At 37.4% G+C, this 72,089-nt stretch overlaps 1 pseudogene; it reads right to left on the reverse strand.

Annotated features, from left to right (window-relative positions):
• Positions 1–10,682: 10,682 nt before the first annotated feature.
• Positions 10,683–12,228, reverse strand: LOC127093613 (regulator of nonsense transcripts 1 homolog; annotated as a pseudogene).
• Positions 12,229–72,089: the final 59,861 nt, after the last annotated feature.

Below are 72,089 nucleotides of genomic sequence, written 5' to 3' on the forward strand. Positions count from 1 at the left end.
TCCTCTTATAGCTGGTGTTGGCATTGTTGTTGTTATTTCGAGGCTAGTAGGCCTGCTGTTGCGGACGCTGTTGTTGTTGCTGATATTGCTGAGTTTGCGGTTGCTGATAATGTTGAGCTTCCCTAAAAACAGGTGTTATATGAGCCACCTGATGTTGATTATTGACTGGGCGAGAAATCTTCCTCTTCACAGAGGGTCTTCTTTTAACATGGGCAGACACAGCGTGTGCCTCTCCCTCCTTCTTCTTCGCAAAGCTTCCATATCTCTTTGCTGAAGAGCCTTCATCTCGAGTTAAGCGTCCTTCTCGGATCCCCTGTTCCAATCTCATCCCCATATTCACCATCTTGGTGAAGTCTGAGGGAGCACTGGATATCATACTCTCGTAATAGAACGAGCTCAAGGTCTTCAAGAAGATCTTGGTCATCTCTTTCTCCTCTAAGGGTGGCACTATCTGAGCTGCCAATTCGCGTCATCTCTGGGCGTACTCTTTGAAGGTCTCTTTCTCTTTTTGGGACATCGCCCTCAATTGGTCCCTATCCGGAGCCATATCCACATTATATTTATATTGCTTGACGAAGGCCTCACCAAGATCGTTGAAAGATCGGATGTTCAAACTCTCCAAACCCATGTACCACCGGAGAGCGACACCGGACACTCTGTCCTGGAAATAGTGGATGAGCAGTTGGTCATTATCAGTTTGTGTTGACATCTTGCGAGCATACATCACAAGATGGCTGAGTGGGCATGTGTTTCCCTTATACTTCTCACAGTCAGGCACTTTGAATTTGATAGGGATCTTCACGTTGGGCACAACTCAGCAGCACTCTTACCAAAGAGGTCCTTCCCCCTCAAAGTCTTCAGCTTCTTGCAAAGCTCAAGGAATTGGTCTTTCATATCATCCATCTTCTCATAAATGTCTGGGCCCTCAGATGGCTCAGAATGATAGATGGTATCTTTGACCCTTGGTAGCGTGTGCACAACGGGAGGTGGCACTGAAAGAATCGGGCTAGATGCCGGCAGAGAAGCAAGAGTATGAGCAAAACCTTCTGGTACAAAGTTGGCGGGCAATCCCCAAGGGAACCCGACTGGCATGGATGGTGCAAAATGAGCAGTTGCAGCAGGCACAGTAGAAGTTACGATCTCAGAAATGACCGTCCTTTGGGGAGGAGTTGATGACGTTGGAGAAGACTGGCTCTGAGCGGCCAAGAATGACTCCATCAGGGCAGTCAATCTGGCTACTTCCTCCTTCAACTCGCGGTTCTCTTGTTCCAAATTATCCATCAGTCTTGAAGAATTGGCTCTGGTGTAGTACCGGTGAGTCATCTTGTTTTTGAAATAAATGAAGAACACAGAGTTAGACCATAGGACAAGAAGCCTGGAGCAAAACATGCTTATGCACATGATGCATGCAATGCTTGTGCATTTGTTTTTTTTTATTTCAGAGGAACTTTAGAACTCTACTTGCAAATTTTGGGAAATATTACATTTTTATCACATATGGAAACATCTCATCAATAATATCTGGAAAATATATTTTCACACCAAAGGAGTACATCATTGGTAACCAAATACAAGAAAAAAAGGAAAATAATCATCCTATGGATCCCTAAAAACAATCATCTAAAGCTCGGGATACAGGAAGATAAGATGCACGAAGCCTCTTAACCTCCTCCTCATAGGCTGCCTCCATATCTGCCTTCTCCTTGGCGAGTCGATTGTACTTCCTCTTCCAGAACCTAGAAGACTGAGGAAGTAGAGAAGCCCATGCATCATCAGGATCATCAATAACCTGATGCTCGAGAAACTCAATCAAAGCATCCTTCTCCTGAATCTGCTGAAGCAACTCTTCTCGCTCACGGATCCATGCACGTGAACGGTCTTCGTCTCTCAACTTCTCTACTCCTTGGTCAGAAAGGGTTGAAGGTCCAGCCATAACCAAAGGCGTAGGTCTTGGATACTCGTACGACATGAGATACTCAGAAGCTCTCCTTCTAACCCAAGCAGTGTAAGGCTCCAAAGCGACACAATTCTTAGGACCCAACTCATTCCTTCCTTTCCTATGAATCTTGCGCCAAGCGCGGACCATCCTGCCCTTCAAGTTTTAGGGATCTTTACCCTCCTGAAAGAACACACCCTCTAACAGAATGTTATTGGGTTTATCCTTTAGGGGGAACCCAAGCTGACGACGTGCCAAAATAGGATTGTAGTTAATCCCACCACATGTACCAAGAAGAGGTACATTGGAAAATTCACCACAAGAGTCGATAATCTGCACACCATCATACACACGGTTGTACCAAAAGATATCATCATTAGTGAGAGACATAAGTCTTGTGGACCACCGTAGACATCCCTTGTTCTCCTTGAAGGCGACCGTCTGTGGTAAGTGAGAAATAAACCACTTATACAACAGAGGCAAACAACACACAATGGCACCAGCACCCTTTGCATTCCTCATATGCAAAGAAAAATAAGTGTCACCCAACCGAGTCGGAACGGGATTAAGAGTAGAGAAAATCCTAATAGCGTTCACATCCACAAACTTGCCGATGTTGGGGAATAACACTAACCCATAGATGAGAAGTACAAATATGGCCTCAAAGGCGTCCTCACTCATGGCCTTCCCATATACAGTAGCTTGAGCAATGAGGAACTCAGAAGGGAGACCTTGAATTCCACCTTTGGTAGTCATATGAGCACCAACCAGAGATTCATCTATATGCAACATGTCAGCTATCTCTCGAGAAGTAGGAATACTTTCCAAGCCACTGAATGGCGACTGGTCTAGAATAGGTATACCCACAAGGTAGGCATACTCCTCAAGCGTGGGCAAAAGCTGAAAATCCGGAAATGTGAAGCAACGGTACAAAGGATCATAAAACTGCACCAATACACTCATCAATCCTTCATCAACCTGAGTAGTCAGAAGAGGAAGAAGCTTCCCAAAACGAGCCTTGAAACCCAAGGGATCTAATACATAGGATGTCAAATTCCTTAGTTCTTTCAAATCTGGTTGTCTGAAGCTGTACTTCTTTGTATTCCTTTTTTGTCTTTCCATGTTTGAAAATTTTGCAAATAGACCTCTTAAGTTCCTTGAATTTTTATTTTTTTGATGATATGAATGCAAATGGGTGCATGAATGCATGAATGCAACAAACACACTCAAGGATCAAACAAAGCACACCAAACAAAGGTCATAGGATGGATCATATTATCCTTAATATCAATCATCCATTTTGGTGGATTATGGTTTACACCTTATCAACACCCAAGTTCCATTGATATTAAGGATACATGAACGGATCAACCTGAATCAAGGGTTTGTTGCAAGTCATGAGCATGGAGTCTCGGTCAAGAACCACCCAAAGGGAGTGTATTAGGGTTTAACCTGCCAAACATGTTCTACAAGAGGTTCCCATAGTCATAATCCCATCTTTCGGATATTATCGGAGAAACGACTACTCGTATTCCAAAAATATTCTCAAGAGAGACTCTTATGAGTGTAGTATCGCGTAACAATCGTATCAAATCTTACACTTGAACGACTTTCGCACTACCTCCTAAAAATAGGCCAAGATGGGCTTGGTAAACTAAGGTTCTTGGCTTCTAAGGTCTATATTGGAAAGAGTAATGTCTAACCACAACTACTTGTGTGACATTATTGATCCCAACATGACCTCCACCAAGTGAATGGACTTGAATGTCAACTTGCTAAGGAATAACTCCACACAAGTCAACAAGACTATGTCATTCTCCTATCCTAAGTGCACTCGAGTTCGGGTATAGAACTCATCTCACAAAGATCACGAAGCATACAAGGAATTAACATTCAAGCAAATCAATCATTACAAACAATACACTAATCCCAAATTGCACAAAAATATGTCACAAAACAATATACAATACAATACAACAATTATGAAAAGTAGGCAAAACCCACTAGGCAAAACAGTTCCCCAGCAGAGTCGCCACTTTTCTGTAGCGGGGTATTCGTTACCATTAGAGATATTGACTAAATCTAAGGTAAACCATACAAGTCGAGTCGCCACCGCACTTTTATTTATCCAAAGGAATGGTTAGAAAGCGAACAAAAACCTAAAAGTTTTATCGAATCAAAAACTAGTAAAAATGTCAGAGATCTGGGTAAGGGGGTTGGTTATGCAATGGGAAGGTTTTAGGCACCCAAAACATCCTAGGTACTCCTAGGGAGCCCTTTTCACATTTGTTGTAAGGTTGGTATTTTTGTGAAAATTTATTTGTGCAAACATGATTGAAGAGATGAGAAGAGAATATACAAGTTTATTTACATTTTGTGTTTGGATGGATAAACCCATTGCCTACGTACCATCTTAAAAAAGATTAGGATCAAAACCTCGTAGTTCGGGGTAAAAATCTCAAAATGAGTTGGTGAATTGATTGGTCTAAAAGCCTTAAGGTCTTTTGTTATCCAAGGGAGAAAACTCAACCTAAAACCACAAATCCACCATGTGAGGATGGCTTCAACATGCTAGTGAGGGGTTATCCCTATAATAAGCATGGAAGACTCATTGTCCATCACTAAGGATATAGGTGAGTATTACATCTACCTCAAGGATAACTCAAACCTAATAGCTAAAGGTTATGAAAAAATTTGATTAAGAAAAAGTGGCCATTGAAACCCCAAAAGGACATTTGAATGGGTTATATTTACCAATGGAAAGTATTTACAAAATATGGTCAAAGTTGACTTAAAGATTCAATTCAAAATAAGTGTTATGAAAAATAAGTTTAAAAATCAAAAGCTTAAGGCTTAGGTTTCTAATGTTGAAAACAAGTGTTAGATGTTTGCACAAAAAAAGTTTTGGCCTGGGTTAGAGTGGAGAGAAGAAGAATAATGGCTAATGTCCTAAACATACAAGAGATAAGGGACAAGAAGCAAAACCATAAATGGAGTTCCTCTCTTGAGATCATATTGATGATCCAAGTAGCTCCCATCCTTTGGAATAAGCAAACACATAAGCCTAAACTCAAGCAATCAACAATCAAATGAACTCTTGGAAGATCCCTCTCTCTTAGAAGCTCATGGCAATGGTTCCTCAAATTGGCTCAATGTTGGAATCCCTAGCACAAAAACACACACATCAAAAGGTTCTATTAACAATTAAAGAATGGACAAGAGGGAGTGTCGCAACCTGAAAAATACAGAGGTGCGAAAAAACAACTGGCGAGAAAGAAGTGACAGAAGAGTCGCCACCGTGCGTTATTTATCCCAAAGGAGGGAAAGGAAACGCTCGAAGTAAACCTGAAGAGAAGGAAAGGAAAAGACAAGGTCTCGCAACCAAATCTTGGGTTCGGGAGTCGATTATGCGAAGAGAAGGTATTAGCACCCCTACGCATCCGTAGTACTCTACGGGATCCACTCTTGTAGTTCTTGTCTAAAGGGTGTGTGTTTATCTAATGTACTATTTACTAAAAGAGAAGGTTAAAAGGAAAATGACTCGCATGGATGTCGCATCCATTGCATACGTATCTCATCTGAATATGAGAATCAGAGTCTTCGTAGCTCGGGTACCTATGGGTTAAAGAGATGTGTGCTCGCTAAGACATCGCATCTTATGCCTACGTATCTCATCGGGAATGAGAATCAGAGCAAAACGTAGTTCAAACTAACTACGGGAATGAGGGTCTCGATTGCAACTAGGGCAAGAGAAAAGGGAAGGTCTCGATCGCAACGAGGGCGAGAGAAAGGATCGCAACAAGGGCGAAAGCAAACAAGGATTAGTTGTTAGTCGTTAGTCAAACTCGGCAAGACATCGCATCTTGTGCCTACGTATCTCATCTGAACATGAGAATCAGAGTTGCCGTAGTTCGGCTACATAGGGATTGCCATCTGAACATGGACTTACAAAGGAGGACACCAGTTGTGTCAAAGGAGAGTGGGCGATGTGTTCACGTCCTAGCAGTAGGTGTCGCAGCTCGCTGAATCAAGTCTTAGGCGGTTACCTCTTTGCAATAGGACGGATTGACATGCCACAGGATCGGAGACGCACAAAAGGTCTAAAAGAAATGGGGAAGCTCTGCCCTAGAGTTGTCATGCAATATGTACTTGGGTGTTAGGATTTACAAATCTACACTCGGAAAAGCGTCATCTATCTCTACTCAACAATCGTGGCCGAAAAAAGGTTTTTGATTGGTCGCACGGCGGCGAGAAAAAGAGTTTGATTGGTTGGATGTGCTTTGAGTGATGGCGAGAACTAGGATTGGCGAGATATACATCTCGAATCCTAGCCTCAGGAGTGCATGGTATACACCATGTTCCATTTCCATCTTTATTTGCAAAAGTGTTTAATAGAGATTAAGTGTTTTGAATTTGATTGAGAAAGGGTTTGGAGAAACCGCATTGACAATTTTAGGCGATGGCGAGAGTTAAGATTGGCGAGGCATACGTCTCGAATCTTAACCTCAGGAGTGCATGGTATACACCATGTTCCATTTCCACCTTTATTGAAAAAGTGTTAAGTAAGAATTAGGTATTTTGAGTTTTTGTTGTGAAAATGACTTGACCTAGATCAAGTATTGATGGACGTTTGAGAAAGATTTGAATGAGTGTTTGAGAAAACAAAGTGGGTAAATTAGATGATGGCGAAAGCTAGGATTGGCGAGATATACATCTCGAATCCTAGTCTCAGGAGTGCGTGGTATACACCACGTTCCACTTCCATCTTTATTGAAAAAAGTCTTGACTATGAATTAATATTTTTTGAGTTTTTAGAGAAAATGGCTTGACTTTGAATCAAGCATTTGATGAAAGTTTGGAAGAACTGGAATAGAATAGGAGGGAGAAATGAATTGATTTGTTTATTGAGAAAATACTCGACGTTGGATCGAGTCATATTTTTTTTATCTTTTCAGAAATGGTGGATTTTACTCTTTGTTAGTAGCTAACTAAACAGTCAAGCAAATAAAGAAATGAAAAGCAGTAAAATTATTACACATCGGGGAGTGGGGTACATTTTGTCAAATGGGGATTTGAAATACTGAAATAATTAAATCGGGCCCAAACAACAAATAATGCAATGTATGAGTGTAAGTGCAACAAAACTGTCTCATTGTAAGAAGGCCCAAGAGTAAGCCATGTGAAGAAAATAACACAACAAGTTATATTTACAACACACTTAAAAATTAAATTGAAAAAAGGGTAAAATCGGGATTTGCACGGATGGAAATTGAGGGACACACGAAACCTAAATGATATGCTCAAAGCCGGTTTTCACATATTGACAACAAATGGAATGCCATATGTGATTAATCGAAACGCGGCGAAATACCATCAATATATCGATAAAAATAATCATGGATGAACAACATGGAAATCGTTAAATCCATAAATTAAAATCGATGTTTAACATTAAAAGAAAAAATCAACAAGTGTTTAAAATAAAAAAAAAGGAGAAAAATAAAAATAAAAATAAAAGGTTTAAAATAAGAAAAAGTGGTAATAATAATAAAAACTAATAAAAAATAGAAAAAATGCTACAGACCAAGGATCAAACCCATAACCTAGGGTTTATCAAACAACATTCCTACCACTGGACTAGAACTATCCGTGTTATACAGTTTCAAACACTAATACATACTATAACAGAAGCCGCACCAAACCTTTTAAATAAAATACAAAGTTGAAAACAGTAACTATGAATAACAAAGCTCATGTTGAAAACAGTAACGACGAATCCAAAGCTCAGTTTTCTTTTCATTTTGAAAATCAAAATCTTAACAGCAAGTTAACATCACAAGCAGCGGTGTTGCTAAATCAAACATGGATTTCAAAGCATAATCGAAACATGGAAATAAAGCTCGGAAAAGAATCTAACCGGTTGCGGCGAGCTCGACCGACGAATGTGAGTAAGCGTTGCCTTCGATTCTCTCCTTTTCTTTTCTGAATGGTAGCCGCCAATCCTCTCTAAAAACTAGGGTTTTTTTTTCCCTCCTGTTAGTGAGCAGTGGCCTCTCTTTTATAGTCACACTGCTAAGGTCTCTTGAATTAGCCGCTGAGATCAAAGGGGTGTTGGACTTGGAAGTGCTTTTGGTGCTGCCAGTTTGTCTATCCTGTTTTGGTGCTTATTCTGAAAAAGGTAACATGTACCTTGTACTTTCTTTTTGAAAATGTTTCAATTCCTTTTGTTGCTTGTGGAATTTTTACCGCCGGTAAAAGGCTATTCACTGCTGCGAATTCACTTTAATATAATATGTGTTGTTTGATGTTTGCAGGAAAGAGGTGGGGAAGTATGATGAACTGCTGCCATAATGTTCCAGATGGGAGCCTCCCTAATGTGTTACTCGATAGTGGCATATTTCCTGTGCATAGAAAGCGTTGGCGCGACATATTTGATGCTAGTATAATACCCGCCGCTACCAACTGCTCATCCGTAGCTTCTTTAGAACATGATGTGTCTACGCCATCGAGAAAACAATTATTTCTGAAATCAATATCAGATGAGGTCTCAGTAGGTACTATGTATTTTGATATAACTTTTCCTTCTATAAGAAAATCTTCAATGAAACGGAGCAGCTCCAGCAACAAATTTTCTAACAAAATGATCCTTGTGCCTGCATCAGCCAGAACTTTACAGATGTGTCGGGCATAAGAATTCAAGCAAAGGATACATGAGAGCCTGTGGATGGTTTTGCCCAATTCGAACCAACAGTGGTTGTATCAACTCTCTCACGGCATGGTTATTAGAGTGTATCCTGGCAATTATTTGAGGCAGAACAACTAGCCAGGTGTTGATATTAACTAGGGAAAATCCTTTCGTTAGGGCCATTTGAACTTCTGCAATAGCTCCATGGTTGGACCATAGTGTTAAAAGGCGAAAGAATATCCTGTAAACTCCCGTCAACACCTTTTGAATTTGCTGCACATGCTATAGAATGAAAGTATCCAGTGACAGCAGCAACAACAAACTGTGCTGCAGTGTTTAGGAAACCTGAAATTCTGGTGTAGTCAGTATTCAGATGTTCTACTCCAAGTTATGACATCTGATCTAACATTGTACCTATTACAGCAAGACAGTTATTACACTCTGTACTAATGTGCACCTTTCACAGTGTCACGACCTCTCCTTCTATGTCATCCTAGAATGGAGGGACACCTAGTTATGTGCACCTTGTCATTCACTTCTGTTGTTTTCTTACACAGATATCAGCAAGATGTCTCAATCCTGTTTTGGACATTATCTGTTACATTGTTCCAGTTTGTTGGTCATGTACTTGTATTTCCTAAATTAAAGGTTGTAACAAGTTAAACTAATCTCCACTTATTAAGGAGCTAACAAATAGATTATTTGCCAGGTTCATTAATCGTAGCTTAGTTGTTAGTTTCCTAGATTTTAGATCAGCTGGTGGATTCCTGAAGAATAGCCTGAGAAAAATCCTGAAACAGAAAAACTAACCATCCAACAATTTAGCATATGCAGTCAGGAGTGAATGTCACAACATTCCGTTTGACATCCAAGTCCAGAACCATATGCTAAGTCTGCTTGGTTTCTGAAAACAGACTGTGCTAAATTTGTTGTACTGTAAAAGACCAACCAGTCTCTACTTCAGTATCCGCTTACTGGAAGAACTGTCAAGACATCCAGTTTGACAGTTTCACAATGATCTTTTGGCCAGGTCTGTTGTGCTTTTGAACTCCAGACTTCACTACATACTGAACTGAAATCATCAGCTTATTAAACAGTATGTGCTGTTGTTGATGAATGTCAAAACATTCTGATTGACATTCCAACAGAGGGCTATGTATCAGGTCTGCTATTATCTTGATGAACAGACTGGAATACATGCTCAGTTTGGCAGACATGATTATATCATACAGAAGGAAAACAAACACAGGAAATTGTTAACCCAGTTCAGTCCAACATGACCTACATCTGGGGGCTACCAAGCCAGGAAGAAGATCCACTATTAGTAGTATCAATTCAGAGTTAAACTCCCCCGTTTACAACTCATCACTTAATCCCTACCCAATGCAATCTATACCTAGGAACTCCTAGATAGAAACCTCCAGTTTCCATTCCTATCACTACAAATACAATGTAATGTGCAAACACCTTGAACTAGCTTCACAGCTTCATTCAAGAACATAATTACTCTTGCCTACAGGCTTTGAGTAACAAACACTCTCAGGTTTACCACTGAGAAACACATGGTACCCTTCCCACAGATTGGGAGGTTTACCTTACACACACCCCTAAGAATTCATTCTGAGAGGCTTACAAAAACTAGATTACAATCAGCTATTTATAACCTAATCACCCAACTGGATTTGGGCCTTCAGAAAATTGCAGCAGACTTGTTCTTTGCTGTTGCAACTTCAGCAGAAAAATTCTGCTACAAACAAGGTCTTCAAGTTCCTAAACTCTCTCCATATATATCTCCATGTTTAGAGCCTATATATATTCTGATTTAGTCTTCAAGACCTCCACATGGGAGTTAGGATATTCACCAGATATCCTTGCTGATCCCATGACATATACTGAATTAATTAATTCAGTTTCCTACACATGTGCGATGTCACAGACCTGATGTCGTGACATCGTACATGACATGTTGGTCTAGATGTTGAATTTCTTCAACCCAACATATTAAAACAACAGAGATGATTACATTATTTGTTTTCTACAATTACTGCCAATCCTAAGGAGTCAACAAAACCTCTTAAAGTGTAATGAGACATCACTGCTAGAAAGTTCTCCTTGTTCATCCTTCAGCTGTTGTAACTTATGAAGTTCACTCTTATCAGATGTGTCAAGATGTCGAACCTGATAGTGAAGAGTTAAATTCTCAACAGGTGAACTCACAGCTTCCCTTGACTTTGCATATGGCCTCACAACCTGCAATCCAGTAGCACTTATTTTTAGCCAACCGGTCCATGGCTACATTACTGGGTGCACAAACCAAAACCTGTCCCTGTCCTTGTTTGGCCATGTGATATACAAGTGCTGATGATGTTACAGTAATACCAGTACCAGGTGGTCCTTGAATCAAACTAATAGGCCTCTAAAAAACACTCTTGACAGCAAAAACTTGTGATGCATTCAGTTCCGGAAGCCCTGGAGCACCAAAGCGACGAGGCAATGCATTACGCACCATCTGAACCTCAACTTCATGACCCAGTAAGTGGTGACATATTTACCCGCTGACACTTGTCTCATCAACAGCAAAAGTTTTCGTAGCTCCTTGCATCCTATCAAAGCTGGTACTTTTCCAAACAAAATCAACACTAAAACCATGATTGACATCAACTGGAACCCCCTGGCTAGCCCGAAGTTCCAACGCAACCTCCTCTTGTGCAGTTAGCTTAATCACATGACCCATTGACTGCCAAGAAGGATGTGCAGCCTCACCGGAATAGCGCCAACGTAGCTCATCACCAGGTACGAGCCGTAACTCATTATCTTTCTTTGGAAATACAAAATATGCAACACGTTTCTTATTGAGACCAAAATCCCATCGAATTGTAACGTTGTCCTTACTTTGTGATTCTTTCAACATCTTTTCATAATCAGCTTCAAGCTTAAAGATAGGTGCAAATACGTTTTGGTACTGACATGCATCTTCATATTTCAAAGCCACAGACTGAGGCTCATCGTCTACACCAGGCTTCTCAAGGTCTTCAAACGAAACATCAGGGTTTGTCTTCCACAGTTCTTCCACCTTATTTATTTGTTGTGCACTTATTTGACGTGCCTTTAACTGCTCTTGTTCAGATGGGATCTTGACGAGCCACTGTAAGAAACACCTATCATCAATCAAGGGACACCATTGACTAAGGTCCCAATTCATATCCTTCAAAGCATTGACACTCAAACAAGGTTCACGACAAAGAATAACAACTACACTTTCTGTCTTTGCAGAAATAAATCCAAAGAGAAACACATTACGGCATCCACAGTTGTAGCATTCAAGAATTGCCTCTCCAAGTGGACTATCTTTGTGCAGCCAGACTTCCTTATGCTTTTCCCGAACCAGGTAATTAACGATGTGCGATTCAGAAGTGTTTCCCCTAGAATTACAGAACCATTTGCGACACGAAGGTACATTGCACCTAACGACGCAAGCTAGATTAGACACCCCACAATAACAGCAAGCATGTTCAGTGAAATCCCCTTTACCAAACTCATAATTATCATCATCACCGGTATCTTCAAAATTCAACCCGCTCATCCCCGCCGCAAGCGAATCCACCATCTGGCTGCTGCTGATGAAGTCGTTCAGCCTGCAGCTTCTGCAACATTAGATGGTCTGCCACATAAAAATTATTAAAGTTTTGTCCCATTCAAGACAAGAACTGGTCTTCCAATGTACCTACACGCTGATTAGGATTAAAATGCCTATTTATCCCATATTCATCAGTCCATGTATCCCTGAAAGACGGATTTACCATGCCACTCATAGAACTCTGATCAGTAAAATGAGCATCTCTATCATTTAATGCTTCAAGACTGATAACATGTCACCTTCCTTTCAGCATCAAGATGCATTACCAGAGCAAGGGCTTCTCAAAGAACAACATGGGAAGCATTGTTTTTGGTTTTTTTTTCAATTTTATTCATGTATGCTGTAAGAATAATATATGGTCCAAAACAGGTCGGCGACAGTTTATGAAAATCGTCCGTTTCCATTCCGCAGGCCTTACAAATTTGCTCATGAATGTGTTTGCGCTAAAGATCAAAAATCACACTTTTGACTGGTTGCTTTCAAACTTAGTTATGGCTCTGTTATGAATATGACTTGGTTGAGTGAACTGAAACACGGTTCGGCTAGAGATATATGGACTGGAAGGAAACGAAATCAGCCATGCTAGCTATTTTGCAGATTGGATGTTGTTTTGACCAGCCCGGTTTGATGCCTATGAATTGTTAATTCCATCATGAAATTCATTTGAAGGACGTGTAGGGCGCGATTCCATCGGTAAGCCGACAAATTAAACATTAATGCATTTTCCTTTAACTTGTTCTGTTTCTGCAGGTTCGGCGGTTTTATGCAGAATGGCTTTTGGTCGTAGTCAAAACTGTGCTCTCACACCAAGCTTCCTAATAACATCATCAAACTGTGGCAACTGAACTTACAATGGGACTCAATCATTCTATGGCATCTGTAGCATGGTTAACGGTATTGGAATCACTACTTAAATTAAGGACTCATTCATTCCTTCTGGACCAATGCCTTGTTGGAACGTACCAGCAATCTCATCCACATTTTCATTTTCTTCAATTATGCAGGGTAACTTTGGTTTGATGATTGTGTATTTTCCAATCAGTTTGCAACCCTTACAGTCTGATCATCACCAGCCAATGGAGCAAGAATAGAAGGAAATTCGCCAAAAGTTCAGTTTGCCATTTATCTTGCGACAGACTACATAGAAATGCATAGCACTGAAGACTTTCAACCCGAACTGCAGCAGGAACACCTTCATCTATAAAAAAAATTAGATAATAGGCAGGCAGGTGCTACACTGCACCGTGCAGCTAAGAAATGGAGGTGTTCACGGCATGCATGTTTGAACTTTGAGGAAGCAAAAAATACAAACAGATCCTTTGTCATGCTATCATCCGGCCAATTTCCTGAAGATTCTGCTGACATCAAAGAGATCGAGTCATCAACTTTTGCGATAGTTTCACACAAGTTGATAGGATTTTGGTGACCACATGATGAACAGAATCATTTATGGGGACCTTTTCTATCAAGGACAGCAAAGCCTGCTGGCAGTATTCATCTGCAGGGGTAGTCTTGACAATTTCGGAGCCAGATTTAACCAAAGCAACTGTTCCATCATTCTTAGCAGCAGAAGTCAAAGGTGAAGAAAGAGCACTCATCGAATTTGCTACTGTGTTGTTGCTAGTGCCATTCCTTATCGTATTTTGAGGTTGAATATTAACTGATTCACGAGATAATGGACTTGACGGCACGGGTGAAGTTTAGGGTTTTTTGGAGTTTGGGTTGACTTTGGTCAAAGTTGACCAAAAAGTCAACTGTTGACCAAAGTCAACAATTGGTTAAAATTCAATTTTATTTGCATTTTTCTTGTAAATGGACAAATGATTGATGATTGTGGTGAGAATTTTGGGCTTTTGGATTTTGGATTGACTTTGGTCAATGTTGACCAAAAAGTCAATTGTTGACCAAAGTCAAGAATTGGTCAAAATTGTCAAGACTTGTACCTTTTTTTTTGTAGAATCAAATGTGATGGTTTAGAATGATGTGAAATGAATTGAAATGGTTTGAAATTTGTTTTGCAATTGGTTTATTTTATGACTTGAATGCTTGACTCTGAAAAGAACATGACTTGACTGACAATATAGGTTAACAAGGCCATGAAATGAGGGCACAAGATTAGGGTTTGAAAGGGATATCCATGAATCAAGTGGCATGATTGGCAATTGGCTTGTGACACAAGAAGGTTGGTTGTTTGGATGACCAGGACCATATGAGTATTAACAATCACGTGAACAACACCATAACTTTGGACCAAAACCAATCCTCATATAAGACCAAAGTAAGGTTAGGCCAAACATGCTAAACAAACATAAAAAAATTCAGGACCAAAATCGGGGTATGACAGGGAGTTTAGAATATAGTCCTTTCAATGTTCATCTTCAAACTTTAAGCATTCTAAAGGCATAAGGCCTAGTTGCTCTTCAACATTTAAGCACTCTAAAGGCATGAGGCCTAGTTGCTCTTCAAACTCCACTAGCTTGGGTAAAGTCCTAAAGTCTAAGTCCATTTTGTCCAATTCTTTGCACTTGGTCAACAACAATCAAACAAACACAAGCACAACAGATATATACACAATTATGTGCTCAAGTGAGCAAAGAGCAAATGGTATTAACATAAACATGTGCTCCACTGAGCAAAGGAAAAAGCAAATGAATAATATGTACAAGAATGATAAATTGCATAAATGTAAAGTGCAAAAAGTAAATATTAATGGTTAATGGTTAGTGTTAGTAGTTAGTGTGCCATAAGGCAAATTTAGCGCTATGTTAAGCAATCGTAATTGGACTTATGTAGAAGTCACAACTATCTGAGGCTGGTCAATAATAATGTAGGCAACAACACAAGTTAGAAGTCTTGATTAGTGAACCAAGTTCCAACAACTTGCCATGCCAAAAAGAAGAAGAGAATTGATCTTGTATTGGTTTAAGTCCTTTGCATGATTTAGGAAGCAACCTATCCTTAATGCAAAGCCTATCACTTGATCAATTGATCAAGATGAATTAGATTTGAATCAAGGAAGATTAAGCCTCCCTAATCAATGCTAACTTATCAACCTTTAACTCATTGATCAAAAAGAAGAAAAAAGAAGAAGAAGATGAATAATGGAAAATGGAAAAGGAAAGAATAAAGTGCATTAAATGAAATAAAATGTACCAATCAACAAGTGTTGACCAATGACATTGAGGATCATGGTCAAACAATCAAAAACAGAAGTGAGATGAAGATTGGAAGTCAAGAAATGAACAAAATATTTTTAGCATTTTTTTAATATTTAAAATAAATTTGAATTAAAATAATAAAGAAAGGTCAAATTTCAAAATCACTTCAAATCAACCTTGAAAGGTCCAAGTGATTTATCCCAAGTTCAAAAAGGTCAAACAAAGTTTGACAAAAAAATTCAGCATTTTTAAAAGTAAGAAACTATTTTTAATCAATTAAAAATGAAGAAAGATAACCTAATTGAACTAAAATCTCAAATAAATCTCAAATCAATTAAAAAATTGATGAGAATATTTTTCATAGATCCATCATCATTCAAATAGGTTAGGAAAATATTTTTGTATTTTTTGAATATCAACAACTAATTAAAATGAATTAAAAATAACCAGAAAAGAGAAAATTCACAAAAAATATCAAATGACAAGATAAAAAATATTAAAAATCATTTTTAGAAACTAGAATTTAAATGGAGAAGAATGCAATTGGTCCCATATCTTTTGGAATTAAAATGAAAGAGTTATGAATTTTTGAAATAAAAGGGAATTAAAGAAAATAAAATCAGAAAATGAAAAATAGCAAAAATCAGGAGGCGTTGGATTGAATCTCATTAATTGACGTGGCCAATCCTAAGGTCCTCAGGCGCGCGCTCATGGTTAGTCCAAGTCAATGAGAAACATCCAGCATTATTAAAAGTAATCCAAACTCATGGCTGAGATTATAACGTGCGAGATGCATCCAACGATCCAGATTGGATCTGGCAATAGGACGGTCAGCGCCACCGTCTTCTCCGGTGAGCTCTGGTGAGACTCAAAAATTGCAGAAATGCAAATGTTCACCAAAACGGGCGATCTAGGTACCGTTCGAAAGAGGAAGTGATGTACATCACTCATGTACCACTCACTTCCACTCTAGATTCCTATAAATGGAGAAATCAGAGATGGAAGCATGATGGTGTTCATCATGATCTTGCTTGATTTCAAAAATTAAACACACAGCAATGATGCCTCTATAGAGAGGACTTCAAACAACACAATATCCAGTTCAATAGGTCAAGGGATTAGGAGTTTCGAAGAAAAAACCAGTTGAAGTAAACCTTTGAATTGTGAAGATCTGAGCTCCTTTCCTTGGTTCTTTTGGCAAAACAGAAGTTCAATGGATCATATGATGGAGGTCTAGGAACTTTAGATCTAAAGATTCAACCAAATTCAGTTGAATTTTAGATCTGAAAAATTGAAGAAAATGTGAACTAGTTCCTTTAGGTATGGCTAGGTTTTGATTTCTGCAGCATTTCATATTGATTCAAGGTCTCATTTGAAGTGACCAAGCATGTCTATTTATAGATGGAATTGGCTGAGCAAGTGAAAATTCTCGTGTGCATGGCAAGTGGATTCTCCTTGCATGGGCTTGCATGATCATGTAGAAGGCCCAAATTCAATTGCATTTGCATGCTGATGACCAATCCACTTGAAATGGACGTGCAGATGGCAATGTATAAGCTTGTGTAATGAATTCTCACATGTTATGCATAATTGAGCCTAAAACTTCACCTCTTCGAAAATGCCACTTGAAAAATTGAAACATAGGCATGTTGGTAATGGTTGGAAAGGTCTTGACATAAGGAACAAATGTTATGTTGGACCAAAACTCATTTTGAGTATGGAAATTTATGAAAACAGACCATGAAGTTCATAGTACAAAACATGCCTTTGAAAATTTTGCCAAATTGGACCAACTTCAAGCCCTTCTATTTTGATTATGCAAGCCCCAAATGGAAAAACCTACAACATCAAAGTTGTAGGTCTTTTCAATACAATCAAAATGGACTTAAATTTTGAATCATTTGGATTTTGTATGAAAAAGGTATGGGCACTTTAAGTTGTACTTTTTTGCCTTTCAATGCATTTGGTCGAAAGTGACCTATAATGTTTTGCATTATCACATGTATTTCCTTTGAGATTATGAAATTTTATTAAAAATAACATTTTAATCATACATATTAAGCTTTCCAATGCATTTGATCCCACCTCAAAATCATAAAAAAATGCATGAGTTATGTCCTTGGGAAGTTGACCCAAAATTAGGGTTTCAGTCAAAATGACCTATAATGTCTTGGAATGGGAGATGACCTTCCAAGCTTCAAATAAATTTTTGATGAACATGAAAGTTGTTCATATTGTCCTTAAGAACATATTTTCTTTTGGGATCATCTCCATTTGACCAACATATAAAAAGTTAGGTCTCAGTGTAGTTCCAAATAGTCAGATGAATTGATTGATCAACTTTCCAAGTCCACAACCCATATCTTGATGAATTGATGATTGAGGACACTCAAATAAGTTCAAATATGCATGAAATGATGAATTAGAGAACTTCCCTTGATTGTATTTGACCATGGGCTGAGGTTGCTTCACTAGCAAGGCATTGTGGATGATCAGATGAATTAGGGTTTCCTTGAGGAACAAACCTCAAACCCTTTGACTTGCTTTGATCAAAATGATGAATTGAGATACTAGGGAGGCATATTTGATGGGTGAGAGCTTTGGGAACCGTTACCATGCTTGCTTTCATCTTCCCTTGACCATATCTTTGCACAAAGGATCTCCTAGAAGCTTTTGACCTTGTGAATGCTCAAGCTACAAACAAAAGATGTTAATGACATATTTTTGTGCTTTTGGTTAGTGAATAAAGATGAGAAAAGCAATAATATACAATTCAAGCATACTTGGTGATCTCAAACCACTAACAAGAGGTCACACCCAAAGGCAAGGGGAACCAAGATGCTTATGATCCTTGAGGCTTTTGCAAATGCAATATTATGATGTCATGAGGGATCTTAGGGTCAAAATTGGGGTCTTACAACAACCCATTGAGTCTTTAAGAACTGTCAGATACATAATCAATGGTCTCCCTTCCACAGGCGGAGAAAGAATCGGAGGCTCATACAAATACTCTTTAATACTGTCAAAAGCTTTCTAGCAATCCTCGGTCCAATCATGAGACTGATCTTTCCAGAGGAGCTTGAATATCGGCGAACATGTGGCAGTCATGTGGGATATGAATCTGGAAATGTAATTCAAGCGGCCAAGAAAACCTCGGACTTGCTTCTCAGTTTTGGGCGCAAGCATTTCTTGTATTGCTTTGACCTTTGCAGGATCAACCTCAATACCTCTTTCACTAACAATAAAGCCTAATAGCTTGCCGGAACGGACTCCAAATGTACACTTGTTGGGATTCAGACGGAGCTTGTACCTCCTCAAACGCTGAAAAAGTTTTAACAAGTGCTCTATATGTTCAACCTCCGTTCTTGACTTAGCAATCATATCATCAACATATACCTCGATCTCCTTGTGCATCATATCATGAAACAAGGTAGTCATAGCTCGTTGATACGTGGCTCCGGCGTTCTTCAAACCGAAGGGCATCACTCGATAACAGAATATTCCCCAAGGCGTGATGAATGTTGTCTTCTCCATATCCTCGGGTGCCATTTTAATCTAATTATATCCTGAAAATCCGTCCATAAATGAAAAGACATTGAATTTAGCTGTATTATCTACCAACATATCAATATGTGGTAGTGGAAAATCATCTTTCGGACTAGCTTTATTCAAGTCTCTATAGTCCACACACATCCGGACTTTTCCATCTTTCTTAGGCACGGGCACAATATTGGCCACCCATTGAGGATACGTAGAAGTCACCAGAAACCCCGCATCAATTTGCTTCTGAACTTCCTCTTTGATCTTCACTGCCATATCGGGATGAGTTCTTCTGAGCTTTTGCTTCACAGGCACGCACTCAGGCTTCAAAGGTAGGAAATGTTGCACAATATCAATATCTAGACCAGGCATGTCTTCATATGACCAGGCAAATACGTCAACATATTCTCGTAGCAATTCAATCAACCTCTTCTTAACAGACTCTTCCAGGAGTGCCCCAATCTTTACTTCTCGCACACAATCTTCAGACCCTAAATTGACTGTTTCCAGATTCTCAAGATGCGGCTGAATGATCTTCTTTTCATACTCAAGTAGACGGGTAATCTCGTTAGGAATCTCTTCAACATCATCTTCTTCTGCCTCAAATACAGGGAATTCAAAGTTGGGAGATGGTGTTGGATCATTATGTTCAATGGGTTTGATCAACCTGCATAATGATTTTGGATATAAAAAGCTTTTAGAATTCACACAAGGCAAATCATTATGCAGATGAAAAAAATTGATTTTATTTTATCTTAAGAGGGTTTTATGTGATCACCAATTTCATGAAAAAACCGAAAAGGGAAAATGATTGGAAAAACAAACATTTAACATGAATTTATTGAATGAAAGTATCATTGCATTTATGCGCCAACAATGTCATCACTTCTCCTTTTGGCATGGGGGAAGGGTTTTCAAACATAATGAACATTACTTTGACTTATGGATAACTGTTGGGATATCCACAGCGACCCAATTATTGCAGATCCCTCCAGGGATGATGAAGTTGCCAAAATCCTCTTCGTCCTCTTCCAAAATGGCATCAGCCTCTTCATCCTGACCAGTGTGGATGAAACCTCCACTCTTGAACAAACCTTGCTTGTTGAAGACCCCAGAAGAATAGCATATGCCAACCCGGGACTTGTTGTCTTCTAACTCAATCATTTGCCCCAATCCAGCAGTTACACCATGCTCAATGGCCAACTTCGCATCTTCGTAGGAAGCAAATGAAGGAGTTTTCTTCTCAACAGGCTCAGCAATAGATAAAGCTTGGAACGGAGTTCAAACTTCATCCTCAGCACCTATGTATGAGAAGGAAGATAAATGGCTAACCAGGAGAGCCTTTTCTCCCCCTACCACCACCAGCTTCTTGTTCTTTACAAATTTCAGTTTCTGGTGTAGGGTGGATGTCACGGCGCCTGCCTCGTGAATCTATGGTCTGCCTAAGAGACAACTATATGATGGGTGAATGTCCATAACCTGGAAGGTAATCTGGAAATCACTTGGTCCGATTTTGACTGGGAGATCAACCTCACTGATCACAGTTTTGTGATACCCATCGAAAGCTTTCACAACTACTCCACTTTGCCTCATGGGAGGCCATTGATATGACAACTTCGTGAGAGTGGTCTTCGGCAATACATTCAGTGATGACCCAGTGTCCACCAACACATTAGACATGGCGTCGTCTTTGCAGCTCATAGATATATGTAATGCCAAGTAGTGGTCTCTTCCCTCCTCGGGGAGATCAGCGTCACAAAAACTCAAGTTGTTACGAGCGGTGATTTTTCCAACAATGCTATCAAATTGTTCTATCGTGACATCGTGATCTACGTACGCCACATCCAACACCTTCTACAGAGCCTCCCGGTGTGGTTCTGAATTCAATAGTAGTGATAACACAGATATTTTGGATGGCGTTTGTAGAAGCTGGTCTACAACATTGTACTCGCTCCTTTTGATGAGCCTCAGCATCTCATCACAATCTTCTTTCGTATTGCCACTCGGGCCAACAGAAGCAGGAGTTTTCAACGCAGAGGAGGGATTAGCAACAAGTGCCAGATTCGGAGTGCTCACAGCATTCCCAATCGGGCGTTCAACAAAATCAGTGTCAACACTTACTCGAGCATCGGCCTGGGGTTTCACCAGAGCTGAAAATACACGACCGCTGCGGGTCAAACCACTGACGTCAGCAATGTTTACAACAGAGGAAGAGGGCAAGGGCACCTCTTTCCCACTTTCCAATGCTACAGCATTGTAGCGATAAGGAACCGCCCTCTCGGAGGAGTACGGTACAGGTCCGGCTGGCTTGATAGTCAGAGTTGGAGAAGCCTTTTGCTTGCTACCATCATACTTGATGACAACAGGCTCAGGTATCCGGAATACCGGAGAAATTACGTTGACTTCGAGCTCATCTTCGTCAATATTTCTATTTTGAAGGATCTCGATGACCCCCTCGTCCAACATCTCTTGAACATCTCTGCGCACCTGGCGACATCCTCTTTGATTGACAGAACAGACTCTGCATCTATCATGGTCATGCTCATAATGGCTATAATCACACAGCAAGCGATGCAACTCAACCAGCGATTGTCGGATATGGCTGACATATTTAACTTTGTACTTGCCATGACAGCCCTGGACCATATTAACAGACTTCCCATGCTCGGGTAGTGGGTCCTTCTTTACATTCGGACCTACGTCTTCGAAAAACAAAATCCCGCTTCTCACAAGGTCTTGCACCTTGGTCTTCAAGGGATAACAATTCTTCACATCGTGTCCGGAAGCACCGGAATGATACACACAATGAAGCTCGGGTTTGTACCACCACTAGGGGTTAGCAGGTACAGCGGGAGGGTCTCGCGGAGTGATTAACTTTCTATCGATCAGAGATGGATAGAGTTCAGCATAAGTCATCGGAATTGGATCAAAGGTGACCCTCTTCCTCTCATAGCCGGTGCTGGCACTATTGTTGTTATTTCGAGGCTGGCAGGCTTGCTGTTGTGGACGATGTTGTTGTTGCTGATATTGTTGAGTTTGTGGTTGTTGATAATGTTGAGCTTCCCTGAAAATAGGTGCTATATGAGCCACCTGATGCTGATTATTGACTGGGCGTGCAATCTTCCTCTTCTCAGAGGGTCTTCTCTTGTCATGGGAAGACACAGCATGCGCCTCTCCCTCCTTCTTCTTTGCAAAGCTTCCATATCTCTTTGTAGAAGAGCCTTCATCTCGAGTTAAGCGTCCTTCACGGACCCCTTCTTCCAATATCATCCCCATATTCACCATCTCGGTGAAGTCTGAGGGAGCACTGGCTATCATCCTTTCATAGTAGAACAAACTCAAGGTCTTCAAGAAGATCTTGGTCATCTCTTTCTCCTCTAGGGGTGGCACTATCTGAGCTGCGAATTTGCGCCACCTCTAGGCGTATTCTTTGAAGGTCTCCTTCTCTTTCTGCGACATTGCTCTCAATTGGTCCCTATCAGGAGCCATATCCACATTATATTTATATTGCTTGACGAAAGCCTCGCCAAGATCATTGAAAGAGCGGATGTTCGAACTTTCCAGACCCATGTACCACCGGAGAGCGGCACCGGACAAACTGTCCTGGAAATAGTGGATGAGCAGTTGATCATTATCAGTTTGTGTCGACATCTTGCGAGCATACATAACAAGATGACTGAGAGGGCATGTGTTTCCCTTATACTTCTCAAAGTCAGGCACTTTGAATTTAATATGGATCTTCACGTTGGGCACAAGGCACAACTCAGCAGCACTCTTACCAAAGAGGTCCTTCCACCTCAAAGTCTTCAGTTCCTTGCGAAGCTCAAGGAATTGGTCTTTCATGTCGTCCATCTTCTCATAAACGTCTGGGCCCTCAAGTGGCTCAGAATGATAGATAGTATCTTTGACCCTTGGTAAAGTGTGCACAACTGGAGGTGGCACAGACATGACCGGGCTAGATGTCGGCATGGAAGCAAGAGTAGGGGCAAAACCCTCTGGTACAAAGTTGGCGGGCATTCCCCAAGGGAACCCGGCTGGCATAGATGGCGCAAAATGAGTTGTCGCAGCAGGCACAGTAGAGGTTACGACCTCAGAAATGACCGTCCTCTGGGGAGGAGTTGAGGGTGTTGGAGAGGACTGGCTCTGAGCGGCCAAGAATGACTCCATCAGGGCAGTCAATCTGGCTACCTCCTCTTTCAGCTCGCGGTTCTCTTGTTCCAAATGATCCATCAGTCTTGAAGAATTGGCTCTGGTGTAGTACCGGTGAGTCAGCTTGTCTTCAAAATAAATGAAGAACACAGAGTTAGACCATAGGACAAGAAGCCTGGAGCAAAACCTGCTTATGCTCATGATGCATGCAATGTTTGTGCATATGATTTGTTTTTTTTTATTTCAGAGGAACTTTAGAGTTCTACTTGCAAATTTTGGGAAATATTACATTCTTTTGTGGAAACATCTCATCAATAATATCTGGAATATATACATTTTACACCAAAGGAGTACAGCATTGGTAACCAGATACAAGAGAAAAAGGAAAATAATCATCCTATGGATCCCTAAAAACAATCATCTAAAGCTCGGGATACATGAAGATAAGATGCACGAAGCCTTTTAACGTTCTCCTCATAGGCTGCCTCCATATCTGCCTTCTCCTTGGCGAGTCGATCGTACTTCCTCTTCCAGAACCTAGAAGACTGAGGAAGTAGGGAAGTCCATGCATCATTAGGATCATCAATAACCTGATGCTCGAGGAACTCAATCAAAGCATCCTTTTCTTTGATCTGCTGAAGCAACTCTTCTCGTTCACGGATCCAAGCACGTGAACGGTCTTCTTCTCTCAACTCCTCTACTCCTTAGTCAGAGAGGGTTGATGGCCCAGCCATAACCAACGGTGTAGGTCTCGGATATTCGTACGGCATGAGATACTCAAAAGCTCTCTTCCTAGCCCAAGCAGTGTAAGGCTCCAAAGCGACACAATTCTTAGGACCCAACTCCTTCCTTCCTTTCCTATGAATCTTGCGCCAACGCGGACCATCCTGCCCTTCAAGCCTTGGGGATCTTTACCCTCCACACCCTCTAACAGAATGTTATTGGGTTTATCCTTTAGGGGGAACCCAAGCTGACGATGTGCCAAAACAGGGTTGTACTTAATCCCACCACATGTACCAAGAAGAGGTACATTGGAGAATTCACCATAAGAGTCGATAATCTGCACACCATCATACACACGGTTGTACCAAGAGATATCATCATTAGTGAGAGACATAAGTCTCGTGGACCGCCGTAGACATCCCTTGTTCTCCTTGAAGGCGACCGTCTGTGGTAAGTGAAAAATAAACCACTTATACAACAGAGGCAAACAGAACACAATGGCACCACCACCTTTTGCATTCCTCATATGCAAAGAAAAATAAGTGTCACCCAACAGAGTCGGAACGGGAGTAAGAGCCGAGAAAATCCTAATAGCGTTCACATCCACAAACTTATCGATGTTGGGGAACAACATTAGCCCATAGATGAGAAGTACAAATAGGGCCTCAAAGGCATCCTCACTCGTGGCCTTCCCATACATAGTAGCTTGAGCAATGAGGAACTCAGAAGGGAAACCTTGAATTCCACCTTTGGTAGTTATATGAGCACCAACCAGAGATTCGTCTATATGCAATATGTCAGCTATCCCTCGAGAAGTAGGAATACTCTTTAAGCCACTGAACGGCAACTGGTCTAGAATAGGTATACCCACAAGGTAGGCATACTCCTCAAGCGTGGGCAAAAGCTGAAAATCCAGAAATTTGAAGCAACGGTACAAAGGATCATAAAACTGCACCAATACACTCATCAACCCTTCATCCACCTGAGTAGTCAGAAGAGGAAGAAGCTTCCCGAAACGAGCCTTGAAACCCAAGGGATCTAATACACAGGATTCTGCAATTGGTTCATGTGATTATTGCCTTCATGTTGACCCTGTTTTGAACCATAATATTCATTGCAGAATTGTTGTTCAAGTTAATGCTTGGCCATGATGCTGACAAATATTTTGTGTGTTGGTGTACACTCACTGCAGGGTTGTGGTCTACATTTGGTGCTCATCGGGTTGTAGCGGGGTATTCGTTACCATTAGAGATATTGACTAAATCTAAGGTAAATCATACAAGTTGAGTCGCCACCGCACTTCTATTTATCCAAAGGAATGGTTAGAAAGCGAACAAAAACCTAAAAGTTTTATCAAAAATCAAAAACTAGTAAAAAAGTCAGAGATCTGGGTAAGGGGGTTGGTTATGCAATGGGAAGGTTTTAGGCACCCAAAACATCCTAGGTACTCCTAGGGAGCCCTTTTCACATTGGTTGTAAGGTTTGTATTTTGTGAAAATTTATTTGTGCAAACATGATTGAAGAGATGAGGAGAGAATATACAAGTTTATTTACATTTTGTGTTTGGATGGATAAACCCATTGCCTATGTACCATCTTAAAAAGATTATGATCAAAACCTCGTAGTTCGGGGTAAAAATCTCAAAATAAGTTGGTGAATTGATTGGTCCAAAAGCCTTAAGGTCTTTTGTTATCCAAGGGAGAAAACTCAACCTAAAACCACAAGTCCACCATGTGAGGATAGCTTCAACATGCTAGTGAGGGGTTAACCCTATAATAAGCATGGAAGACTTATTGTCCATCACTAAGGATAAAGGTGAGTATTACATCTACCTCAAGGATAACTCAAACCTAATAGCTAAAGGTTATGAAAAATTTGATTAAGAAGGTGGCCATTGAAACCACAAAAGGACATTTGAATGGGTTGTATTTACCAATGAAAAGTATTTACAAAATGGTCAAAGTTGACTTAGAAGTTCAATTCAAAATAAGTGTTATGAAAAGAAAGTTTGAAAATCAAAAGCATAAGGCTTAGGTTTCTAATGTTGAAAACAAGTGTTAAATGTTTGCACAAAAGTTTTGGCTTGGGTTAGAGTGGAGAGAAGAAGAAGAAAGGCTAAAGTCCTAAACATACAAGAGATAAGAGATAAGAATAAGACCATAATGGAGTTCCTCCCTTGAGATCATATTGATGATCCAAGTAGCTCCCATCCTTTGGAATAAGCAATCACATAAGCATAAACTCAAGCAATCAACAATCAAATGAACTCTTGGAAAGCTCCTCAATGCATCTTGGATCTCTCTCTCTTGGAAGCTCATGGTAATGGTTCCTCAATTTGACTCAATGTTGGAATCCCTATCACAAAACACACACATCAAAAAGTTCTATAAAAACAAATGAGGAATGGACAAGAGGAGTTTAGAAGTTGGTCCTTTCAAAGTCATCTTCAATATTAAGCATTCTAAAGGCATGAGGCCTAGTTGCTCTTTGACATTTATAGCACTCTAAAGGCCCAATACCTAGTTGCTCTTTGACTCCAAATTTGCATAGGGAAAGTCCTAAAGTCTAAGTCCATTTGTCCAATTTCTTTGCATTTGGTCCACAACAATCAAAACAAAACACAAGCACAAGAGTATATACACAATTATGTGCTCAAGTGAGCAAAAGGCAAATTGCATTAACATAAACATGTGCTCAAATGAGCAAAGGGAAAAGCAAATGAATAATATGTACAAGAATAGTAAATTGCATAAAAGTAAAGTGCAAAAAGTAAATGTTAATGGTTAATAGTTAATATTAGTAGTTAGTGTGCCATAAGGCAAATTTAGCGCTATGTTAAGCAATCGTAATTGGACTTATGTAGAAGTCACAACTATCTGAGGCCGGTCAATAATAATGTAGGCAACAACACAAGTTAGAAGTCTTGATTAGTGAACTAAGTTCCAACAACTTGTCATGCCAAAAGAAAAAGAGAATTGATCTTGTATTGGTTTAAGTCCTTTGCATGGTTTAGGAAAACAACATATCCTTAATGCAAAGCCATTCACTTGATCAATTGATCAAGATGAATTAGATTTGAATCAAGGAAGATTAAGTCTCCCTAATCAATGCTAACTTATCAACCTTCAACTCATTGATCAAAAAGAGAAAAAAAAAGAGATGAACAATGGAAAAGGAAATGGAAAGAATAAAGTGCATTAGATGAAAATGGGATGTACCAATCAACAAGTGTTGACCAATGACATTGAGGGTCATGGTCAAACAATCAAAAACATAAGTGAGATGAAGATTGAAAGTCAAGAAATGAACAAAATATTTTTGGCATTTTTTAATATTCAAAATAAACTTGAATTAAAATAATAAAGAAAGGTCAAACTTCAAAATCACCTCAAATCAACTTTGAAAAGCCCAAGTGATTTATCCTAAGTTCAACAAGGTCAAACAAAGTTTGACAAAAAATTTCAGCATTTTTAAAAGTCAGAAACTATTTTTAATCAATTAAAAATGAATAAAAATAACCTAATTGAACTAAAATCTCAAATCAATTAATAAATTGATGAGCATATTTTTCATAGATCCATCATCATTCAAATAGGTTGAGAAAATATTTTTGTATTTTTTGAATATCAAAAACTATTTAAAATGAATTAAAAATAACCAGAAAAGAGAAAATTCACAAAAAATATCAAATGATAAAATAAAAAATATTAAAAATCATTTTTAGAAACTAGAATTTAAATGGAGAAGAATGCAATTGGTCCCATATTTTTTGGAATTCAAATGAAGAAGTTATGAATTTTTGAAAATAAAGGAAATAAAAGAAATTAAAACAGAAATTAGAAAATCAGAAAAAACCACGGGCGTCTGATCAAGCCTCATTAATTGACGTGGCTGATCAAACGGATGTGAGATGCGCGCTCATGGTGAGTCCAAGTCAAACGCGAAACATCCAGCATTATTAAAAGTAATCCAAACGCATGGCTGAGATTAAAACGTGGGAGATGCATCCAATGATCCAGATTCAATCTGGCATGGTGGACGATGGCCAGCGCCACCGTCTTCTCCGGCGAGCACTCAAGCTCCGGCCAGAGTTGCAGGTCCTCCAAACTCAACCAAAACTCACGATCCAGGTACCAAATTAAAGTTGGGGTGATGTACATCACCCCTGTGCCATCTATTTCTACTCTAGATCTCCATAGTGAGAGAAATCAGAGATTGAAACTTGATGGTGTTCATCATGAACTTGCTTGATTTTGAAAATTGAGCATACAACAATGATGCCTCTATAAAGAGGACTTCAGACAACACAATAGCCAAGCAAATAGATCAAGGAATAGGGAGTTTCGAAGAAAAAACCAGTTTAAGCACACCTTTGGATTGTGAAGTTTTGAGCTACCTTCCTTGCTTCCTTTTGCCAAACAGAAGTTCTATGGATTGGATGATGAAGGCCTAGGAACTTTAGATCTGAAGATTCAACCGAATTCAGTTGAATTTCAGATCTGAAATTTTGAAGAAATGTGAACTAGTTCCTTTAGGTATGGTTAGGGATTCAATTGTGCAGCATATCAGGCGCCTTCAGGTTGATTTATGATGGAGGTATGCACCTCTATTTATAGCTGGAATTGGCTGAACAAGTGACTTTCCTCGTGTGCATGGCAAGTGGATTTCCCTTGAATGGGCTTGCATGATCATGTAGAAGGCCCAAACTCAATTGCATTTTCATGTTGATGACCAAACAACTTGAAATGGACGTGCAAATGGCAATGTAATGGCTTGTGCAATGAGTTTCAACATGTTATGCATAATTGAGCCTAAAACTTCACCTCTTCGAAAATGCCACTTGAAAAATTGAAACATAGGCATATGAGTAATGGTTGGAAAGGTATTGACATAAGGAACAAATATTATGTTGGACCAAAACTCATTTGGAGTGTGGAAATTTATGAAAACAGGCCATGAAGTTTATAGTGCAAAACATGCCTTTGAGAATTTTGCCAAATTAAACCAACTTCAAGCCCCTCTATTTTGATGATGCAAGCCCCAAATGGAAAAACCTCCAACATCAAAGTTGTAGATCTTTTCAAGAAAATCAAAATGGACTTAAATTTGTTATCATTTGGATTTTTGATGAAGGAGTTATGCGCACTTGAATTTGGACTTTTTTGCCTTTTAATGCATTTGGTCCAAAGTGACCTATGATGTTTTGCATTATCACATGTATTTATTTTGAGATTTTGAAATTTTGTTCAACATAACATTTGAATTAGACATCTTAATCTTTCCAATTCATTTAATCCCACCTCAAAATCATAAAAAATGAATGAGTTATGTTCTTGGGAAGTTGACCCAAAATTAGGGTTTCAGTCAAAACGACCTATAATGTCTTGGAATGGGAGATGACCTTACAAGCTTCAAATCAATTTTTGATGAACATAAAAGCTGTTAATATTGTCCTTAAGAACATTTTTTCTTTTGGGATCATCTCCATTTGACCAACCCATAAAACGTTAGGTCTCAGTGTTGTTCAAAATAGTCAGATGGACTGACTGATCAACTTCTCAAGTCCACAACTCATATCTTGATGAATTGATGATTGATGACACTCAAATAAGTTCAAATATGCATGAAATGATAGGTTTAAGAACTTCCCTTGATTGTATTTGACCATGGGCTGAGGTTGCTTCATTAGCAAGGCATTGTGGGTGATTAGATGAATTAGGGTTTCCTTGAGGAACAAACCTCAACCCTTTGACTTGCTTTGATCAAAATGATGAATTGAGATACTTGGTAGGAATATTTGATGGGTAAGAGCTTTGGGAACCATTGGCATGCTTGCTTTCATCTTCTCTTGACCATATCTTTGCACAAAAGATCTCCTTGAAGCTCTTGACCTTGTGATTGCTAAAGCTACAAACAAAAGATGTTAGTGACATATTTTTGTGCTTTTGGTTAGTGAATAAAGATGATAAAAGCAATAATATACAATTCAAGCATACTTGGTGATCTCAAACCACTCATAAGAGGTCCCACCCAAAGGCAAGGGGAACCAAGATGCTTATGATCCTTGAGGCTTTGCAAATGCAATGTTATGATGCCATGAGGGATCTTAGGGACAAAATTGGGGTCTTACACTGGTCATACACTAACTTATGTTGTATGGGCTACAGGATGTTGTGATTCTGCACATGAGGCTAGGCATTGGTTTCCAACCGGGCCAATTTGCAACATATTTGAGATTTGCTTTCTGGCTTGGTGTGTAACACCCCAATTAAAATAAGCTAATTATTTAATTTAAATTAATATTTTATTTATTAATTTAATTGAATAATTGGAAGTTTGGATTAATATTATTATTTTTGGAATAATAATTATTGGGATTATTATTAGTGGATTATTATTTTATAATTGGAATAAAAGTGGAAATCAGTAAAAAGGTCCCATTTGGTAAAAAGGTTTATTGTTTCACGTGAAAAGGGAAAAGAGGCAGAACGTGGAAAAGGGCAAAAAGAAAACCAGAGAACAAGGGTTGAAGGGAGGAAAAGCTTGAAGCTGCAGAATTGCCGGATTAACTCAGGTAAGGGGGGTTTATCATCGGTTAAAGGGTATTATATGATAATATGTACTGGGTAGTGATAACCATTGGTTGTATCTCTGATTTGATTGATGCATGATGAAATGGTGAAATATTGGATGAATGAAATTGGATAATGAAATTGGATGATAATTGAAAAGAATTCGTAGGAATTAGAAGAGATAATGTTAGGATTGGTGAAGATGAATAGGATATGATTCGTGTAGATGATATGGACGATTATTTTGTGTAATTTGGACTGTGGGAGGTTGGATCGGATAGGTTTCGTAACAGAGAAAGCCATAGCAGATCTGAGAGTTCTGGTTTCTGGTCATACGCGTATGGCACTAGGCAATACGCGTATGAGCTGGTTGATACGCGTATGGGGGAAGCCTTACGCGTATGGGAGAAAAAGATGACATTTTGAACGTAAATTGGTCTCTGGTGGTACGCGTAAGGGGAGTTGTTACGCGTAGCGTACGCGTATGGGATAGGTGGTACGCGTATGAGTTGGGCGAGGAAATGCGCAGTACGCGTAAGAGAGTAGGCATTACGCGTATGGAGTTGGCCAGGTTTGGGCAATACGCGTATGGCATGGACAGTACGCGTATGGGCAGAGTTGGGATTTTCCTGAACTGTTGTTGTGCAGTTTTGGTTGTTTAGGCTGAGTGATGCACTTAGCTGAGATATGATGTGGTAGGGATCATTTCCCGTTGTTTTGAGTGGTATAGGTATTAGTAGAGCGGGCTAATACTGTGGTTGATTATGTGGCATGATATGATGTGCTTTTGTGATTAATTATGTTGATAATGTGTGATGGTATACATGATGATGTGAATGTATACGTTTGTGAATAGACTGTATTATGGCTTAGAGTGTGAGCATGTGTCTATTCTTGATTATTGTTGATGTTGCATTGCTAGGTGATTAGCATGCATGTTGTGGCCCATTTGGGGTGGTAGCTAATTCCCATGGTGAGGGATTAGTGAGTATATCATTTGATTGTTGTTATTGATGTTTGCATGCTAGGTGATTAGCGTGCATTTCATGGCCCATTTGGGGTGGTAGCTAATTCCCATGGTGAGGAATTAGTGAGTGAGTCACTATGTCTCAAATGAGTGGGACTAGTGAGCTTGGTAGCCGTGCCTGGATTTGGACGGTGAGGTTGAACTATATGTTCACAAATAGTCGGTACCGCATGCATAGAGTCTCATTGCATAATGAATGTATGGCATATGATATGAATGGATGTATTCCAGTATCATATGTGTGTTGTGTGTTGTGTTGTTAATGATTGAATATGATGGAGATTTGTACTGTTGATTATGATGTTTGAATGGATATTACTGTTGCGGAATGCGTAGTCTAATTAGGGTGAATTAATGTGTTAATTACTTGGCATTACATGTTGTTCTATAATGCTTATTATATTGATTGAGGAACTCACCCTTACGCCTATTTTTCAGGTAACGAGAAATGAGTTGAGTAGAAGCTTATGCTTGGAGTCTAGAGTAGTTCTTATGGGTCATGCTCTGATAGATGTAACATCGGGAGGGGATGTCTTAATTGATCTGATATTGGTTGTTGATGATTTACATGTATTGTGTTACATGTTTACATTGAGTTGAATTTCATTCCGCTGCGAATTATGCCAAGAACCTTATTTTGATTGAATAAATGAGCATGACAGGATATTTTAATGATTTTGTGAAATGATTGTGTGACACCCTTCGGGGCATATTTACTCTGATGAATATATTGTTATTTTAATTATAACTATTTGGGGTATTTAGAGGGGTGTTACATGGTGCAGTAGGGTGTCTAAGGTCTGCATTTAGCCTTGGGTTGGTCCTGCAATGTTGCTGCAGGGTGAGGTCTACTCATATCCATCCACCATTCTGACTTTGTTTATGTTCACATAGGTCATGGCCTTGTTAAATTTCCAATAGTGGGACTGCATTACATCTGCATTGTTGAATGTTTGTTGTGACATGCTTGTGGATGCTTGGATGTGGTTCTGTAGGATGCTTGGCTTGGGTATTGTGGTGGTTTGATTATGCATCAGGTAGTTCCATTAACTTGTGTGTTAGGTTTTTAACAGGGAATTGATGCAGAACTTGGGTTATCCATTATGAGGTGAGCTGCAAATATGTTGCCTTTTTGCTTACTTACTTTGACATTGTTGATGTTTCATGTTGCAGGCTAGTGGGTTTGGACTGGTTCAATGTTTGGCCGCAAGTATGCTTGGTATACTTGTAGCATTTCAAATGGACTATGCCCTTGGTTGATGCTTCATGTCAAGATTGACACATTGCAGGCTGGAAAGTGGTTCTGCTGCATGTCCATGACAGGATTGAATTGGTCTATTTGGCTAGTGTTTTATGTGTTTCAATATGCATGGTGGTTGAATAAGGGTTTGCAACATGATGGCCAAGGTTAGAATTTGAAGCATTATGCACACATGACAAGGATTCAAGGATCAAGGATTAACATTTGACCTTAGCATTGGAAATAGAAATTGGACTTAGAGTTTTAGGCCAAAAAGGGTTTGGGTTGACTTTGGTCAAAGTTGACCAAAAAGTCAAATGTTGACCAAAGTCAACCTTTGGTCAACCTTCCCAAATTTGTAATTTTCCAAGTAATGATAATTGTAATGGAATGTAAATGATTTGGAATGGATTGAATGGAAGTTAGATGGTTTTAAAATTGATTTCTAAATTGGTTTTTGTACATGTGTATGCTTGAATTTGGATTGAAATGAACATGGACATTGATTTGTAACATGGAATAATCATATTACATGGCTTATGAACAAATCTAGGACTTGACACATGGAGCTAAGGTTTTGAATGAAACACCAACCAATGTACCAATAGGCATGACCTTGTACCAAGGTCAGGAATGCACCAACAATCAATGGAAAAAACCACAAGACAATGGGACAAAAATGGATTGGATTCAAGACCAAAGCCCAATGAAACCACACCAAGATTTGGACCATGTACCTTAATGCTAATGAGTGAAGGAAGGATGACATTAGGGTTATGGACATCACTAGATGAAAAGTCAAGCCATTAAGTTCATCAAGACCATTCCCTCATTGATTAGGGTTTCCATGAGGCCTACCCCTCAAGCAAGTCTTTTGAACCAAGCCATATGCTTCAACAACAAGTATTCCAATGTATGAGCCTTCATTAAGGTTTTGATGGCCCCTGGGGATTGCTTAGGTAGCCCCTTGTTAAATTCATACCACCACCATCAAGAAATCAGGGTCTCACTTCCTTAATGCTTTGATGAAAATCCAAATCACACTTTGCAAACCCTAGCTCCACAAGCTAAGAATTTTGAATCTATGGTGACCCCTTGATGGAACGAATGATGCATATGCATGAGTTATTAATGTATGCAAACTGATCCCCAAGTCAAGTGGTTGGATAAAAACTATGAAAAAAAGGGCAAATTTTAGGGTACAACAGCTGCCCTTATTTAATCTTCTTGAACCTGAATACAGGAATTGCGGAAGCTTTTCAGATATTTGAGGTAGAAGAGGATTAAATACTAACGTATCCAAAAAAATCCCATTAAGAGTGGACGTAATATGATGAAAGTTTTGTGGTTTGCCAAGCAGAGGTTAGGCTTTAGGTTAGCCAATAAATGGATTTTGGACTTTTCTCGTTTACACGGTGTCATGTTATACTTTATGAATGATATGCATGATAAATGGTTAAGCAAGATGTTCATATAGAGGGCGGTGGGAATTTTGGGATAGGATAATGGTCATCCAGACATGATTCTCCGACACCTACGCCAAGCTTAATAGTTATTATAACACTTCTGGACTTGACCTGAAGAGAGCTTGTACCTCTGTAGCCTACCTCTACCCCAATGTACTAAATATATGCACCAATTTCCCCAATCATCGGTTATGGAGTGGCCTCATCATCTGAGTATCTCAAACAGTTTTGCCCCAATGTCTTGAAATTGTATTCCTTCAATCAACCATCTTGGGAAGGATTGACTTCTCGTGCTCTTGGGGTAGCCTGCCCCAATATGAGCCTTGAAATGATATTTTCCCCTATCTAGTTTATACATAGAGATTTGTAGAATCTCGACGTGGTTTCCCCAGATTGACGGACTCTTGAAAAGATCCGAGCTATGGGATTTCAGGAATTTATTCGACTTTCCCATTACGTAAGCTTTCTTGATGTCAAATGCCTGCTCGCAAGTAAAATGCTTATTTTTAAAATGATAATTATAATGTCATGCTCATGCAAGTTTTGAAAATTCAAGTGTGTTCACTAAGAGTTATGACATATAGTGAATGGACCACTGATTAGAATATCATATAAGTATCTATACAGATGACAAACAAATCTTTAGGAGTCATCTTAACGTGATATTACCATAGTATGCTTTCTAAATAAACCATGCTTCAATTAGGTCTTTTGAGGTTTGTAATGTGGCTTGGTTCACGGTTTCAGAAAGGAAGGATACAAGGCTCAAAACCTATTCTAACCCACCCATTCTTCGTGATGTTCTCCAGTTCTACGTCCAGTTAGCTTATAACAAGCGTCTGTCTTTCAGAAAAGGATTTTAAGTATTGTCTGAAATGGTTAAGGAACCCACGAGAATTTGGAGTGACAGTCACTCACCTTCTGCTTTTGTTTGTAGTCATAGAGATTTGCTCTTATTGAGGATTTTGATATTGATCCTCTAATTCTTTTATTTTGCTTACCTTTATTTTTGCCTGGGCTAGTCCTTTGGGTCTGCAACCCACCGGGATACCCTAACTTTTGCCTAAGTCAGTCTTGTTTTCAAGCTCTTGACTTAGCAGGCTTTCATTTGCTTTTGATTTTTTTTCATTTTGTTTCATTTTTCTTTTGGAGCAAATCTTGTGACGTTGCTTTCTTGATTTGTTGTAAGGATTGTGACTATCTCACTCCTTTTTATTGGTAAGGGATAACCATTTTGGATTTGTGATTCTACCCTCTTGAGAGGGACATGATGTGATTGATCACTTGATGAGATATTCTCCTTCTAAAATTTAAATGCAAGTCTAAACTAAACTGAAGACTACCCTGTCCCTGGTTAAACATGAAGGTTTGTATGTATAAAGAAAGAAACTCCTACTACAAGGCCCAAAGGGGTTGACTAGAGATTATCTTCCTTATACCTCAGGTGTTTAGGGATTTGAACAACGCCTTACATCATCAACACAGTCTTATTCAAAAGCATACAGGCAACGATCTTGCGTATTTTAATTTGCATCATTCTCTTCTGATTTTATTTGACAAACAGTTTGATACTGATAAAATAAAGTATGAGTGAACATGAATGGATTTAAGCAAAACATGCATGTTTATTCCATTATGATCATTATTAAAAAACAAACAAGTTCACAATTGAACGATATATTGACATACAAGAAGCTATTACAAATGAGACGTGAATGAGACCATATGGTGTTTCTAGCCTTGATACTCCTCTGAAGAAGCAACTGAATCTGAGCAACCATCTCCACTAACTGCTTTCACAACTTGTCCCTAGTGGTCTGGCAATGGATTGGTTATAACATTGGGTCCTTTCTCAGAGAATGACAAAACCTTCTGGTCGATAAGCTCTTGTATTCTTGACTTGAACAACCCACAATCTTCAGTTGAATGTCCTATATAGCCCACATGAAACGCACAAGAAGCGTTAGGATTGTACTTCGGCCCATAAGGATAAAAAATTGATGGTATTTCTTTTGGCATAATTTCCCTTTGCTGGACAAGACGAGGTAGCAACTGAGCATATGTCATAGGGATCTGATCATGTTCAGGACGCTTTCTATCAAACTGTCTCGTCTGCCTCTTCCCTTGATGGTTACGTGGTACAGTTTGTTGATTTTTTAGAATTTGAGTCTGAGGAGTATGCTGATACTGGGACGTAACACCACATGGATATGAGTAGCACGGGATAGGCATCCAAGGTACTTGCAACGGTGGACGCATCAGAGAAATAACCATTGGTTGGAACATTTGAGCAGAGTGCCCCAAGCCAGGATTGATTGTCTAATAAAAAGTTTGGCCACAATGAACTCCAAAGGGGTATAGGGTGCCCCATCATATAATACTGAGGTGCAACAACAGTAGATGATGCCCCAAGATGGGCTAACAACATTCCAGGGTGGTATCCTTGATTCAGATACTGCACAACAGGTTGGACCACAGGTGGAGGAACTTGCACATGAATCGAAGGACCCTTGTATTCGAACTCTTTCTCAATGAGCATCTTAGCAGTCACGGGTGTAAAGCACAACAAATTTCGATCGATGAGTTCTTGAACTTTGGTCTTGAGAGCATGACAATTTTCTGTAGAGTGTACCACGTATTCAGCATGATATCCACACGTGGCATGAGGGTCATGCTTACGACCTTAGGGAAGCTTAGTAGGCTCAGTCTGTTTAGGTACAATTGCCCCAACCTTAACCAGTATAGGTAGCAGATGTGCGTAACTCACAGGAATTGGATCATAGCAAGGATGTTTCCCTTCTTGATCTTTGTTTCCTTTACTTACTTGCTTCTGCTTCAGTTTCTGGTTGCTTTGAGAAGGCCTCTGATGTGGAAGTACACGCTGTTCTTGAGGAAGAAGCGGCAGGATGCTTGCAGCCACCTTCTGTTTATTATCTTCCTTCAGAATGTCTTCAGCTTGCTCATCAATCGCAACCTGATTTGGGAAGTTTGTTGTCATGCTATCCAGGAATAGCCCCAAAACCATGACAGCTCTGTCAATGCTCTTAGTATCTTCCATGATCCTTGGATGATTGGTGTCGGCGAATCATTGTCTTTCTGAAGGAGAAATGGATAGGGTGAGTTTTCTGGTTAACATGCATGAAATGCAAATGAATGAATGCATATGTTGGGAATGAAATGCATATAATTATGCAACATCCATAGATTTAAAGCCTTAGTGGTATGGCAACCCAAGTTCCAAGCTTCAACATATGTACAACAATGCAATACCATAGGTTAACAACACCAATAGTCTGGATAATTTGTGTATATTGCCTGATGCAAGATCAAATGTCTGACGTCCATGAGAATAAGGGTATGTAGAGTCTATGGTTTCCTACAAGAAAAACCCATATCCCCCTCACAGGTGTAGACTATGCTCCAAGGTGGTCCCTAGAAGGTCTCCCAGAGTCATCGACTCGAAATGGAAATACCCTGTCGTAGTGAATACTCACAGGACAAAAGTATTTCCAAGTGAATCTAGTTTGGGTGTGGTTCTCGTGACAACCTAATGCGCGAAACGCAGGCGTACACGACTATCCACAAGTCTATCCTATGTGTACACTAAGCTCGGTTACAAAGCTCCTCTCTCATGTAATCTATCCCAACCCAACATAGAGTATAACAAATAATATCAATAATATAAAGCAATAAGAAATGTGACAAGTAAAGCGAGTAGAGGCATAAAGATAAACACCTAAAAACTAGCGATAAAACAACCTAAACTAGGCTCGACTCCTTTTAGCGACTAAGAAGTACTCCAAGCAGCAAAGTATCCCCAGCAAAGTCGCCAGCTGAAGCTAGCAGAAATATACCCGAACGTATCGCACGCTCGAACATACAACAGAGTCGCCATTGAACTTTATTTATCCCCAAAGGGAAGGGAAAACATCGATAAAACCCGGGGAAAGAGATATACTGGGTAAGGAAGTCGGTTATGCAAGGGGAAGGTATTAGCACCCCACACATCCATGGTACTCCATGGGAACCGTTTTGATTATTCTCGCTCGAATAGGTGTTATCTAAAGATTACTCGCAAAAGAATGGGGAAAAGGAGAGAAATAGATAAAGTGCTCGGTGAGGATTGGGGCCCTCATGCCTACGTATCCTCATAGTGCAATGAGGAATTCAGAGCTTCGTAGTTGAAGGAACTAGAGGCGGAAGGTGAAAAGAAGTGTGATCAAGGTATGGTCTAAACCAAAAAATAGTGTTTTGAACTCCAACAAGGGTGAAAAGATGAACCCAAGAGTAAGGTGGTTGTTACCAGTATGCAGGCTAGTAAGACCGCCACTATAGGGTAAATCCGAAAAGGAAGGAATTAAGTGTTTGAGGTTGTAGCCCAAACATCTCTTGGTTCAACAGGTGACGCAAGAAGGAGCACAAAGGGGTACTGTATTTGGCTCAAAGGTAACTGGTATATCACATGGAGTGAAGGAAGGTAGAATATGAATGTATCATGGAGATGAACGAAATGAAGTGAGCAAAGTCACATAGTTGAATATCTGGTGACAAGTGACTGAGGAAGTATCATTTGAAACTGAAAGGTGAATGTGTATTGGAATCCATAAGAGAAATGAAATTCATACCATAGAGGGAAATAGCTTCAACCGATGCATGGACCAGCAGGCCGCCACTATAGGGTGTATAGCCAAAAAAGGAAGGAATTAAGTGTTTGAGGTTGTAGCCCAAACAACTCTAGGTAGAAAGGCAGACTACATTAGGTGTCCTAAAAGTATGTATATGGAATTCCAAAGAGAGCGTATTTTGATGTCAATGGAATAATATGTCATTGGGTGAACGATTTATGATCGAAGGTAGATAATGGATAGTGAAAGATATGAGTGATGCCCTAAGGCGAAGGAGGAATAATTAGAAGTATGCTCGCCAAGGATTCGTATCCTCGTGCCTACGTATTCTCATCGTGCATTGAGAAAGTCAGAGCAATCGTAGTTCGGAACCACGAGAATAGAAAGAGAGGCAAGGGTGATGAAAAGTGCAACTTGTACCAACAGAATGGTATCGAAAGGTATTTGTCTAAGCGACATGGGCTCACAAGACAAACCCAAATTCAGAGATTGACTGCCATAAAACAAGGAGAAAGATATTTGTCTAAGCGACAGGGGCTCACAAGACAAACACCAATTCGAGGAATGATTGCAGTACTAGAGTACAGGGAATAATATCACTTGATAGGGAATGAAACAGTTCGAGATCAACGAAGGATGTTATCTTGGATCCAAGAAGGAGATAGACTCTTAATGGAAGAGCAAGGTAGGCATTTATCAATACGTGGACCAGCAAACCACCACTATAAGGTAAAGCCAAAAAGGAAAGACTGAATTAAGTGTTTGAGGTTGTAGCCCAAACAACTCTCGATTGAGGAGAGGGGATATCGTCAAGACATCCTAAAAGGATAGACAAGGAGTCCAAGGAGAGTTATGATTGATCTCAGAAAGATGGTAATGATAGAATGAATGGAGAATGATTGATTGAGCAATAGATAAGGTAGATTGATAAATAAGATATCTCACGAAGAATCTGAATTCTCTTTCCTACGTATCCTTATAGTACAATAAGGAAATTAGAGCTTTCGTATTTCAACCTACTACGGCTGAGAGTAAGATGATTGGAGACGAAAGAATGATTGAATGAATGAATGGAATAGACTTGATAATTACTTGATAAGAATCACATTAAAGTCTATGAGTAAAGGTGGATACAATAAGCAACGAGCCAAACGTCTCGTACCCAAAGATATCCAGAATGAGTGTAGGAAAGCTCCAGTCTTATTCCTTCTTTACTACTTAAGGCTTGTGACATGTAATTCTCATCTTAACTTTCAAATTGGAGAGAGGAGAATACTTGTAGTTGTTTCTTGTATTGAAGAAGACCTTATCAATCATTCAATTCGAATTACACTAAAGTCTATGAATAGAAGTGAATACGATGAGTGCTGGGTCATTCGTCCCATACTCAAAGATACTCAGAATGGGGGTAGGAATACTCCAGTCCCACTCCTTCTCTATTGCTTAAGGCTCGTGTCGTACAATTTGATTCATGATTAATAAGTTGTTGATGTAGTCCTCTGTCTATTGCATGATGCTTTATGGAGAGGGAGAGACTCGTCAATCGTGTGACTAGAATTGTGCTAAAGTATATGAATATAGGTGAACATGATGAGCGTTGGGTCATACGTCATATACCCAAAGATACTTAGAATCGGGGTAGGAATACTCCAGTCCCACTCCTTCTCTATTGCTTAAGGCTCATGCCACACAATCCCAATTTTGATTTAATAAGCTCTTTTAGTTTCCACCTTTGATTGCTTGTATAATCAGCTGCTTGGTATGACTGAGGATGCCTTGATCAAAGATCTTGACTTGAGGCTTTGAGCTCCACAGCTTAGAAGAAAAGTCTTATTAAGTGACCAAGGGTCTTTTAGTCACTCAAATTAGACTGTGGGATTATACAAGTTCAAAGGATTTAATTGATCAAAATTGTTTTTGATCAATTTGAATCATGGGTTTGTTTTGTTTTAGGGAACTAGGTTAACCCTAATCTAGAAGTTAGTAATTGTTAGACACTACCATAAGGGATCATGCATTGGTTGATTAAAGTTGATTAAAAAACCTATGTTAAAATCCCAGGGGAGCATGTGCATGTTAGTCAAAGTCTTGATCAAAAATTATATGTACAAGCCATAAGAGAGCATACAATTGTTAGGAACTGATTAAATCCTAATGTCAAGTTCTAGTCCTAAGGGATCATGTTATAAAAATGGATAAAATGCCCAAAATTACCCTTAAAGGGCAAAATGGTCATTTACAAAATATGTCCAAATGTTAGCACAAATCAAATTCTAGTCAATGTCTAACCATATCCTAAAATTGATTAAATCCTAAAGATTGATCTTAATCCACTTGTATAGAAATTACTTAAATTCTAAAAACCTAATTATTTCTAACTAATTCTGATTATCAACCTAGGGTTCTAAAAAATCAAGATTCTAAAACCTAATTACAAAATTAATCTAATTAACCTAAGCTATCTAATTAAGCTAATTAACATGGTTAGAAATCAATTAGCAAAAAAATAAAACAAAATTAGTGCATGGGCTAGGAGGGGTGTAACTCATAAAAAGGGGTTGAAAATTGAATTTTTGTGTGGGCTTCAGCCAAGCCCAATAATGAATTATTGTTGGTCATGGGGGGTGCACCCCAGGAAACTGGGTGATGAGCCATAACCGAGTCTGGGCTTTAGATTAAGCCCAACGTAGCATTATTCATTTTCCATTTGGGGTGCATGAGGGATAATAATGTGTGAATCTGAAATCGTTGGGCTTGAAAGAAGCTAAGCCCATCAAAAGCAATCCAGGACCCACGTTGACTCAGGCAAGTCAACCAGAGTTTGAAAAACCTCTGCACGCTAACTCTCTCCCACTCACAGCCTATTTCACCGGCCAGCCGCCGTGGGACACCGTGTCGGCGGTTGCCTCCAGCGATGATGGTGTGCCTGAACCAAAATGGAGGTCATCATCTGGCGCGTAACATTGCGCTGATGACGAACTTGGGAATGGATTGGTGAGATTCCCTCTGGATAAGCTGAATCGAAGGATTCTACTTGAAGAACCCTAGGCAGTTTTAAGCTAATTAAATGGAGGCTATGAAGAATTAACGCCTACAACCTTAGGGCTTGGATTCCTCTCCCTAAACTCTACAATCTGGTAACCAAAAAATGCGAAAAGGAAATGGTTAGAGAATTACTCACCGGAGAAGGAGGCCAGAAATACGTCAAGTGAGTTTCGGATTCCTTTTCTTTGCTTTCTTTGACGCAATTCGTTCTCTTCCTTCTTTCTTCTTCTTCTGGAAATTGGTAGTGAACGAACAGTGAGGGATGTGGTTTAGCTCAAGCAATTTGAAGCTTCAATGTGAAGCTTCAATGGCTTATGGGAGAAAAGAGCTTTGAGTGAGGGAGTGGTGGAGTGTTTTGCAGAGTGAGAGTATGAGTTTGAAGGTGATGACTAAAATGTTGGAATAATGATGATGATCGTGTTTAAATAGGGATGAGGTTTAGATTAGAGATAGTTTTGGGAATTGGCTTGGAGTCTATTAGGTGAGGTTTGAAGTTGGTTAGAAGGAACTCGCCGAGTTAGCTCCAAACTCAGTTAGTTAAGGAGTTAGTTAATGAATTATTTGGTTAGCTTATTGAGTGTTAAATCTAATTATGCTCCTAACTGGATATTGCATGTTACATTATGATTGGGATTAGCCTTGCAACTTGGTTAATGACTTGTAGAACAGGTTCCCACTTGGTTAGTGAAACACGCAAGTGTTATGTTACAGGTTTAGGTCTTTACTGTTTTGCATATGCTTGCTTTTGTTTCCTTTGAACTACATTGGATTGTTGTGACTTGTTTAGGTGTATGCTGACAGTAGTGAAATGGTATGTTTCATTTAGCAGGGTGCTCAATCCATGTTGGTTTCCTTGTATTGATGTGGCTCTGGCGCAAGCAACAATCACATGATTCTGCAGTAGACTTTATGGCAAGGTTTGTGTGGCTTCTTCCTGGCCCTGTTCTGCCTTGGTTTGCTGCAAGATTTCACTTGGCTCATGTTTGTGTTCTGCTGCAGGTTGGATAATTTGTGGTAGTTTGTGTTGCCTTGGTTTGATGCAAGAGTGTTTGGACCTTTACCATGTTAACTCCCTATTAAGCTTTTGCACCAAGATATGTCAATAGGTTGTGGTTGGTCAATTAGCATTGGTTACTTGTTGTAATTGTTAGTTGAATTAGATTGTTAGGCTTATGATTAAAAGGCCATTACTTGATGATGTAATGTTGTGGTTTTCCCAATGTTGTAAGAGGATTCTGCAATTGGTTCATGTGATTATTGCCTTCATGTTGACCCTGTTTTGAACCACAATATTCATTGCAGAATTGTTGTTCAGGTTAATGCTTAGGCATGATACTGACAAAATTGTTGTGTGTTAGTGTACACTCACTACAGGGTTGTGGTCTACATTTGGTGCTCACCTGATCATACACTGAGTGATGTTGTATGGGCTACAGGATGTTATGATTCTGCACATGAGGCTAGGCATTGGTTTCCAGCAGGGCCAATTTGCAACATGGTTGAGATTTGCTTTTTGGCTTGGTGCAACAGGGTGTCTAAGGTCTCCATTCGGCCTTGGGTTGGTCCTGCAATGTTGCTGAAGGGTGAGGTCTACTCATATCCATCCACCATTCTGACTTTGTTTACGTTCATGTAGGTCATGGCCTTGTTAAATTTCCAATAGTGGGTCTGCAGTACATCTGCATTGTTGAATGTTTGTTGTGACATTCTTGTGGAGGCTTGGATGTGGTTCTGCAGGATGCTTGGCTTGGGCATTGTGGTGGTTTGATTCTGCATCAGGTAGTTTCATTAGCTTGTATGTTAGGTTTTTAACAGGGAATTGATGCAGAACTTGGGTTATCCATTCTAAGGTGAGCTGCAAATATGTTGTCATGTTGCTGACTTACTTTGACATTGTTGATGTTTCATGTTGCAGGCTAGTGGGTCTGGACTGGTTTAATGTTTGGCCGCAAGTATGCTTGGTCTGGTTGTAGCATTTCAAATGGACTATGCCCTTGCTTGATGCTTCGTGTCAGGATTGACATATTGTAGGTTGGAAAGTGGTTTTGCTGTATGTTCATGACAGGATTGACTTGGTCTATTTGGCTAGTGTTTTATGTGTTTCAATATGCATGGTGGTTGAATAAGGGTTTGCAACATGATGGCCAAGGTTGGAATTTGAAGCATTATGCACACATAACAAGGATTCAAGGATCAAGGATTAACATTTGACCTTAGCATTGGAAATAGAAATTGGACTTAGAGTTTTAAGCCAAAAAGGGTTTGGGTTGACTTTGGTCAAAGTTGAGCAAAAAGTCAATTGTTGACCAAAGTCAACCTTTGGTCAACCTTCCCAAATTTGTAATTTTCCAAGTAATGATCATTGTAATGGAATGTAAATGATTTGGAATGGATTGAATGGAAGTTAGATGGTTTTCAAATTGATTTCCAAATTGGTTTTTGTACATGTGTATGCTTGAATTTGGATTCAAATGAACATGTACATTGATTTGTAACATGGAATAATCATATTACATGGCTTATGAACAAATCTAGGACTTGACGCTTGAAGCTAAGGTTTTGAATGAAACACCAACTAATAGACCAATAGGCATAACCTTGTACCAAGGTCAGGAATGCACCAACAATCAATGGATAAAACCACAAGACAATGGGACAAAAATGGATTGGATTCAAGACCAAAGCCCAATGAAACCACACCAAGATTTGGACCATGTACCTTAATGCTAATGAGTGAAGGAAGGATGACATTAGGGTTATGGACATCACTAGATGAAAATTCAAGCCATTAAGTTCATCAAGACCATTCCCTCATTGATTAGGGTTTCCATGAGGAATACCCCTCAAGCAAGTCTTTTGAACCAAACCATATGCTTCAACAACAAGTCTTCCAATGTATGAACCTTCATTAAGGTTTTGATGGGCCCTGAGGATTGCTTAGGTAGCCCCTTGTTAAATCCATACCTCCACCATCAAGAAATCAGGGTCTCACTTCCCCTATGCTTTGATGAAAATCCAAATCACACTTTGCAAACCCTAGCTCCACAAGCCAAGAATTTTAAATCTATGTGACCCCCTAATGGAACGAATGATGCATATGCATGAGTTATTAATGTATGCAAACTAATCCCCAAGTCAAGTGGTTGGATAAAAAACTATGAAAAAAATAGGAGGGGAAATTTTGGGGTACAACAGTGGGGATAATGGAGTGAGATGAACATGAGTGTTCATATTTGGTACCACATGCATGTTGAGTCGATGTTGAGTACATTGCACAAGTGTTGTATTTGTATTGATTGTTGTTAATGTGTTGTTGGATGAGATGTTTTTGCATATGATGTTAATGATAATTGAGATATGGTTTTGTATGATGTTGATGATAATTGAGATGTTGTCGTGTATGATGTTGATTATGATTGGAATGTAAGAATGTGATATATTATTGTGCATGATTGTGTAGATGTACTTTATTCTTCATTCTATACCGTTATTATTGAAATGAATTTTCACCCCCTTTTGTTTGAATGTTGCCTTTACATGGGCATCATGCAGATACTCAAGAGCAGTATTGCTGAAGTAAGTGGAAGGTAGCTCTTGGATTACTTCTTTATTTAGTCGCTTTTACTAGTGGTACCTTGCTCTGATCATGTAACCTCGGGTTGGTCTAAACACTTATTTTATTCCTTATGTCTGATTATGTTGAAGTCATAAGACTAATTTTGTTGTTGAGAATTCTTAAGATGTTGAGTTGATTGATTACAACTCTCTTATTTTGTTATTAAAATTGAAGTTGAGATTAGATGTTATTGCTTTCTTTATTTTCCATAATTGTGATGATAATTCCGCTGCGATGATACTTTAAAATGGAAGTGAGCATGTAGTGACAAGTTATGAATGTCTTATTATGTGAATACATAATACCGATCAGATGAGAAGGATGTCATGTAAACATCCCAGGTATGATTCAGATAAGTGGGATGTCGTGTAAACATCCTTATTACAAATGTGTGTATTGAAATTTACTGTTGAAACCCCTGTTACGGAGCAGGTCATGTGTGTTATGAATGTGTGAACCCTACGTGGTTTTATTTTATATTTAATTTACGCGATAAATTATGTGCGGGGTTCAGGGTGTTACATTAGTGGTATCAGAGCAGGTTGGTCCGTCCGACCAGGTTGTTTAATTATATTTGTTCCCTAGTATGCGACATGTGTGTGAGAACACTGTCAATGCTTGTTTTATTTTCCATTTCCAGTTTGGGAATGAAACAAGTAGGGGAGAAGCGTCTGCCTATCTTGGGTGTTCCAACTGTATCGAGCTTGGACATTATGTTGTTGCATGCAAGAGTGCAGTGTTGGCTAGTTAACTTGTTTTGAGAATGTTGTGCTTTTACTGAACCCGAAGAGAGGTCGGATTCGAGGATAGTGTTGTTTAGAAAAATGGTGTGATCCTTGAGGGAATACGGTCAGGTGTTCTCGTTGGTAGCTTCCTTGTGAGGGGGAAGGCGATGTTTTGGCTAGAGATGGGCCAGTAGTGCGTTGAGGATCCTGACGTGTTCCCTGAGGATGTGTATGGTTTGTATTTTATTGGAACAAGTTGACGTTATTCTTGGAATGAATTGGTTGGAGTTAAACCAAATGTTTACCAATTGTTTTGTTAAGTTGGTGTAGTGTGCCGCTGATTGCAAGAGCTCAGGCGATGTTAACGATGTGTTATTCCTAACATTGAAGATGATGTGGATTCGAGATTCCTGTCTGCTGGTCAACTTGAGAAGTCTTTAGGGAAAACGACCAGGCATTATTAGGGTTGTTTCTCAGAGAGTAGAGAGAAGTTTGACGACTAATGTTATGCCAGTGGTGTGTGATTCTTGATGTTTTCCTAAAGATATCTGCGACTTGCCTCTAGAGCGTGAATTTGAATTCGATGAAGGTGAAGAGGTGATGTTTGTATCAGCTAAGCAAGTGAGAGAATCCGTGAAGGATATGACACAAGTGTTTGTGATGTTAGCTTCATTGAAATCAAGAGGACAGAGAGTTGTTCGTGATCTTCCTGGAGTGTGTGAATTTCCTGAAGTGTTTCCTGAAGACATCAGTGATTTACCTCCAGAGAGCGAAGTAGATTTTTCTATAGACTTATTACCTGGTACTAGTCCGGTGTGGATGACTCCTTATAGGGTACCTACTTCAGAGTTGGGGAATTGAAGAAGCAACTAGAAGATTTGCTTGAGAAGAAGTTTGTTTAACCAAGTGTTTCTCTGTTGGGTGTGTCGGTGTTGTTAGTGAAGAAGAGGGATGGTAGTATGAGGCTATGAGTGATCTGAGAATTGTATTGTAGCCGTTGAAAGAGAACCTTTTGTACGTAAAGTTTTTCCAAATGCGAGTTATGGTTAAAGGAAGTGAGTTTCCCTGGTCATGTGGTTCTAGTAGTGGTATAGTTGTGAATCTATTGAAGATAGATGTCGTGTTACAATGGGAGACTCTGAAGTATGCCACTGAGATTAAAAGTTTTTCTTGGATTGACTGGTTACTACAGGAAGTTCATTAAAGGTTTTTCAAATTTAGCATTGTCGTTAACTCAATTGACTCGAAAGGGTCAAGCCTATGTTTGGGATGTGCGTTATGAAAAGAGTTTCCACGAACTCAAGAAGAAGTTGATGTCTGCTCTAGTTTTGATTTCGCTGAATCCAAGTGAGTTTTTTGTTGTATATTGTGATGCTTCGAAGATGGGTCTAGGAGGTATGTTGATGCAAAATGTTTAGGTTATGGCTTATGCTTAGAGACAGTTGAGATTTCATGAAAGGAATTACCCTATGCATGATCTTGAGTTGACAACAATGGTATTCATGTGTAAGATTTGGAGGCACTGCCTATTTGGCTCCAAATTCAAAGTGTTCAGTGATCACAAGTGTTTGAAATATTTATTTGATAAGAAGAGTCGAATATGAGGCAGGGGAGATGGCTTGAACTTTTGAAGGTTTATGATTTTAATTTGAGTTACCATTCAGGTAAAGCTAATATTGTAGCTGATGCGATGAGTAAGAAGTCTTTACATAGGTTGATGCTTATGGCTCGAGATTTAGAACTGATTGAGCAATTCAAAGGTATGAGTTAGTGGGTGGAGAAACTCCTAACAATGTGAAGTTGGGTATGTTGAAGCTGACGAGTGGTATCCTTGAAGATATTAGAGAAGGTCAGAGATCAGATTTGAGTTTGATAAATCGTCTCACATTAATCGACCAAGGTGATGGATGTGATTTTCGAGTTAATGAAAACAGTGTGATGATGTTCAGAGATATAGTTTGTGTTTTTTATGTATCCAAATTTAAGAGGAGTATTCTTGAGGAGGGTCACATAAGTGGATTGAGTATTCATCCTGGTGCTATGAATATGTATCAATATTTGAAGAAGATGTGTTAGTGGCCAGGAATGAAGAAAGAGGTTTTCGAATTTGTTTATGCTTGTTTGACCTGCCATAAGTCAAAGATCGAATATCAGAAGTTGTTGGGTCTGATGCAACCATTGAATATTCCAAAGTGGAAATGGGATAGTATTTCCATGGATTTTGTAACAGGTTTGCCGAAGACTTCAAAGAGATGCGATTCAATTTGGGTGATTATGGATAGATTGACCAAATCAGCTCATTTTGTATTGATGAGGATCAATTATCCTTTGCAGAAGCTGGATGAATTATATATTGATGAGATTGTGAAGCTAAATGGTAATCCTTCAAGTATTGAGTCAGATAGAGATCCGAGATTTACGTCGAGGTTCTGGGAGAGTCTGCATGCTACTTTGGGTACTAAGCTGAAGTTGAGTTCTTCTTATCTTACGTTGACGGACGATCAAATATAGAGGATTATCCAATGTTAAGAGGACTTGTTAAGGGCTTGTGTGCTAGAACAAGGAGTCACTTGGGATAACTATTTGTCGTTGATTGAGTTTACCTACAACAACAGTTTCTATTCTAGTATCAGAATGGACCATATAAGACATTGTATGATATGAGGTGTATAACTTATTTGTGTTGGTATGAGTCAGGTGAGAGTGTTGTGCTCGGACCTGAGATTGTTCACCAGACGACTGAAAAGATCAAGATGATCCAAGAAAAGATGAAAGCGTCGCAGAGTCGTCAGGAAAGTTACCATAACAAGAGGAGGAAAACACTTGAGTTCCAGAAGGGAGATCACGTGTTTTTGAGAGTTACGCCAGTAAATGGTGTTGGTCGAGCTTTGAAGTCTCAAAAGCTCCTGCCGTGTTTTGTTGGTCCATACCAGGTTTTACAGAGGATAAGAGAGGTGGCCTATCGGATTGCTTTGTCGCCGCCGCTTACTAATCTTCATGATGTGTTTCATGTGTCTCAGTTAAGGAGATATATTTCAGATCCATCTCATGTGATCCAAGTGGATGATGTGCAGGTGAGAGATAACCTGACTGTGGAGCCATCACCCATGCAGATAGAGGATCGACAAGTGAAGCAGTTGTAGGATAAAGAGATTGCGTTGGTAAAGGTAGTTTGGGGAGGACCAGCTGGTGGAAGCATGACTTGGGAACGTGAAGAACAGATGAGAGAGTCGTATTCGACTATATTTTCATCAGGTAATTTTCGAGGACGAAAATTTCTTAGGTGGGAGAGAGTTGTAACACCCCGAATTTGATTAATTAATTAATTTGAATTATTTAGATTTTTATATGATTAATGGGTGTTTTAAATTAATTGTGTATGATTGTGGGCGTAGGTATCCTTGAAATAGAAGTATGGAGGGAGTAAGAGTTTGATATAGTTGTTGATAATTAATTAGAATTTTAATTAGTGATTGAAATAAATAGTGTTTTATTCAAATTAGTTAAATAAATAATAAAATAACTAGAATATGAGCATCTTAATTAAATAATGAAATTTAATTATTTTACTTATTTAATGGGGATAATGAGAATTTTTAATAATTAGCTTATAACTATTTTATTTAATTGGTTGGAATAAAATAGAAGACTAGAAATAGTAGGGAGAAAAAGAAGAATATTATTAGTATTATTTTATTAAAAGAAAATTAGAGCCAAGAGGGGTATAGTGATAAATAAGATGATAAGTGAGGGCAATGGTGGAAGTTCCTAATTGAGGGGGGATTAGGTTAATGATAAAAAGGTTAGTAAGAGAGTTTTGAGGATTTTACATAAAATAGAATTTTGTGATGAAAAGAGGCAAGGGTTAGGGCTAAAGGAAAACTTCATTGTTAGAGCTTGAAGTGTGCATCTTGTTGGAAAATCTAAGGTAAGGGTGGGAACTTGTTCCAATAGTAATGGGTATGGTAGAATGGTAGAATGGATGAACCTTTAACCTCCTTAGGGTTAACCGTTTTGATTCATAATTTTGAATTTAGATGTTATGATGGTTGTTATATGATGAATTTTGTGTCCCTTATGTGCGTGTATTTTTCTATTTTTATGATTGAATATATATCCATAATTGTTGCAATTTCGAAAGTTTTAAGCATAATCTTAAAACTGTGATTAAATGATTTAATTGTGTTAAAACTGTAAATTAACTTTATATAATTAGAGTATTGCATACGTTGTAATTTTATAAGTGCTTGACTTTTTTCGGAATTAAAATCGGAGGTCTGGAAGACCTCTGACGATGAAAAACGCAGAAAATTCTGCATTCTGTCCGTCACAATCGCGAGCCTTTTTTTTATGTTTTTCGGTCGAAATCATTTTGGCCATAATGTTTGACCCGTAAGTCCAAATCGAGTATCGTTTGAAGCGTTGAATATCTGAAATAGAGGGTTATAACTTTATTTCAGGGATAAAATAATTTTTGTGATTATTTCATGGACGTTTTGGGGGTTGAAGAAGATGAAAATTGTGTTGGAAATTTTAAAAAACAACAACTTTTTAGTAACGCCTTCGTGCATGGTTTTGATCATAACTTTCAACTCGTGAATCATTTTGGGGTGGGGTTTGAAGAATTAGGAAGATGACTATCAAAGATATAACTCGATGGTGATAAGTGAATTGTTTAAGTATTATTTTTAATGAATTGTTGACATATCCCAGAGATGTTGGTCATAACTTTTATTCCGTAAGTCCGATTTTGATGTCATTGGAAACGTTAAAAAGCTAATGCTCAGGCCTATAACATGGTAGTGATTGTTGAGATGTTTTAATAGTATTCACATGCCTACTGTATTAATAAATGTATTGGTTTATATGTTTGGTTGATGAATAGTTGCATTGTTGTAATATCATTGTGTGATAATTATGTTGTTATGTCGATGATGTTAAGATGTTGACGAGTTACTATTGTTTGTTGATATTATTCATATGGTAACATGAATTGGTTATTGCATGATGAATGGTGTGATGCATAAATGATGAGATGTGTGTGGGGATCCTTTAGGTGAACCTTATCGTGTTAATGCATTTTATTTGAGAGTCATGCATCTTGGTGTACGGGCTTAGGTCCAATTTTGGTGAGCCTCGATTCTATGGTGATGGCTCGGGTGCGAGTAGCTAATTCTTATTATGAGAGATTAGTGAAGCGTTATCTATGTTGATGATAATGAGTTTTGGTGAGCCTCAGTCCCATTATGAAGGAACGGGTGCGAGTAGCTAATTCCTATTATGGGGGATGAGTGAAGTGTTACCTATAGTGATGGTAACGATTTTGGTGTGCTCCGGTTCCAATAGGGAATCGATCCTATGGTGGGGATCATGGAGTGAGATGAACCTGAGTGTTCATATTTGGTACCACATGCATGTCGAGTCGGTGTTGAGTATATTACATAAGTGTTGCATTTGTATTGATTGTTGTTAATGTGTTGTTGGATGAGATGTTGTTGCATATGATGTTAATGATAATTGAGATATGGTTTTATATGATGTTGATGATAATTGAGATGTTGTCGTGCATGATGTTGATTATGATTGGAATGTAAGAATGTGATATATTGTTGTGCATGATTGTGTAGATGTACTTTATTCTTCATTCTATATCGTTATTATTAAAATGAATTCCCACCCCTTCTGTTTTAGTGTTGCCTTTACATGGGCATCGTGCAGATACTCAAGAGTAGTATTGCTGAAGTAAGTGGAAGGTAGCTCTTGGATTACTTCTTTATTTAGTCATTTCTACTAGTGGTACCGTGCTCTGATCATGTAATATCGGGTTGGGTTAAATGCTTATTTTATTCCTTATGTATGATTATGTTGAAGTCATAAGAATAACTTTGTTGTTGTGAATTCTTAAGATGTTGAGTTGATTGATTACAACTCTCTTATTTTGTTATTAAAATTGAAGTTGAGACTAGATGTTATTACTTGCTTTATCTTCCATTATTGTGATGATAATTCCGCTACGATGATACTTTAAAATGGAAGTGAGCATGTAGTGACAAGTTATGAATGTCTTATTATGTTAATACATAATACCGATCAGATGAGAAGGATGTCGTGTAAACATCCCAGGTATGATTCATATAAGTGGGATGTCGTGTAAACATCCTTATTACAAATGTGTGTATTGAAATTTACTGTTGAAACCCATGTTACGGAGCAGGTCATGTGTGTTATGAATGTGTGACACCCTACGTGGTTTTATTTTATATTTAATTTACGCGATAAATTATGTGCGGGGTTTAGGGTGTTACACAAGGTATGAGTCGACACATGTTGATGAGTTTTAAAGCTTGCAGCATACGTTTGATGTGATGACTATGGATGGGTTTTAGGTCGACACATAGAAGATAATTTTCTTCTATGAGTCGACAGATGACCTATACAGGTCGACACATGCTTCTAATGTGTCGACACATGACTTACATAGGTCGACACATACGATGCATTTTTTCAAAAATTCATGTTTACTTAAAGTATTTTGCATTACTTTTGCCTCCAACTCGGATACATATAAATACCTCATACATGCATCATTTGTATAATATGAAACCAGGAATATACAAATATTTATCTTCATCTTCAACCTATATTTTATGCAGATACACAATAAAATTACACATAATCATTTTTGTTTGGGTGCCATCTAGAATTAGAGTTGATAATGGCCAATTTAGGTTGTTGAATTATAAATTTGATTGAGAATCTTTTGGGGTTTCAAATAAGAAAACCAAGTTGGGGTTTTCCTTCAGGATCAACTTGTTATTTGAAGGTTTTGACAAGATTATGCAAGTTGGATTTAGCCGAGTGAAAGCTTCGAAGAACGGTGGATTCGGTTGAAGAAGTAACGGTAACCAGAGCATCATATTGGTAAATCTTTGGTGACAACAATTTGCAATTTGGATTCGATCGAGTGAAAGCTTTGAAGAACGGTGGTTCTTGCAAATGAGTAGCGTGAGATGGTGGATCAAATTGGTATTGTTGGGTGACTTGATCAAGCTCAGATCAAGGGAAGAGAACAAGTCAGCAACAACATCAAACATAGGGTTTATAGAGATGGATTGCTACTTTTCTCTTGTAAACAATCTTTTGCAAAGTAAGATTGATATCTCAGTTCCATTTGGAATTGGGGGAAGACGTAACTATAGTGAGGTTGATTGGTGAACTGCCTAAATAAATCCTAGTCTACTCTCTCTCTCTCTCTCTCTCTCTCTCTCTCTCTCTCTCTATATATATATATATATATATATATATATATATATATATATATATATATATATATATATATATATATATATATATATATCTCAAAACCCCGATTAATTTTGTGCTTAAATATTCGCTTATTAGAAAATGGCTACCTAACCTAAAGGAGCGTTCAATAGAGTGCCCATCTTTATCGATGAAAACTATGGTTATTGGAAAGCTTGTACGTATATCCATATCAACTCGGTTGATAAGGGTGTATGGGATGTCATCACCAATGGTCCTAATCAAATTACAATGACTAATGGTGAAGGTGTCGTCGTACCAACACCAGAAACACAATGGAATGATAATGATAGGAAATTGTGGTCACATGATTGGAAGGCACAAAATATTCTCATATCTGCACTTGATGTTGATGAATACTATCGTGTTTTCCATTATGAAACCACCAAAGCTATGTGAAAAGTATAGAAGTTACCCATGAGGGAACTAATGAAGTCAAACAAGCTAATATCAATACCTTAACTCAAGGGTTTGAACTATTTCACATGAAGCATGGTGAACCCATTAAAGACATGCAAGAGAGGTTCACACATATTATAAATCATTTGAATTCTCTAGGCGCCTATTTCCAATGATATTTCTACTAATAAAGTTTTGAGGTATCTTAATAGGGAATTACAACCTAAGGTCACCCCAATCAAAGAAGCAAATGATCTTAATACACTTGATCTCACAACTTTATTTGGCAAGCTAGAAGAACATGAGCAAGAACTCACTTGCTTGAAAAAACATGAGAAAAAATATGAGAAGAAGATAAAGAAGGAGAAAGGCAAGGACAAGGAGGTAAAAAAGAAGTTTATTGCTCTAAAGGCTTCAAGTTAAAAGTCCTCAACCAATGAGCAAAGTTATTGTGAAACAAGTGATGACAAGAATTCCGATGATGAAGAAATGGGGTTGTTCGTCAAAAGGTACCATAAGTATATAATGAAAAATGGAGTCAAGCACTCCGACAAGAACCTAATCAACTTTAGAAGGATATCAAACTCCTCAAATGAATATGAGAATAATAAGGGTAAACATAGAGGTTCATGCTACAATTATGGAAAAGTCGGTCATGATAAGTTGGATTATCCATTGATCAAGAAAGACAAAGAGAAAGGCCATTACAAGAAATCTAGCAAGTCTAGAAGAGCCTATATTGCTTAGGAGAGTGAAAGTGATTCCTCAAGTGATGAAAGATCATGTTCAAGTGACAAATCAGACAAGCTTTGCTTCATGGCCAACAAAAATAAGAATAAGAATGTAAGTCATTCTAAACTTGAATCTATTAATGAATTGTCTTATTCTCAATTGCAAAAGGCTTTTGAAAATTTACATAGGGAAGCCGTAGACGCTTTTAAAAACTTAGCTTCAAACAAAAGAATCTATTCACGTTTAGAAGCTAAAGTTTTAGAAATAGAAAAGAATATGGAAGCTCTTAAGAAATCTATGTTAGATATTCAAAAAGATAAGGATGGGGATGGATAACCTTCATGGTTCGGTTGTGAAACTTGTCACATTTGGAAAAAAAAGGTAAATAGTCTTAAAGCTAAATTGGACAAGGCATTACAACCAAATGTTACATTTTCTATTGATCCATAAAAGTTTAAACGGTCTTTGAACCCTTTCATATAAAAAGTATAAATATGTTCAAAAGGATTCAAATAGAAAAAGTACAACTTATCTTGTTACTATGGTTGAAAGAAAGGTCACACTATTGAAAAATGCAAGTTTAGGAGACTTTTTGTTCCTAAAGGTGTTTTTCATTGATTTCCTAAATTAAACCAAGGTTTCACTAACCCTCAAGGATCTAATAAAGATTGGGTACCTAACCATTTTTGTTGATCTTGCAGAATAAATGTATTGGCTCTATGAAGAGAATATGGGTTCTCGTTTGTGGATGCTCAAGACATATGACATGTGACATCTCCCTATTTCATTTACTTTGTGACAAGGAAGAATGTTTGTGTGACCAAGGAAGACAACAACTAGTGTTCATTAATCGGAAAAAGATGTGTAGCTTACTTTTAATGCTTCATATCCGAGAAATGTCGGAAAAGGTATTTCGTTTCATGATGCAGGTGTATCTTCAAAAGACATACTCAAGGACATTGAATAAGAGATTGATTAACCTAAGATGATGAAACCTGCGGAGGAGCAAGATAACTATCATGAAAAGGACAAGAATGAAAGTCCAACAAAAAAGGATGATCATCAAATCAATAACTTTCTTGGATACATTACAAATCACACTATTAGGTACTTTGACAAAGAGAAAAGTGGTAAGAACATTGATGTCAAAAGATTTTGTGGAACATTTTGCATTTGTTTCAACTTTCGTTCGAGAGTTCCTTGTGAAATTAATGTGCATCCTTCGTCATTCATACGAAGAGGTAATGTCGTTTCAATTTTAGCTTTGTAAGTAAGTCCTTTCTTTTATCTATTTATTATTCAAAGGTATATGATATACTTGGTGTATGATACATGTTTTGAGTGTTTATTTCCAAAAGTTTAAATTGATAACCATTGTGTGTTTTAATTTATATGTTTATAGTGACCTCATCTTAATATCTTCATATGTATTCTATATTGTTAATGTTTTATGTTTGCCCCAAAGATTTCAAGTTCTTTCAAATGGACGTGAAAAGTGTTTTCCTTAATGTATATATTAATAAGGAAGTGTATGTTAAACAACCTCCCGATTTTGAAAATCATGAGTATCCTAATCATATTTATAAACTAAAATGAGCTTTGTATGGTCTCAAACAAGCTCTTATGGCTTGGTATGAGCGACTTAGTAAGTTCTTAATTTATCAAGGATACTCTAGAGGGAATGTAGATACTACACTTTTAATTAAAAGTCAAGGAAAAAATACTCTTCTAGTTCAAGTTTATGTTGATGATATCATTTTTGGTTCCACTAACATGTAATTAGTCAAGGAGTTTTCTAAGCTAATACAGGGTGAGTTTGAGATGAGTCTCATGGGGGAGTTGAACTACTTTCTCGGTCTTCAAATCAAGCATCTCAACTAAGGACGCTTGTGTGTCAAACAAAATATTGCAACGAATTGCTAAAGAAATTTGGTATGGGAGATGCAAAATCAATTGATACTTCAATGCCCACAAATGGAAACTTGGAAAAAGCTGAAAATGGTAAGGATGTTGATGTAAAAAACTATAGAGGTATGATTGGATCTCTTATATATCTTATTACATCTAGGTCGGACATTATGTTTAGCATGTGTATGTGTGCTTGTTATCAATCGTCTCCTAAGAAATCACATTTAAAAGCCGTAAAGTGCATCCTTAGATACCTTTATGGCACATCTAAGTATGGGTTTTGGTATTCCAAGGGAAGCGATTGTAATTTGGTTGGTTATACGGATTCTAATTTTTACAATTGCAAATCGGATAAGAAAAGTACTGGTGGAACTTACCACATGTTTTCAAACTCCTTAGTAAGTTGGCATAACAAGAAATAGGTTTTCGTTGCTTTGTCAACTGCTGAGACGGAATACGTTATAGCCTGTAGTTATTGTGCTCAAATATTGTGGCTCAAACAACAACTACTTGATTTTGATATTAAACTACAATGTATTCTTATTATGTGCAACTATACTAGTACTATTAATCTAACCAAAAAGTCGGTGTTACACTCTCGCACTAAACATATTGAGATACGTCACCACTTCCTATGTGATCATGTTAAAAAAAAGATATGTTGTATTTAAGCATGTTGAGAGCAAAAATCAACTTGCGGACATATTTATAAAACCTCTTACGACTGAACCCTTTTTCAACATTCGAAGGGAATTTGGCATACTTGATATCTCAAATCTTGCCTAAATATGATTTGTTGCATGCACTTTATATACTTTTGCTCTAAGTTTCCTTGGAAGTTCAATTACATATGAGTGCATCCTTCATCAATTCATACGCGAGGTAATATTGTTTCATCTTCTCTCTTTGAAAGTAAGCCTTTTACTTTTGCATGTTGTCTATGTCTCAAATGCTTGATATGCTTGATGTATGAAATATTTCATGAATGTTCACTTCTAAAAATTTCAATTGATGTATTTCAATTTATATACTTATAGTGACTTCATGTTATTCTTCTTCCATACTTGAAATATGTTCTTTGTGTATAAGCATGTTGTCATACCCTAATTTTAATCCTAAGATCTCACATATCATTTGCATCCTTGCATACAAACAAGGTCACATCTTTGTCCTCTCCCTCTCATCTTTGGGTTTGCCTTTTACAGGGATCATCAAGCACCTATTTGTTGGTGTTTTATATTTGTGTTTATATGTTCATTTCTTATCTACCACTAATCAAAATAGCAAAAATATGTCTTGTTTTCTTTAATTTTATTGTGCAAGGTAAGGCTTTTCATCAAGAGCATCAAGCATGGTTCCTCGGCTTGGGTTCTTTTTTTTATTCCTCAAGTCAAAGTGTGTTCAACCATTGATTCTCAAGGGGCTTATCTCTCAAAAAATCATCTCTATGGTTCTCAAGCATATTTCAATCCCATTTTAATCAAGAGTATCTCAAAGTTTTGTTACTTATTTCTCAAGAAAAGTCAAAGGTTCATGTGTTTATTTCCATGCCTTCTTCAACAAGTTGCCTCAAACTTTGAGCAATTTAATCAAGATACAAGGACGCCTTATTTTTAGTTCATACGATCATCCATGTACCTTGAAATGCAAGGAAAGTCCAAGTATCCAAGTTTATTTCAAGAGGTTTGACAAAAAAAAGCCAACATTTGAAGTCAAAATTCAAAGGATCACAGCTCCTTCAATACTCAACATTCTTGAATGCTTCTTTTTGCATATGACTTTTATCAATATCATTTACAACTTCTCTTTACATGACAAGAGCCAATTATGCTCTGATGATCATCAAAAGTTTAAAGACATTATAGGTCATTTGTGGACTTTGTGAAATTTAACCTATTTTCAAGTGACTTTTTCTCAACTTTCAAGGATTATAACTTCTTCAATATTCAACATTTGTTGCACAATATCATTTGTGATGCCCTCTACAAGTTTGCTTCAAGGATTAAAGTTAAATTATGTTTGGAAGGAATCACATTTAAAGTCAAAGTCAAAGTCAAAGCATGTGTATGTGTGCTTGTTATCAATCGTCTCCTAAGGAATCACATTTAAAAGTCATAAAGTGCATCCTTATATACCTTTATGGTACATCTAAGTATGGGTTTTAGTATTCCAAGGGAAGGGATTGTAATTTGGTTGGTTATACGGATTCTAATTTTTCCAATTGAAAATCGGATAAGAAAAGTACTGGTGGAACTTGCCACGTGTTTTCAAATTCCTTAGTGAGTTGGCATAACAAGAAATAGGTTTTCGTTGCTTTGTCAACTGCTGAGGCGGAATACGTTACAGCCGGTAGTTGTTGTGCTCAAATATTGTGGCTCAAACAAAAACTACTTGATTTTGATATTAAACTACAATGTATTCTTATTATGTGCAATGATACTAGTACTATTAATCTAACCATATTGAGATACGTCACCACTTCCTACGTGATCATGATAAAAAAAAGATATGTTGTATTTGAACATGTTGAGAGCAAAAATCAACTTGCGGACATATTTACAAAACCTCTTGCGACTGAACCCTTTTTCAACATTCGAAGGGAATTAGGCATACTTGATATCTCAAATCTTGCCTAAATATGATTTGTTGCATGCACTTTATATACTTTTGCTCTAAATTTCCTTGGAATTTCAATCACATATGAGCGCATCTTTCATCAATTCATACGCGAGGTAATATTGTTTCATCTTCTCTCTTTGAAAGTAAGCCTTTTACTTTTGCATGTTGTATATGTCTCAAATGCTTGATATGCTTGATGTATGAAATATTTCATGAATATTCTCTAAAAATTTCAATTGATGTATTTCAATTTATATACTTATAATGACTTCATGTTATTCTTCTTCCATACTTGAAATATGTTCTTTGTGTATAAGCATGTTGTCATGCCCTAATTTTTAACCCTAAGATCTCACATATCATTTGACCCTTGCATACAAACAAGGTCACATCTTTGTCCTCTCCCTCTCATCTCTAGGTTTGCCTTTTGCAGGGATCATCAAGCACCTCTTTGTTGGTGTTTTACCTTTGTATTTATATGTTCATTTCTTATCTAACCACTAATCAAAATAGCAAAAATATGTCTTGTTTTCTTTAAGTTTATTGTGCAAGATATGGCTTTTCATCAAGAGCATCAAGCATGGTTCCTCGGCTTGGGTTCTTTTTTTATTCCTCAAGTCAAAGTGTGTTCAACCATTAATTCTCAAGGGGCTTATCTCTCAAAAAATTATCTCTAAGGCTATCAAGCATCTTTCAATCCCATGTTGATCAAGAGTATCTCAAAGTTTTGTTACTTATTTCTCAAGAAAAGTCAATGGTTCATGTGTTTATTTCCATGCCTTCTTCAACAAGTTGCCTCAAACTTTGAGAAATTTAATCAAGATACAAGGACGCCTTATTTTTAGTTCATATGATCATTAATATACCTTGAAATGCAAGGAAAGTCCAAGTATACAAGTTTATTTCAAGAGGTTTGACCAAAAAAAAGTCAACATTTGAAGTCAAAATTCAAAGGATCACAACTCCTTCAATCCTCAACATTCTTGAATGCTTCTTTTTGCATATGACTTTTATCAATATCATTTACAACTTCTCTTTACATGACAATAGCTAATTATGCTCTGATGATCATCAAAAGTTTGAAGACATTATAGGTCATTTGTGGACTTTGTGAAATTTAACCTACTTTCAAGTGACCTTTTCTAAACTTTAAAGGATTATAACTTCTTCAATATTCAACATTTGTTGCACAATATCATTTGTGATACCCTCTACAAGTTTGCTTCAAGGATCAAAGTCAAATTATGTTTGGAAGGCCATGGAATTCTTTAAGACATTATAAGTCATTTTCAACCATTTGGGACTTAGAATTTTCCAAGTTGCATTACCAGATTTTTGTGCCAACTTCAACATACCATAAATTTATGCTCAAGCATGCAAATGTAACTTTTCTTGGCACATTGTGATCTTTGATATGATGTCAACAAATTACAAGAAGAATGAGATCAAAAATCCTCTTGAGCAAGATGCCCCATTGAATTAAACATGGTGACTTGGAATTGAAGAAATCACCATGATCAGAATTTTAAACTTCACTAATCCTTAATTACAAGCCAAATCACCGCGTGTTTTCGAAATAAACATGTTTAATCAAGTCTCAAGAAGTTAAATGACTCATAAAATGCATGATTTGGATGATTTTTTATGGTTTTGCAAGTCACACTTTTCTGAACCATGAGCAAATTTGTTTTACACGAATTGAGCATCAGTTGGCACGTATGAGATCACCAATCACTTCCATATAAATAGAGCAACATATTTGCTTCATTACCAAGCTTTGGAGAGCCAAAAAACCTCTAATTTTCTCTGAAACTTTTCCAGAAAGTTCAGCTATTGTGTTTTGATTTCTAGCTTGTTTCAATCCAATTTCTTGATTCTATTAGCACCTTCGGTCTCCTTTGAAGCTTTTACAACAATTCCCAAGCTCTAAGTCTATCTGAAGTGCCCTGACCAGATCAAGCTTTTTCAACCTCTGATCACCATTTGGACAAGGTAGTTCTAAGTATCATTTGAACTCAGACAAGTTACCACAATGTAGTCTTGCACTCTCTAATGTTTTCCCCTAACTTATCTGGTGTTGATTGATCATGTTCATCATTTAATTTTAATTTTCGTGGCTTGCTTGTTTTTGAAACTTTTCTGAAATTCTCCATGCTCAGTTTAGATAAATGAATTTTGAGCATGAGGTTGAATTCGTGATGAGGAGGCGATCATATTGGTGGTAGTCTCGTGTTCTTAATTTTCCAAATGATGAAACTTTGATGAGGGATCACCGGAGAAGATGAACGGAGTTGTTTTAGGTCATTTGAGTTGGGTATACACTTTGGTATTTTGAAATGTTTTGATTGGTCCATTTTGAATGTGATCTCGTGTTTTACTCTGGCTATTTTCCACCATACGCCTTAACCTAATAGTATTTGGACCTGCCATGTCAATTAATGAGGTCAGATCCAACGCCTCTTGTTTTTTCTATTTTTATTTCTTTTTTCTTTTTTATTTTAAATTCATTTTCTTTAGAAATTCATAGAAAATTTATCTTTTATCTAAAAAATCCCAAAATAATTTCTAAAATTTCTTTTCTTTTTCTCCATCTGGTTTTTATTTTTCCATATTTTATTTTCTTGATTTTCTATTTTTCTTGGATTTTCTCCTTTTTCTTTTGTTTTAATTGGTCTAAAAATATTTTTATGCTTTTTTAAATTCTGAAAATTTTATTTTATGTTTCTTATTTTATTTCCAACCTTCCATGATTTATCTGGCCATTTATTTGGTGTTTTGAAGGGCTTTATGGATTTTCTCTTTTATTTCCCTTTTAAAAAATCTTTTAAAAAATATTTTTGATACATTTTCTTTTCTTTTCTTGCATTTTATGCTTGCTTGATCTTTGTTGACTATTGTTGGTCTTGGATCTTGGCTATTTTGATCATAAGTCTCATCAAACCCAATGGATCTTAGGAGTTGATTGGGTGAAAATCCTAATCCACCAAGATGGATGATTGATTTTGATGATGACTTGATCAATACTTTGATCCAATTTGGGTTTGGTTTCTCTTGTCTTCTTCTTCATCTTTTTCTCTTTTTTTTTCTCTTGATCAATTGGATGGTTTGTGTCCATTTTGTTCATGATGTATGGATTGATACTTGATGAACTTTTATCATTTCAAATCCACCTCCTAATTGATCATGGATCATTTAAGGTACTTTGGATTGATGCATAAGTTTGTCCTAAGTATCATGAAGTATTGATTGATGTAATAGATCACTCACATAGCCTTTGTGCCTAATCCATCCTTTTTTGTGGCATAGCTTTAGGAGAATGATTTACGTATCATTTCTCTGGCATGTATTAACACAAATATCATTATTGACTGACCTCAGATAGTTGTGACTTCTACATAAGTCCAATTACGATTGCTTAACATAGCACTAAATTTGTCCCGAAAAAAAGTTATTTTCATAAGTGAAATTGCAAGTCTCCCACTCTCCATGGCATTGTGTGAAAAATATTGTTTCCTTTTCATCTAAGAGAGCTAGTGGCATACTTGTTGATGTTATCCAAGTTGGAGTCCTTCTCATGCTAATGTAGAGGTCCGTATTTTCATAGTTATGGGTGAATAGTTGAATGTTCTCCCATAAATGACAAATTGTCTTTCCATTTTTTATCACTAACACAACTTACTAATACATTATTATATTAACTTTACTTTAATATCATTTATCTTATGCTCTTTATTTATTTTTATTTTGCCATTTACTTATTATTATTTACATTATGCTTTTATTTTAGCATCTCATATCATATTGTTTATGCTATTTTTGATCTTTGTCTATTTGGACTTCTTTTTCTTTTAAAGACATCAATAAAGAATAAAAACCCCAAAAAATGGGTTATCTTAATTCATGGACTTGAGGTTACTATCATTGACATTGTTGTGGAGTTATGGACTTAGAACTAGGATCTTGACCCTCGCTTTGGAAGTTTATGATTTGAGACCTTGGGATTCATCTGGTACCTTTGACTTTGGGCTTCCTTTGAAGACTTGGCTTGGTTATTTTGGTTTCATCTGACACATGGGTTATTCTTTGCTTATTTGGCTTGCTTGAGACTTAATCTAAATGAGGGAATTCTTGTTTGACTAATGTCATAAAGCTAGCTATCTCTTGGTTAGATCTTTCCTCCCTAGCTTTACTTTATGTTCTAGGATAATCTCTGCATCACCTCCCCTTCTTTAATTTTCAAAAGCTTCTTTTTTTTTCAAAAACCTTCTTATTTTCAAACTTGAACCACTTTCTCAAAAAAACTTGACTTTTGTCAAGTGATTTTCAAAATATTTTCTTAATAAATGCTAATACATCTTAAACATATTCAAACCAATTTCAAAATACTAAAAAATACATAACTCATTCAAACTATTTTGTCCCCTTTGTGCACTTTTTCTTTTAAAAACGTTTCTCAAGGTTTAGACATGAGTCATTTCCATAGTTGAGATGTAATTCTCCAGTCCTCATAGTATTGATGATAATTTTTTTCCATCTAAGAGAGCTAGTGATATACTTGTTGATCTTTATTCAAGTCAGAGCTCTTCTCCATGGTGATGCAAAGTTCTCATACTCGTGGGTGGCTAGTTGAGTGTTATCCTTAAAATGACAAAATGTATTTTTTCATTAAAAATGAATTAAAACAAATATCTTTGTTATTTTTACCATGAAGTATGAGGTTTTGATTCTCCATGTTATTTTGTGGCTACGTAGGCACGGGGCTCAGAAAGTCTTGGCAAACACAAAAATATAAAAAACATTGCTCTTCTCATCTCCCTAATCTTTTGCAAAGAACACCATTTTAAAGCCAAAATGCATAGATTTTCAAAGAGGTTCAGGTAGAGTACTATAGATATTTAGGGTGTTAATATCTTCCCTTTGCATAGCCAACCCCCGAACCCTTATCTCTGTTTTTATTAGTTTTGTTTTAAAACTTCTTTCAGTTTTGTTCGTTCTTTTTTCCTTTCCTTTGGAAATAATAAAAGTGTGGTGACGACTCTTACTTTATGAGTTAAGTTAATCAATAGCTTAATCTCAAAACTTTTAACCCTACACATGTTATCTATTATTAGTTCTTGCATGATATATGTGAGGTTGTTGTTTATATATTCCTCATGAAATATGTTTGAACATGTTATAATATCAATAAAATTCTTGTAGTATGTCATTGTTATGATAATGTTTCTGTTTTTGGTTTGAGTGGTGATAAATCTAAATAATCCCCTTACTATAGCACATGCGTGTGCAGCATTCGGGAGCACCAAAAGTATATGTCACATAAATGTGTTGCTTTTGAAGCAACTCAAGAGTTTTTTATTGCATTGTATGTTAGAACAAGATTTGTTCAATCTCCTAAAAAGTTTTGATGATAACAAAGTATTTAAAGAACAATAGGGTTTACTAATGGTTATTCTAGTGTGCAGGATCAAAAGACATTAACCTTGATATAAATCAAGTTAATCACTCAGAAGAACCATTAAAGGAAGGAAAAAATTTATGAACATAAAGGATCTTAAGCAAGATTTAAGACTCTGATGAGTCAACTCAAGTGTTTCAGATGTTGGAATACAAAAATCAGCAAAACTCTGAAGACTGGAATCTTTTGAAGAAAGTGGACTCTAGTGTAAAGGATTAATTTTGCATCTTTTGAACAAATGTCATTAGCAATTCTGAAGATTCTGCTTCAAAGGATTATTTGTCTACATCAAGTCATAAACTGTGCAAGTGTTTATCCATATTAGTTCTGATCAAGACTCTGATGAAGACAAGCTAACAACCTGTGAATTCTAGACTCCAAAGCCTCACTCCAACCAGGTTTTAAAGACATACTTCAACTTCTGATCAAGCATTAGCTAATTCTATAAAAATCCTCTGAATCAAAAAGTTAAGTATAAGGATAATATTGACTTTGAACAAGCTTTACCAAACGTCTACAAGAAGATTTCAAGTCTGAAGTTATCCAAAGAATATCATGTGACAACGGTACACTAATTTATGTATAATCAACATAAAGCTATGTTGTCAGGATCTTATCTCTCCAACTACTTTGAACTACTTTGCTTCTCCAAACGTCTTTATGCTAGCTGAGTTTTTACTCACTCTATTGTACAACGACTAAAGACCTTCAACAACTACTTGTACCTTTGGTAGTCTAAATCTTCAACGAATCTATTCTTAGAATCTATTTAATATGAAGATTGAAAACATTCAAATGGTATGTTCTGACCAAGATGAATGTGAGTTGAAGAATACGTGATTGTGTTCACAAAGTGTGATACCAGTTCATAATATTGGTTTAGAGAGAGAGAGAGAAAGACCGTGTTTATTCAAAAAACATAGATCTAAGAAACAAATAATAAATAGCAAATATAACCACAAGGGTTAAGTGTGTGAGAGCATAGTGAAAATGGTCAAGGAAAATCATCAAAACAGAAAGTCACAACAAGAAGAAAATCTATACAAAGAGAGAAGACGAATGAACACTCCATTCTTCCACATTCATGAGAAAAAACTCATATTTTGCTCAATAGTGTAAACCTTTGTGTATCTGCTTATCCAAGAAGCACTCACATGAACACAAGTTTAATTCTAGACTCTTTTGTTAAGAGAATCTAAAGACTCTAGCTGTTGTGCTTAGAGTAAGTCTTTTTCTGATTAGATTGAGCAAACAAGTCTCTTGTTGGATGCTTGATAAAACAAGTCTCTTGTTGAGTGCTTGAGAAATTGAAGTTTCGTGCTTGTGGGTAGAGCAGGAAGTCCTGAATGGGTTGTTCAGGCATTGAAGTCTCATGCTTGAGAGTAGAGCAGGAAGTCTCGATCAAGGTGATTGAGCATTGAAGTCTCATGATTGAGGGCAAAACATAAAGTCTCGATCTAGGTGATTTAGCATTGAAGTCTTATGCTTGGAAGCAGAGCAGGAAGTATCAATCTGGGTGGTTGAGAAAGTGAAGTCTCATGCTTAAGGGCATAGCAAGGAAGTCTCGGTCAGATGTGATTGAGCAGAAAGTCTTGAGCTCCTGGCTTATGCAATTGTAATCAATCTGATTATAATTTAATGCTCATGTGCTGCAAGGGGAGTGTACTACTCTCGGTTTGAGAGGAATCGTGATATATTGTGTGTGTATTTATTTACTTCTACATTTATATTTTGTTGTTCAAATAAACTTTGAAGTCAAACTCTGATCTGATTCAGCCTTTTACCTGTATCATTATATGAGCTTGACGCCTTAGGTTATGAAACAGAGTTGAAGAAAAGGAAGTAAACTTCTCACTGTTGATAGTCATTATGGTATCAGACTCTAAACATGGTTCAGAATCTGATGTTCCAGAATCATAAATGAAAAGAGATTTTTATACATATACAATTCAACACCCCCCCCCCCTTCTTGTGTATTTTTCTCACCTTCAGTTGGTATTACAGTTTGGATGTGCTTATTTAACTTAACACTGAAATAGAAAAGATCTTGTGAGAAAAAAATACTTAAACAGCGACTCAACTTTCCTTGAAGTTTCCTCCATCAGTTACAAAATGAAACTATAGAAGGGAAATAAAGTTGATCTAAAGAAGATCAAAAAACTTGTTCCTACTCTAAGTCACTTGTTTTGTGATTATGAAAGGATTTCTTAATCCTTAAGACTGGCTCGTGGGGTAAATGTGATTTGTGCGAGAATCAAGGTTTAATCTTGATCAGCTTATTTAAAAGGAAGGTATATCAGATTTCCAGATTCTTAATAGTCATAAAAACCAAAAGAAGCTTATGTTTGAGAAGATTCTAATGGGGACTCTGATAATGAGGAAATAGCCTTCCTTTTCAACAAATTTCAACATCTAACCAAGCGTAGTAAGAGACTCTCTGGTAGTAACTCTAACTTCAAAGGCTTCTTTTCCAAGAACAGAGAAGATGATAAGAAGATCTACTACAATTGTAACAAACCTGATCACTTCTAAAATGATTGTCCTAATCTTCTAAATAACAAATCATTTAAGAAAAGCCTTTTGAAGGAAAGTTTTAGATCAAGTTCAATAAAGGTATCATGGAAACATGGGATGAACTTGATGATGAAGAAGATTCAGACAGAGAAGCTGAAGAAGCCAATCTTGCAATGATGGCTCTTACACTCTCTGATTTAGAATTTGAGTCAGGTTCTGGCTCTGAATCTGATGAAAATGATAAGGTATACTCTAACCTATCTTGGTCTAATCTTATTCATGATTTCATGAGCCTTTGTCAAGATTAGACAAGGCACATGAAGGTTGTTATGAAACAACTTGAGTTTCTTAAAGGATAATTGAAATCTTCTAAAGAAATGGTTAAGACATTGGAAAGAAATCTGTTGCTTCCTGAGTAGGATATGACTCTCAACGATTTCTTAACAATAGATATTAACAAAACTCTGATTACATCCATAATCTATGGAGTAAGTAAGAGAAAAAGAGATGGTATGGGATTTCATGAAATGTGTGGTTTTCAGAACCTTGACATAAAAGAAACCTTCATAACCATCTTCTTGAAGTCATGTTTATGACTTATTGGTGTCTAATACTAAAGAGATTAATGCTATGAACCAATCAAAGTCAACAACAGAGAAGTAAAAGGTTATGATAAAACCAAATACCTCAAGGTCAAAAGTTATGCTGAAGTTAGAACGTGATATCTCAAAGTTGGTGGTTTTGATGAAACCAGATACCATGATCCAAAAGTCAAAAAATCAAAAGAACTCAGCACCCAAGACTTCTGGATCCAAGCTTCTGAAATGATCAGAACCTAATGTTAATGCTTATCCATGACAAGATTTCTTTAAGAAGAAAGTCTGGAATAAGGCTAGACAGTACTCTATGGAAAAGGCATTCGTTGAGAAAAGGCCAAGAGTAACAAACACAAAAGGGCACTCATTATGTTTGCTGATATGCTAATAAGTTAGTGCATTTGTCCTAATGTCTGGACAACAGATGAATACTTCCTACAACTAGAGGAAAACATATGTTCTTATCCTAACTCTGAAAGAGGAAGGGTAGTCAAAGTCTGGAAAAAAGCAGAAAAAAGTATTGTGGTCACTATTATTACTTCAAGACTATGCTGAGCGAGGACCAGGTTCTTCGACAAGTGCGTTTAAGACTGATTTTCATCAGTAAGAACATTGTTGGAACCAAATGTTGTTCATAAGAAACACCAAGGCATGTCTAACTTTTTTTTATTTAGACAACTTTTATGAAAGATATATTATTTACTTTAGTCTATGTGTTTATCTCCTTGATGCATAACTATCCTAGAGAATATGTCTGCATAAGAATTTTCAGAACAAGTGGAAAATATTATTTTGTATCCTTGTTCATATTCTTTGTTCAGAACCAAGTATTATGAGCTCAAAAGATTTTGATCAGAAAAGTGTTGTTATTTAAGTAAACTCTTTAATGAGTTATTTTGCTTGTTTTACCCTTTGTATTTTAGAGACACAGTTCTTATTTAAGAAATGGTTTTTGATATCATTTTTAAAAGCTTGATTCTAAATTTGGAGTATGAAAGACTAATGCTAATTAAAAGCGGCTTCATCAAAGTCTTGAACAGACTCTGATGACATGTAGCCTCTGAAAAACATCATGCTCTGAGACTTAGAAAAACAATAAGGATTACTTATAACTTTTTTATAAAAATTCACGTGTTTGAAAATTGTTATGCTAGTTGTAAAGATATTTTGGCAGAATTTGTAGAGTAGTAATGCTTTACTCATTGGATTCTTTGTGACCTCTCTCCCTTGTCATATCCTACTTTTTATTTATAGTTGTTTATCTTGCTTGTTGGTTTTCCAAAAGATTTTCCGTGTTTTGTCTTTTCAAAATCTAGTTATCGTAAATCTTTTTACTCTCTTAGTTAATTTTTTATATTTAAACTGATCTTTCTCAATTTAAGTTTCTCATTCTGGTTTTATAACTTGTCCCTCAAACCTGTTTGACACAGTTGTGCAACCTTTATCTGATTTTTTAAAATCTCCTTCACCCGCTTCTGTCCTAACCTAAGATGACCTATAGCTCAAATTGGTGTGAGAAACCAACTAGAGAGCATCAATGAAAGGCTAGCTCTTCTTAAAGAATTAGGAGTCTCTAACTATGATCTTTTGCTTCTTCTTCACTTAGGAATAAGAGTGAAATTTCATCAAGAAGTTTTCAACCTCCTGAAGATAACATTGCCTCTCCTTGAGAGAAAGTGGTTCTTTGTTCCTTTTGAAGGAGTTCTGGGTGAACTCGTCTCTCTACAAGGAAGGGTTGTAAGTATGAATGAAGTTCCACTTAACCTAGGGTTGCAAAGTTGCTAGTGAAGATCATGTTGTTTCATAAGAATAACCGAACTCCTTCTTCCTCCTCTTAAACTTTGGCAGTTTTCAGATCCTGTCTTAGTTTTTCTATGTTCTTTTGTCTCTTTTGTCCTTGTTTTTCCAGTTACAGAAATAAATGGTATCTCTTGAGATACAATGCTTCGTCTAAGCCATTGGATAAAAAAGAGTACATATATTTATAGGTTGTACTCTTTCTTTGTAATTTGTTATTGTAATTTTTCTTTATGCTTAAGACTTGTATGTTCATATTCTTAGGTAAATTTGATGCATTCTTTCTTAGCCTCTGATTGTATAACCAAAGCAATTTATGTGTTTAATTGGATGTATCAAATGAATCGAATGAAAAAGAAATATCAAGTTAAAAATATTGTGTTCTGTTTTCTTTTTTAATTTTGAACTTCTTAAATCAGTTTGCAATAAAGAAATTAATTATGATTGAAAGGATGGTATACAATATTTAAAAGGGAAAGGACTTCATTGAACTAAAGGAATGATTACAAAAATATGTTTATAACATTAATCCTAATCATCCCTAGGTCTACAATCATAGATAAATTTTCTCCAATCTAAATCCAATTCCTTTTCATCATCTAAATTGAAATGAAACACTTCTTGGAATCTTCTCTTGGACTTCTTATTATAATCTTCATGTGTGGCTTCAGGGCCTAAGGAAGAAATGTTGAAAGAATACCTTCAGAGGGTCTGGCCTTCTGATATGAAGTTGCATCCGAGACTAGAGAAGTCTTTAAAACAATTGAAGTAGAAGATTGGTTAGAAGTTGTGTTATATTAAAACAAATGTATGATTGAGTGAATACGGATTTGTGTTCTGGCCTGAACATGTGCGTTTATTACAGAATTTCTAAAGATTAAACCCCTTGTGCGTTTAAGTTTCTGAGTTGTGAAAATTTATAGGCTAAACACTAATTAAGCATGACATGCTAGATCATAATTACTCTTTGAAAACTGAAATGATAATAATTTACCATAAGAAGTAAATAATTTCTTCTAGTCTCTTCAAAATAACTTTTATCTGTTTTACAAAGTGTTTCTTCTGAAAAATGTGTTAATTTTGTTTCTGTCTTCTCTTTCAGATTCTTAAACTTGTTTTAAATTATCTTCTTACTCTGAAAAGTTTTTTTAATCATTTCTTTTTTTGGGGTACCAATTTCGTCTTTGTTGGTTCTAAGTGTTGGCAGCAATTTTGGTAAAATAAAGAGTGTTCACAAGATGTTGCATGTGATGTCTTAACTTAAGATATTTGTGTACCTGTTGGAGTTTAAATGAAAAACATAATTATGCAGGATTGTTTCAGGATGTCATACACGATGTCATGGCATCTGATATCATGTACCTGCTGGAAATTATAAAAGGAATTATGCAATTATGCAGGATTGTTCCAGGATGTCAGACCCGATGTCATGACATCCTGTACACAGAACATTCAGGGTGAATGTTATGTGTTTTGTGATTGCGCATTTAATGGCAATTTATGTATGATTGAAGATCTGATTTGCAGGCGTATTCAATCATTGATTACAACCTGATTTACTTATTTTCCAAAGAGATCTAACCAGCTGTTATGAGAAGATTTAATTGGAAAATAGTTTTAGGGTTTTCAAGATGTCCAAGCCCTGCTAAAAGCTTCTATAAAAAGGGACTTGGAAAACCTGATTTACAACACGACCAATACTGAGCGAAATATTGAGAGAATATAAGGGTTTGTGTCTTGTTTAGTAGTGAGACTTGTAAGCCATTCAATTCATCCATAGATGATTGAATTGGTCTGATTTATGGGTTGTAATTTGTCACTCTAAGCTTGTAAGCAAGAGTGTGTGTCTACTTGATCAAAGTTGTTAAGCAAGATCAACTGTGTGTCTACTTGATTGAAACTGCTAAGTAAAATCAAGTGTGTGTTATTGAAAAGTGTCTTCTTTTCACAAGGAATTGTTGTTTAAAATCACAGGTGTGATTGAAGGGAAGTGAGTGGGTTCTCATATCTAAGAGTGCAGGTAGAAGTCGCACGAGTAAAGATTAGGTGAGAAAGACTATAACTTGTTAAAGTGTATTGAGAGTCTTTGAACTAATTCTATTTAGTGGATTTCCTTCCTGGCTTGGTAGCCCCCAGATGTAGGTGAGTTGTGTAACACCCCGATAATAATATGATCATTATTTAAATTAAGTTAATAATAGATTTATTAATTTAATTAGATAATTGGATTATTATTATTATTATTTTGGAATTATTAAATTATTATTATTATTGGAATAATAATATAATTTGGAAAATATATAAGTTGGAATTTAGAAAAATCCCATTTTTTGGTAAAAAGGTTAATTTCACGTGAAAAGGGAAAGGAGGCAGAAAAGGGAAAATGGCAAAAAGCCAGAGAACGAAGGTTGAAGGAAGGGAAAGCTTGGAGCTCAGAGACTGCCGGATTTACTCAGGTAAGGGGGGTTTATCATCGTTTGATGGGTCTTATGGGATAGCATGTAATGGGTAGTGATGAACCTCTGAATTTGACTCTGATTGAAATGATATGTGATGAATTTGTGAAATATTGATGAATGAAATTGGATGATAATTGATGAAA

Source organism: Lathyrus oleraceus, chromosome 1, assembly GCF_024323335.1.
Source record: "Lathyrus oleraceus cultivar Zhongwan6 chromosome 1, CAAS_Psat_ZW6_1.0, whole genome shotgun sequence".
Taxonomy (NCBI): domain Eukaryota; kingdom Viridiplantae; phylum Streptophyta; class Magnoliopsida; order Fabales; family Fabaceae; genus Lathyrus; species Lathyrus oleraceus.